Source organism: Coptis chinensis, chromosome 9 (assembly GCF_015680905.1).
Source record: "Coptis chinensis isolate HL-2020 chromosome 9, ASM1568090v1, whole genome shotgun sequence".
Taxonomy (NCBI): Eukaryota; Viridiplantae; Streptophyta; class Magnoliopsida; order Ranunculales; family Ranunculaceae; genus Coptis; species Coptis chinensis.
In genome coordinates this window covers 68009139-68081227 of record NC_141464.1, presented here as the reverse complement: position 1 = coordinate 68081227, position 72089 = coordinate 68009139, and the positions used below count along the sequence as shown (strand labels likewise).

Sequence of the window (72089 nt, the reverse complement as noted above, 5' to 3'; positions counted from 1 at the left end):
AGAATAACTAATGAGAAATTATAAATTAGATACAAATCCTTGAAAAATATTTAACGGGAAATTGGAAACGGTATGCAAATACATCAAACAAACTTCAAATAATAATTAACGGAAAATCAGAAATTGGATGCAAATGCATTGAACTAATCTCAAAAAATAATTAACAAAAAATTAAAAATCGAATGCAACTGCGTTGAACTAACCTCATAGAATAATTGGCGGGAAATCGGAAATCAGATGCATATGCATTGAAATAACCTCAAAGAATAGTTTACAAAAAATTAGAAACTAGATGTAATTGCATCAAACTAACCTCAAAGCATAAATAATCAAAAACTAGATGCAGATATATTGAACTAACCTCAAAGAGTTATTAACAGGAAGCCAGAAACTGTATGCAAATGCAATGAACTAATCTCAAAGACTAATTAACGAAACATCGAAAAATAGATGCAACTGCACTAAACTAATCTCAATGAATAATTAACGGAAAATCATAAATTTGATGCAACTACATTGAACTAACCTCAAAAAATAATTAACAAGAAATCGAAAACTTGATACAAATGCATTGAACTAACCTCAAAGAACAATTAACTAGAAATTGAAAATTGGATGCAACTACGTTAAGCTAACCTCAATTCCTCAAAGAATATTTAACGGAAAATCAGAAACTGGATACAACTACATTAAACTAAAATCAGAGATTAACTAATGGTAAATTAGAAATTGGATGCAATATCTTGAGGAATATTTAACAGGAAATCAGAAACTTGATACAAATGCATTGAAATAACTTCAAATAATAGTTAACAAGAAATCAGAAATCGGATGTAACTGGTCGAACTAACTTCAAAGCATAAATAACCATAAATTTGAAACTAGAAGCAAATGCATTGAACATCGAACTAACCTCTAAAAATAATTAACTGGAAATCAGAAACTGGATGCAGATGTATTGAACTAATCTGAAAGAGTAATTAATGAGAAATTGGAACCTGGATGGAAATGCAATGAACTAATATAAAAAACTAATTAACAAAATATCGAAAACTAGATGCAACCGCACTATATTAATCTTAATAACTAACGAGAATTCATAAACTTGATGCAACTGCACTGAATTAACCTCAAAGAATAATTAACAAAAAATCGAAAACTTGATGCAACTGCATTGAACTAACCTCAAATAATAATTAATGGGAAATCGGAAACTAGATGCAATAACTACATTGAACTAATCTCAATGAATAATTAACAGAAAATCAGAAACTCGATGCAAATGCATTGAACTAACCTCGAAACATAGTTGTATTATTTGTAGGGGGAATATAATGTCTCAACAAGTATAGTTTTGCATTTTAAATTGTGTTTATCATAATTATTTTATTATGATTGAGAGTGTCTTGCTATTCAAGTAGTTTCAATATCATCTTCGCCACATTGAGCATTCTCATCAAACTTCAATTATTAAACCTAATAACTAAAAGAAGTCAATAGTTTTATCAAGGTTTGGTGTTTTCTTTTCATTGAGAGTGGTGCAAGAAATTTGAATGAGTGATTAATATAATTTGCATATATATCTCATGGCTCTGCATAATTGCTAATATTTTTAGAATAATTTAATATAACGGTACCCGTTCGTAGGACGGGTTCAAAAACTAGTCACCATATATAGCCATAACCTGACATCTTTGGTTAGACTGAGTACTCCGGACAGAGGGATTTGATGCCAAAACAAATTTTTCAACATATACCCTGCGCAATCTTTTAGGCTTCACATAGCAGTTGTATTGGTGTTGAAAAGTGGGTTGTGCTGGAAGAGATATTTGAGTCCCAGTTAACGGATTAAAGAGCTGAATATTGAGATCAAGGCCAAAAGTGAGAAGCCAACCATAAGGGGTTCCCCAACATCTCCTCCCTTTTAACTGAGGTAATTGAATTTGGAATGTCCTTTTGCTCGAAACACTATAGAAAGAACGAACACTTTCATCATTATCATTTTCCCTCTTGGCAAGCATCAACCAAGGAGAAAAACGCATGAACGATGTATTACTCTGTTGATTCTTTTTTGCAATTGTGACTAATCTCCATGACTTACAAACAACACCAAAAGTAACAAAATCTTCGACACTTGGCGGCAGAAGGTTGATAAATACATCAATAATGTCTTCTGGTAGTTCAGACCACTTAGCCATTAATTATTAGAGGGATGGCTTGGTGCTTCTCTCCAAGTGTTATCTCCTTAGAACTCCTCCATATACAAAAGTGCATGTATAAAATTTTCACTTGTCTAGATGTATAAATTGCGAACTTGATCATATCTCCTTACCGACTAAAATTTTCTGATGGCTAAATTTGATCATATTAATTATGTTAGCCCGAGATAAAATAAAATTTTGCAGTTTTACATACAATTGATACATTATTCACCCCTTTGTGTTTCTCGGCAAACTTATTCTTCTGTATTTGTGTTAGTTATATTTTGTAGCAATGTCTCTGATAAGCACCCAAAACTGTATTATAAAAACCCATAGAGACATAACATTTCGGTCAATTTTGTGCTTAATAATCATGAAATAATCGCATCTTCGTGCTTTTTGAGGGTTGGAGCAACTAATTTAAAAATTATGATAAAGCCGCATTTAAGCACGGAATAGGGGAGTATACACATGCCTTCGATCAAGCCCATGTGAAGCCCAACAAATCTGGACTAAAGCCCAAAGACTCAAATAGTACGTAATCCAAATTCGAAGCGGGATTACGTGTAAGCGTCAAACTTCCGAAGCTCATATCTCTTGAACCAGGACTCGGAATACGATGAGTGAGCTGCTCCGACGATCAGTGCGATGAACTCTACGCATAGGCGGGAAGTTGTAAAAATGCCAAAAAGACTGGATCGCCATCGATTTGCGACGTGGACCCACTAGGCGGGCCCATAAGATTTGATGAGTCATCATGCAAGTCAAGACAAAGGTACAAATAATTTGTGCAAATTTGACACCTTGCTTGAAGTTAATGAGTTGGTTGGATTTAGGTGATGATTATCTAAAAAAATGAAAGGTGTAAAATGGGGGTTAGTTGTGGATAACTGAAAAATAAATGAGAGGAGAGTGTTTCACGTGGGAGAAGAGAAAAAGGCTCTCTTATGTAAAGGGGGGGCTGATTTTGGGAGTTAGCTAGCTTTTACTTCCTTGACTTTTACTTTTCATTTACTTCCATGTCTTTACTTTTAGTTTTTAGTTTTTAGTTTTAAGAAAAAAAGCTTGTAACTTGTTAATAGAGGACTACACCTTTTAGTTCTTGAATAAAAACTTCTGTTTTCCTTAGGTAATTAGTTGGCTTTGTATTCATTTCTTATTTCTATCTCTTTTTACTTATCTTACTTGTAGTTTTAATCAAATCCTAGGATCATGAGCTAAAACTCTCCCAAGGGGAAGGTTAATGATGCTCATGTGAGGATCAGGCTACAAATTTAGGATTCTAAAATCACTACTTAAAAGACTTAGGTTCTATTTTTCATCCTGTCCCAAAATGACAGAGATTGACAAATATCTGATCAACTGTTGTAAAATAGAACTAGGAGTTGGAATGATATTTCAGAGATGAAATATCATTTCAATTCCACATGCTAGCATGATATGTTTAGAGATAGGTATATTATGTTAGGGATTTGAGATGGTAGTGACCTGTTTCTAAAAGACTTGTAGCTAGGCCTTGCATAAGTAGGATTAATCCTTCCCTATCTTTCTCTCTCTTTCATTTAACTATAAAACAAACTTACAAATTTTAGATAACTTGTGTAAAAAAAAATCTATCTATCAAATCTTTCTCACTTAGTTCTCCAAGGTGTAGATTTCAGTTGCGATCATTTAGATTCTTGTCTTAGAAGTTGGAACGAAATCCTTACTCGAACTAGATTGACATTCTAAAAGAAAAATAGTGAGTAAGGAATTATTGAGTTTTAGCACGTAGGAAGTAAATTTCTAAAAACACTGAAAAGTGCTAAGATCAGTCTCGAACAAAGAATGTAGCAAAAAGTGTTTTCACGGGTGCTAAAAAGTTGTTAGGTGGGGGGAGTAGTAGTTCAGGTCGCGAGGAGCCTGAGAAAAAGAGAGAAAGGGCAACAACCACCTCGGCATCAGTCCGTAGAGGGGATCAGAAAGCGGATGATCCCAGTAATTTGGTAAGTGGTGTAGAGTTAGGAAATCAAAAGAGAAGAAAGCGGACAGTTCTGAGTGATGTAAATGTAGATTTAGATGAAGATGTAGATGTAGATGTAGATAACGTAAATATGGATCGTGGGAAAAGTGTAGTTGTAGGTGATGGTGAAGAAGATGACGAAGAGGGTGTTGATGATGTAGAAGAGGAGGACACAGAGGATGAGAAGGATGATGATGAGGAGGAGGAGGAGGATGACGAGGAAGTCCCTGTACCTGTACCTCCAGTGAATATTGTGAGAAAGTCCAACAATGACTTGGAGTTCCAGAGAAGTGTTTATGGAGGTGGCCCTCGTGTGTCACATCTGTTATATGACTATGCGGTGCACGTGGCTCGCGATGTTTGGGAGGGGTAGGTAATATTATTATCATATATTGTCTATTAGTATTTAAATTTTGTATTACAAAACCTTGTGCATACATTAATACTGAGTTTTTGTTGTTTTAGGCAGAGCGAGGGGTGTTGAAGTGTCATGGGCACCTAAACAAGTTGGTACAATGGGATAGCGTCGGAGAGTGTTCAGACTGTTCTAATTTTCATTTGGAGCTTCAAAGGACCGGCTTATGTGCTCTGGTCTTAGGTGTATATAGGCATCAGGATCCTGTGTTGGTCTCTGCGTTTGTGGAGAGGTGGAATCCAAAGACAAACACGTTTCATATGTGATAAGAGCCCAAAACTGTAGTTTTAACCCTGTAATAGTCATACTTTTAGACCAATTATGTGAGTAATAATTAAGAGTTAATACTGATTACGTGTTTTTATGCATTTCAGGCTTCAAAGTCCATTCTGTGTAGAAATGTGCCACTTTAGCGAGATAAAGGAGCAAAGGTCGGTTGCTAAGGAGTTCTATGATTAAAGGCCAAGATTCAAGAAGACAAAGCCTTTCTAAATCCCGGTCAAAAGCTGAAAAGTCGGCGGCGTAAACAACACTCAAAGTCAGCAGAACTTCTGAAGGCCATATCTTTGGACTCAGACCTCGGAATTGGGCCTACCTTATGTCAAAACGACCGGCTCGGAAAGAGCTTTCCAATGGTCTAAGCATTGACTGAATCTGAGGAGAAAAAGTGGATTAAAAGTCTATTGAAGCCACCTACAGTTGAAGAGGCCTTTTTGGGCTGAAAGAATTGGGTTTTGGGCCTGATTCTCTGGCCCAAAACATGGCTCCAAGCCCATGCACGATTTTTGGATCTGCAAGTATAAAAACAAGAGCTTGACTCTTTGTTAAGGGTAGCTAGTTAGACCTAAAACTATAGATAATTCTAGATCTAGTTTTCATTTAATAAAATTAAGTTTAGTTTAATTTCAATTATTGTTTTAGATTAATCTTTAGAATCATTGTTCTTCATTAGTTGATAAATAAAATAGCTAGTTTGTCAAATTCGATTCTTGTCATTTACAATTGTTTAGATCTAAATTCCCCTATTACGTAGATAGTTAGACCTAGATTAGTTAGCCTCCATTAATTAGTTTTAGAACTTAGTTTTTTATATATATCTTGTTTTAGATCTAGTTTTATGTTAAATTAATTACTTTAGAACAAAGTAGATTATTAATTTAGTATTTGAATAATTGTTTTATTATTCATTAGATTAATAAAATAGTGTTCTTGATAATCTAGTTTCATTTCCATTAATTGTTTAGTTTCAATTCTTAGATTCAATTATTTGTTATTATTAGTTTAATTCAATTATTGCATGAGTAGTTTTGAATTGAGTTTAAACAAGTAAGTTCAAATCTTTATATCATGTCTTGTTTGAATTCCATTGGGAATGATTGCGTAATGATTCTCGGCTAAACCTCCATTAGAGGGGAGGTTGAGACGCCTTGATGAAAGCTTGATTCCGATTATCGTAGAGTCGTCGTAATTTCCTTTCCACTCTAGAAATGATTAGTTCACCATGAGAGTGGGTGTAATCGTTCACATGCTAGTTATGAATTGGTAGAAATGTCATGTGTAATTAGAGATTAGGAGTAACCAGATTGTTCTGCGAAGCAGTTCAATTCGGATTACGGTAATCCGTCGTTAGTAGGATTAAGTCGAGTTAAGGTGGAATCAATCCCCCTCTAACTCCTTATCATAGAATCGACGTAGCATTCCCATAGTTGTTCTAATAGTCGATGATATATGCTTGGAGAACACTACTTAGAGTTTTGAACTCTCTAAATTAATGTAAAAGCAATCAAGATTCCTTACTCACGATCTTCGTTTCGTAGAGTTTGAATAAGGATTCGAACTAACCTAAAGCTTAGAACAACTAAAAATTAGATGTTACAATAAAGGGAAATTAAGGAGTAAGGATATAATATAAATGTTAGATTTTTCCTTCCTATACAAACATTAATAAAAACATTAACAATGAAAACATGCACTTAATACCTAAAATGGAAATTTGAAAGAGAAATTGGAGAGTTAATCCTCCTCATGTGAAACTATCATTAGTTTTGATTTGAAATAGGTTTTGATTCTTCCTAGACTCATAGACAAGTCCCTAACGGAAAAATAGATTTGATCCCTAGCATGCATGGCTCACTAAAGAGCTCATACATGCTAGCAAGTGAAACCAAACAATGACTTATCTCTAAGCTCATTGCTTGATTTCTAACTAAACTCTACACCAACTACCATTTTGGGGTAGGATGTAGAGTTAGTTGTTCTTCCTAAACCTACCAAACCAACAATTGGTTTACCCTCACATGAGTTAGACTAACTCCCCAAAAGGGAAGTTAGCTCATGATCCTTGGGACAAAGACTTATGAACTAATAAAAACACCAAAGAGAAAGAGAGAGAGGGAAAAGAAATATCCACAACCAAACTCACTTCTATATTTTCTAGAAGAACAAGTGTTCCTCCATTAAAACTATTACAAGCTTTTTTAATAAAAACCAAAACTAACTTCTCATTTTCACTAAGGAACTAAAATAATGCCATGTGAGGAAAATAAGTCAAGGGAGTAAATGGAGTGTCCCCCACCCTTGTCTAATTTCTTCTCCATTTTAGAGAAATCTCATTTCCTCCCACGTGAATTATCAAACCACATTGATTCATTTTTATCTACCACATTAAAACAAAGTGACACCTTGCCTTTTTCTCACTATTAACACCTAATCTAATTTATTATATGCAAGGTGTCAACTTTGCACCAATAATTTGTTATCTTTGTCTTGACATGCTCCATGATTGATGACTCATCCAATCTTGTGGCCCCGCAAGATAGTGGGTCCATGTGCATCCAATGGCAACCGGTATTTTGGGCAGCTTTTTACAACTTCCCTTTATCGCAGTAGAGTTCATGCCTCGATTGTCCGAGCAGCTCTCTTGTCGCGATTCGAGTCCCGGGTTCGAGAGGTAGGAGCTTTGGAAGTTTGATGCTTCTACGTGGATTTGGAAGAATTCATATATATGCGCTTCCTCGTTTTTTATTGTAGGTTTAACCAATATTTCCATGTTTATCAGTAAATACCGCAAAAGTATGAAAACATATTTATTTCATGATTATTAAACACATAATGAACCAAATTTATATGTCTCAATGGGGTTTCATAATACACTTTTGGGTGCTTATCACACTACCCCCAAACAACACTTTGCTTGTCCTCAAGCTGTTAAGAGACACTAAAATAGATATGTGGCCAAAAATGTGTAGTCCTAAACTAATTCTCGTTTAAGCAGAGTGCGATTGCATTGACCATATGCAACAGGCCTTAAACCACTAGGAATTCCCTAGTGGACGAAGTTATAGCCTCGTGAGAGTTTTCCGTAAAAAAGATACTCACAAACTTCATTTATACTACGACCACTCAAATGATGTAAACTTGTTTCCTAAATTGATCTCAGATATCCATACATCTCCCTTAGGGAACGAGGATTTATTTCTTTGAAACTCAAGTTAATATGTATTCAATAATTAAAACATCTACATATGATTATTCATGCAGTGAACTTTTCATTGAAATATACTAGCGGGGTTGTTTTCGGATCCTTGGAGAGCATACCTAAATGGGTTCTCACGGTATGTGTTGAAACACATATTCACTCAAAATTTTTCCACTCAGGTTTTGTTAACTCCAAAGGTGCAGCGGTAACACGCGTTTCCTTACATCTCAATGACAACCGAGGAGCCGATGTCGATCAATCACGCCTACTACTTATTATCACACCACCCTACTCCTAATTGAGCTAGAGGTCTTTATTAGGTATGTGGGGCTTAGGTGATAGTGTACAAGAAAATGGAAATGGATAATCAAAATTTACGAAAGTATGAGAGAATAGGGTCTTCATATATTTACACTAGAGAAATCCTTGTTTCCTTTCCTTCTTCTAACCGAAGTTTTTCCAACCTTGTTCTTAAGCCTCCTGGGCTACTAAGGATTTTATATATATATATATATATATATATATATATATATATATATATATATATATATGGCTTAAGAACATGATTCTATTTTCCTTTCTTGAAGCAAGTAACTGACTTATATTTAGGACAAGTCTTTCTCTTTATTCTTCCACATTTCATCCTATTTCTCATACTCATCACTTAGGTAGGTTCTTTTATTTGGTTTAATAGATGGGTAAGGAATTTTTGTGGTGAAAGTGAAAGGTTTGATGAAAGGTTCAGTGGAGTGACTAGCGGTAATATTTGTAACAGGTAAGAATTTTTAGCTATGTCGATCCAAAGAAGGCCTAAATTCTCTTTAGGGTCTGGGTGGTGATCAAGTAAGTAGATGTAATTTCCTCTAATCGGAAAAACTACTCCTCCGCGGTCATCACATACAAATCACTCATATCAAGGCTTTTGGTTAGATTCCACAGGATTTATAGTTTAAGTAACTAACCGTTGGTTCCTTAAACTTATTGCTATGTACAATCAATGATACTCAAGCATACATGAATATTCATGAAAAGATGTATAACCTATTTAACGATATTATCTAAAGTTTCTTAAAACAAATCCTAATTTGGATACTAATGTGAGATTTCTAGACAATTTTCATCATTGAAAAGGAAACAAGACTTTGTCACTAAGTACAATTATTAATATGAAAATAAAACTATATATAGGCTACAAGATGCCTAATTTTTGCTATGGGTTTAAAGCACCCCCAAACAGAATGATGCTTAGTCCTCAAGGATCAATAATTAAAGAGAGAAAGTACTCGAGAACCGCGGAGCAAAATTAGGGCTAGATTCTTTGGAACAGAGGTTGGAGATCATAATATATTATTCGAGAAAGAACAAGAAAATGTTCAATAGCACACTAAACATAGCACACGCATACATAGCACACCTAAATAATAAACCATAGCATACCTAAACATGAAAACAATAGCACACCAAACAGAAGGTTTAGCTAGATATATGTACAATGGCAAACTCAAGTTTACCATCCGGCCAGACGTGAAGGTTCAAAGCGCCCTCTTTAAGGAAATGCATTTCCTTAGCATCGCCAGCCAATAGATAATAGTCCGCCAAATTTCTGCCCATTCTTTGTCTCCGGATTCCCTCAAATTGGTCTTCATCTTTTCGCCCTTTGGGTAACATCGAACACGCCTCGATATCGGCGGGGACGCTTCCATTGACGTAAAACCTTAATGAGCGAATGATTCGCTTTTTCTTTGGGCACATGGAATCCACCTTGACCCAATCATGAAAAGTAGCTGCAAACCGTGGGAAATGTGTCTTCATGATTCGCAAGCGTGATTGGTAAAAGTATATACTTATCCCGAAAAGTGCGAGCTCGTTTTATTTGGAGACAACACAACCTAAAATGTTAAATAAAGCATGACCCCGAAGAAATAGTAATCAATATTGACGCAGCGACCTCATTGGCGAGAGAAATGTCAATCTCCCATAATGTTCAGAGTACAAATAACATTGCAATCCCCATGTTCATGGTCATGCTTGCTAATGGAATGGTGATGTTCGCCATGGTACATGGCCATCTCCTTCTCGTTTGATCTCAAGACCATCACCATAAGAGTCGCGAAATGCTTGCCACCGAAAAGAACGGTAAGAATTATGATAGATGTAATGCCAAGATGCAGTGAGGTTCGTGATATGGAAGGTCCAAAGTTAGAGCAAGTTGTTGTTCAGAAAAGATATGAGGTGTGTGACCAACCTCGGATTGTGAATCCGTCTAAGTAGAAACCATGCGCGATGGTTGAATCTTTGGTGTGTCATCCATATTAGCATAAAAAGTATGCAGCCAAACTAGGAGAATAAGTTTGGTCAGGGTTGAAGAATTAGGGAAGACCACCCAATGTTTGTGATGTAATCATGGAAGAGATGGCCATAGGCATTGGAATCCATCATAGATTGGAAGGATTGCTCGGGAAATGAGTTTGGGAGGTACCATGGATGATGAAGATGCAATGTTTGATGAAGATGCCATGGTGGATGAAGTAAAGAAATGGGTAACGATATCGGGCTACCGAATGGAAAAATGAGTATGTAAGAAAATAGACCTCCCCAGAAAGCACATGTTAAAATTATATTAGTCAGCGGAAATGATGACAATCCTACTAAGCATTTCATACAAAATAAAACAAAAAGATAAGATAAAATACATAAGATGACGGAAAACGTAATAACATATATGATTATATACTTATTGACTTAGTAATATCATGGATTCTCGATATTGATCTAGGAGATGCATATTTTGCACCGCACATTTTAGGTCATCTATTTGTTGGCCGAAGCCCAGATCCGAATGTCCCCTTGGGCAGAGAGTACGCTTTGATTTTCCATTAGGAGAGCATGATTTTTCAAGAATTGAGAATGATTTTCCAAGATCTCTTCTGTTCAACATCATGCGTTGCTTGACGATCTTGGAAATCTCGAAGGGTTGTGATGATGATATTCGACGACGCGTGTAGTTCCTCAAACCCCGATGAAGAAGTTTAATGCCTTCCATGGGATTAATAATATTCAAAGATGGCATTTTCATCAAATAAATGGTCAAATGGAGCTTGAGGTGTTCTCGCTTCATCTATTAGAGCATCGTGGGTCCAAAACCAACGGAGTAGTCCGTTTGAAGTACCTTTATATATGCTCTTTGAAGGGTGTCTCTGGAGATATTATTGATAACCCCAACGATCATAATCTGCGTAACCAAAGTGGGTAGAACCTGGCCGACCGCCTTGTTTTCTTGGTGATTACGTTCGAGAGGTGTTGGATCGGACAAAAGTCATCTCTTTGAGTTTGCAAAATCCAAAGTAGGTGAAGTTGAGGCTTTGTGACTTCAGATTGGTGTGATGTACCTACCACATTATGTCCCAACCAGTGGAGCACAACACATTGATTCTGTTTCAAAGAGCGTTGAAGAACCATGTGATGTGTATGTTCGACGTCGCCATGAGATACGGTAGCTCGCAGTAAAGTTTTTGTGGAATCGAATGATGACTCCTGAACAAGGGACCCTCCTGGGTTTTTAGTGGGATTTGAAGTATGTCGGAGATCATTTCCTTATTCAATTCCAATCGTTGTCCATAGGCATTGAAGTAGAATTTTCCATCTTCATAACCGCTAAATTGGTAGAACATCAAAACCAATTCTAGGAATAACTAGTCTGCTGAATGATATAGAAGAGGTGTCCATCCTCGACGATGATTTCAGTGTCAAAATAAGGAGAAAACCGCCTTCTTCGAAAGTTTTAGGTAGTCTTTCTCTGCGCCGTTATTTTTTCTTGGTTGAGCCATTCGAGGGAAGGATAGTGAAAAATTGTATGAATAAGAATGGCTTAAAAAAGAAGAGATTTATAGGCAATCTATGAGGCTATACCAACTGAGTCCAAGTGTATTTAATGACCCATGTGATTATGAATAGCATCATAGAGGATCCATGAAGTAAGTCTTTGTCATGTCGATATCCAAATACAATTAATGAGATGGTTTAATGTTTAGAAAATACGGAGGAAAGTTTCACGGGGTAGTTAAACTTACGTAATTTTAGAAATGATGATCATAACTCGATAATAGAATATGGATAGAATAATCGAGCCGCATGTGTGACAAGTGTTATGTGTACCTGCAGGCGTCGATTTTTCTCAACACGATGTGTATCCATTAATTATTTCGTGAGTTTTGGATGGCCTTTCTTTGTTACTTATTATTATTATTATTATTATTATTATTATTTTTATTATTATTATTTTTTATTTTATTTTTATTAGAGAGGAAAAGGCGACTAATATACACAACTAATTAATATGGAACTTCTCCATTTAAATGAACCTCGCATAAAATGTGTGAGAATTATTTAACACACCATACTAATATACAAAATGAAAATCAGAAAAAGAGCGGTTACATAGATCTAGATGTTCGGATCATGTTATGCATGAGTGACAAGAGAATAATGATAAACTTTCTTGTTATCAACTAACTAATGTGATAGCCCATTCGCGTTGCTCCTTTTCCCATCGCTCTAGTTTATTCATTATTGGCAAGAAATTGAAAATTTGTGAAAAAGAATTTGTGAAGATTGAGAGAAGGGAATGAGGAAAGAGGAAAGGAGAGTTGTATTTATAACTTGGTTTCGACCGTTGGGCATGTGACCGTTTGGATCAAATCATTGGTTCTCGACCGTTGGCTTTTTGAGTAGGCCCAATGAATCAAGGAGCAAACTCATATTTTTGAAAGTACTATATTCGCATAACATAAATAATTTCTCATTTAAACCGCTCGGAGATACAAAATTATGAGAAATCAACCGATATATAATAATTTAGCACTAAAAATAAAAATGCAATGCATTAGGGAAATAAATGACATAGTCATTTCTAAACCAAAGAAAATAAACAACTCATGGGAATCCTCCGGGTTAGCGTAAGATGAACCCGGTTTCTACGTCTTTGGCCAATTTAATTTTAACTTCAGCCGAGTTGATCAAGGTGAATGTGGCCTATAGATCAGAAAGTAACCGATCTTGAATTTTTCTGCTGATTAGCCATCATCATTCTCCGGAATTGGCCTTGGCGATTTCTCATTTCTTCTTTGGAATTCATTCTGGGAAGTAATCATCTCGCCCTCCGGCGAAGAAACATCCTCCAAGATACTAGAATTCATGTTCCTCAAGGCATCCATAGGAGTATTGATTGGGCGATGGTATCTTCATTAAAAAGCGGTCTGGTGGTGAAGGAGGAGGAGGAGGTGCGTTATCATGCTCAATGTCATCTCTAGCTACTGGGTCCCAATGGTCTAAAACACAAGTCTCAAAAATTCCAAAATTCTCGAAAGACCTTGTTTCAATGAATGGAGTAGCCGACCGAACCCCTAAAGTTAAGCATAAGCCGAGTAACAAGCAAACAAGAGGAGTCACTTTGTTTTGACGCGGTCGAAGAATATGGCCCAGAAATGGACCATACTGAAAGTGTGCTTCCTCTCTGTGGGATCCACAGCAGTGCAAGAAAGTCTTGTTCACGTCGGGACGTCTTTGAAGTTCCAATGGCGTTATTACCAACCATTGAGTGGCGGCTAATTGGTTACGTCCTCGGCGAATCTTGGTATGATTCGAAAGTGTTGTACTCCCCTCGAAGCGTGTCAAACATCAAATCCCTCGTGGTGGATACTCGACAATAACGAGGGTCCGCCATCGAGTTAATCGGAATCTGCGCGGTATTCGAAATCAACTCCAGCGTGAGTTCACGTTCCATCCCATCCGCCGTAATCCAAAATTCGTCACCCCGGAAACCTCCATTATTATAAAATTTCAACACCAAATCTTCAGAATATTGAGCTGGGATTCGATGCAATAGATATTCCCACTCTCTACTTTCAATTTCCTCATCAAAAAATGGGTGAAACATCCCGGAATTATAGAGATTTGTGAAATTTCTCTCGACTGTAATTCGTCTTTGTGCTGCCATAGCCGCGGTATAATTTAAATTTTTATGGTGCAAATAGCAAGAGGAGGTGGAGGAGGTGGTGCTTTGGAGGAAGGGGGTTGAGGTTGGTGGAGTTTGAAAGCGTCTTGGTCTAATTCATCTTTGGTATGCAGCCTTGAGTGGATGGTGAGGGACCAAGATCCGTTTTTGTGGAAGAAGAAGTGAGTGGGGGTGAAGCGTGGGTGCCCCGTGGGCTTTATTACCGGATCTTGGTTTTGGGTCGGGTCAAAATTTTGGCCCAAGTACAAATGAATTCTGTAAATTCCTCTTATGTCCAAAAGTTCGAATTTCAAACGTGGAAATTCGATTCGTTTTAACTCCGAATTTAACGGATGAGATATCGAAACGATCGATTATTAAAAATGCCATCCACTAGAATATGAAAAATCACATTCGAACATCATTTTTTTTTTTTTTTTTTTTAACAATCTTTAGTTTTATTTATTTATCCTTCATATACAAATGTACAAGTCGAGAAGAACGTGTCAACAACACCGAAATCCAAATAAAACAACACATCACAAACAGCTTTTAACTCAAAGCAACTTTCATGTCGGCTCTGGCTTAACCCAATCCAACCGTTACCGTGGCTTATCCTTTATGTTTTGGGGGCCTAGTGGTTTAGGGACGGTACCATCCTTGACCAATGTGCAATAGTCTAATAATAATATTACCCTTAGTGCATATGGTATAGCCTCAAACCGCCCAAAACAGTCACATAAATCGAGCGGTTGGCACAGGGGAATCCATTGCCTGCAACGAACCAGGAAATGTCGATGGTGCATATCACGACTCTCTTTGGGCACCATCTTTGGGTGCTAATAAAACAAAAGCAGTATATACATGTTGAGTCTTTTAACGCCGATCCTCAAGACGAAAGTGAGTCTTTAACGCCGATCCTCAAGGCGAATGTGAGTCTTTTAACGCCGATCCTCAAGACGAATCCCCAACCCGTGGGAGCAACGGGACGACGACGAAGTTTATCCTGTTGAGCCGGGTGTCGACAATAATATACCTTATACCCCGCTCATCTCGGATAAAAGATCAAGACACGACGAAAGGAGTTTGATTTCATACACCACCCCATCCTTTTTCGCCCGCCGCTTTGAGCAAAAGTACTACGACACCATTACCAATTCGAGATGGGTGAGATTTGGACCAAATGATGAGTTGGAGTTCGCGAGGAAGAGAATAGAAAAGGGAGGAGAAAGAAGGAGTTGAAATTTTTGGTACCCATTGTTTTCCTGGAGGCACGTTTGCTCGATTATCAGAAGACATTTATACGATTCCTGGCAGTAGAGTTTTCGTGGACTAAGGTTCCGGCGCTTGCAACCACACACTCTAGGAAATTTTAGAAAAGAAAATAGAAGAGGGCCCGGCTACCCTAATGGCATACTTTTCCTGTTTAAATACATGGAAAGAAGTATACCAGCGAATCTATTAGTGCGGTAGACCGGATCATTGAGAAAAGTCTCTTTCGACATCCGGAGAGCGAACTCATGATAATGTTTAACCGCCATTTACTTGAACTTCGCTACCATCATTTTCGCTTTTTTTCACAGAGATAGCCCCATAAGGGTGGACAGACAAGGAAAGGACCGGACCATCGAAGTTTTAATTTTCCGGAAAGATGTGTAATCTTGAGTTGTACATCAAAACTTTTGACCGACTTTGAACTTTTCTTAATAATATGTGCTTGTCATGCACACTTTTCATGTTGGCTTTATAGATTTCGAGATCATAGGCATCACTCGAATTTCCTCAAGCTCATTTAAGCTCACCAATTTCTTTTTTCACCGCCATGTTAGTGTTATAATTGAGGCTTTTGATGGCCCATGTAGAGCATGGTGCTCAAGTTCAACCCGGCCAGATGACAAGGTTTTCCAAAAAGCCAGGATCACGGAGACATCCCTATGGGTGTCTTAAAAGTCGTTTCGTATGCCCACAAGGCATCGATAATCGTAGAACCGGTCTTTTCTAGATGGATTGATAGTTTTTTCCAAAATGGATTTTATTTTTCGATTAGAGACTTCTACTTGACCACCGGTTTGAGGATGATCCGGAGTTGCCACTTTGTGCGTGACTCCATATTTCTTTACTAATGATTCAAAATTTTATTGCAGAAATGTTTTCCCCGTCACTAATTAAAGCTTTTGGAACACCAAATCGAGAAAATATTTTCTTTTACAAACAAAACGACCGCTTTATGATCGTTGGTACGCATTATGCCAATGCCTCAATCCATTTTGACACATAGTCAACTGCTACAAGTATGTATAGGAAGCCATGAGAATTTGAAATGGACCCATGAAGTCGATGCCCCATACATCAAAGATTTCCACAATTAGAATGGGATTTAAGGGCATCATATCACGTTGAGTAATGCGACCTAGCTGGCGGCAGCGATTGCATGCTTTGCAATGCTCATGCATCTCTAAACAGTGTTGGCCAATAAAAACCACATTGTAGAACCTGGCCGCAGTTTTTTTTACTCACTAAAATGACCACCACAAGATTGTTCATGGCGAAGGATAACACATCGTTGTCGCCCGGTCGGAAATGCAACGGATTAGTCGGTCCGACAATACTTGAAGAGGTAGGGATCATCCTAGAAATAGAATTTCACAAAGGATAAAACTTTTTCCGATCATTACGAGACCAAGATAAAGGAACTTCCTCGGTAACTAAGTAATTTACTATGTCGTACATTACGCGGGGGAAAAAAAATAGAGTACAAGTGTTCATCCGAAAGGAATCACGATAGGTTCAAAGATCGCGATCAACATCAATCGACAAGTCTTGATAAATGGTCTCCGCAAACCACATTTTCGCTTACCTTTTTATCTCTAATTGGAGAGTAAACTCTTGCAAAAGGAGAATCCATCTGGATCAACCTTTGTTTTGCATCTTTTTCGCTAATAGATAAGCGCGATGGTCGCAGTATACAATAGTTGGAGAACCCACTAGGTAAGGGACGAAAAGTTATCTAACGATATACAAAGCACAGAAAACTCTTTCTCGCTGGTGGTATAGTTACGTTGAGCTTCATTAAGGGTTTTACTCGCGATAGTAAATGACAACCGCTTATCTTCCTGGTGTCCCAAGACGCCGAGCTCTATAGCATATTAAATTTCGCCACACATTAATTCAAAAGGTTTAGACCAATCGGTGGTTGAATTATGGGGCCGTGGTGGTTATCTTGGTTTTAATACCTCAAAGGCTTTTTGCAACCGGAACCTGAAATAAAAATCGGCATCTTTAGCGGGGAGATTGGTTAAAGGTCCAAAGAACCTTTGAGAAATCTTGAATAAATCTCCTATAGAAACCCGCGGTGTCCTAAGAATGTCGCGAATGTCTGAACTATTTTGGTAAAGGAAGTGAAGCAATTTTTTTTCTATCTTAGCTTTGTCGACTTCGATTCCGTCCTTTGAAACGATATGTCCTAAAACTATTCCTTTAGTAACCATGAAATGGCATTTTTCCCAATTAAGAACAAGGTTTTTCTCTTCACAACGATGTAAAGACTTTTTTCAAGATTTGATGAAGCGACCATTAAAAGAATCTCCATAAATTGAGAAGTCGTCCATGAATACTTCCATAAACCATTCAACCATATATCAAAAATATGAAGCATGCGCAGCCTGAAAAGTACCAAAAGCATTGCAAAGGCCAAAAGACATTCGATCTATATGCAAATGTACCAAAATGGACGGTGAACGTTGTCTTTTTCTTGATCGCCAGTGGGTCTATGACTATCCGAAAATAACCGAATAACCATCAAGAAAAGCAAGAATAAGGCATGACCGGCTAAACGCTCGAAAGCATCCGACGATGAATGGAAGTGGAAAGTGATCCCACGAGCGACGCATTAAGTTTGCGATAGTCAATGCATATTCGCCATTTTCTCATCGATACGAGCGAAATGCATTCATCTTTATCATTTCGCAGACAACCGTAATGCGGATTTTGGAACCTGCGGTAATACCCGGGGACTCACCCAAACACTATCGAGATAGGGTAAATAATACCCGCGATCTAGTAATTTTAACACCTCCTCTCGACCACATCTTTCATGGTGGTTTAGGGCGTGACGTGGTTCACGCAGCACATCCTAGCATTTTTCTTCCGTGTATGATGGGGTGAACACATTAGGTTCAATGCCTTTAATGTCATCGAGGGGACCATCCAATAGTAGAACGATGTTGTTGAATGACATTAATTAAACGAAGCTTCGATCGCCATTCAATTGTGAAGAAATAATAACCGGTGATCGACCATCAGCGATCAAGTCAGAATGCGATTTTAATTCGGCGAAGAGGTTTTAATTCAAGGTGAAGTGGGTATAAAGATTCTCGAGGAAGGTCATCATCCATGTAGTAAACAGATTGATGATCATCCAAGTTACTAGACATCACTGTTGAGGGTCAAATAATGGTAATCGACTCTAATAACTCATTTACTTTTGTGTATAATCATCGCCCTCAAACTCGAGTCGTGAAAGGAAAGAAATTGGTACACTTCATCTTCGTGAAAAAGAGTTTGTAAAATACTTTTGCGGAATGTTTGTCAACCCCGTTGACCTCACCATCAATGTCGCTCGAAGTTGTTTCATCAACTTGAACACATTCACCTCGACCGAAAGATTTCCAAGGACATGGTCATGGAACCATCTCGACAGTTAATAAGAAAGCATTAAAGTTGGCGAGGAACGGACGCCCTAAGATGATTGGAATGGAATCACATGCAACTTGTGATCCAAAATAACAAAAGCTCCACGCGGATAGAAGAAATCTTGGACTTTTACAAGGATGTTTTCCACAATTCCTTTGGATACTTTATGGAACGATCTCGGCTAATCAGAGTCATGGTGGTAGGTTTAAGTTCATGAAGACCTAGTTGTTTAAATAAATAATATGGAAGTAAGTTCACACCAGCTCCTGTGTCTAGCAGAAAGAAGAGTCGCGGTATTTGTCACCTAAGGTGCATAGAATCATTGGTCTACCGTGGTCCTTGTATTTTACTATACCATTGTCGGTTCTGAATGGAGGAAACCGCTCAAATGAGGAACGCTTTGTCGAGAACGTTAGTTCTTCTTTTGTGGTGCACATATCTTCGTAAATTTTGCATGTTTTGGTAATAATTTTAAGGCATCGAAAAGGTAAGTTTATTATTAAATTTTGAAAAGTCTCTAATTTCAGCAAAATTGTCATCAGTTTATTCTTTACCAAGAAACGCGCCTTGTCTTTTGTATTTTGAATTTGGCAAAAGGGTCTACTTGCTTGTTTCCTACATTCGAGGTGAAGTCGATTGAATAACTGGGAATCTTCCAGAGGTTCATTCTTAGAAATAGATTCCTTTGGAACCCCCTGCTCTTTTGGTTGATCATCCGGGCATAATGACCGATTGTCTACGCTTTTCCGTGATCGTAGAGTCGCGGATTGCGATGGACCTCACCTTCAGGGGGTGCTTTGTACTGTGGGCATTGGTCAGCTCAAAGGTCGGTTTAATCGTTTAGTATTTGAACCGTTTGCGGCAAAAACACGCCTTCGACTCTTTTCGAAAACAATTGCTGAAGTGATTGTTGGATAGACGCTAAAATTTGAGATCTTGTTCATGTAAGCCGTGAAAGTCTCATTTGTCCCTATCCAGAACGGTTGGCCAGTGTCAGCAAATCGTGTAGTAGTTCCTCGATTATTGCTAGAAGTTGTTGATTATAGTTGGGATTTGATTCCGGAACAAGGCCGCGTTGGTCCGATAATTAGCATTAGAATTATTTTGAAATTGACCTTTGTTGGTATTGTTGATTATTTCCTTGGCGGTATGGAATAAAAAATTATTGGTAGGTCAATGTCGATTAGTCAAAACCGTGAGAGCCCCCATTTGTCGTTATTTTGGCTTTGCCAAAATTGGATATTGTCTCCACGGCATTGGGAATGTTGGAATGCACATGCCTCCTCCGGTTGTTGAGTAGGGGAAGCATATAACAAGGGGCAATATGCATCGATGATCAGGATCTAAGATAAAGGACACAAGGAGCGAGCGCGTCAACGCTCATGACCGGTTTCGTAGTCGATCGCTTACTTGAACCGCAAGGGCATCTACTTTTTAGTTAGGGATTCTATCAAATTTTTTATTTCGCGGATCGGATTTTACCCTCAAAAATAGATGTGGCTTTTGTAAAAAGATCCTTGATGATCTAGACGGCCAAGCGTTACCCCAAGCAGTATAATTTTTTCGCTTTGTTTTTCGCAAGAAAAGCATCCTTTCAAAGAGTTCCTTTGTCCAGCGAAGCAACCCTCCGCTCATTATATCAAAGTTTCTTGACGCCGATTGCCATCTAATAAAAGAAATGAACTAAACAAGGACAACTTTTCTAGTCGGTGGGCGAGGACATTCTAACAAGATCAAGAAATGACTCCATGCTCCTCGGTGAAAGCGATTCTCAGCGAGGATTTTGACTAAGAATCAATTTTCCAAATGACCGGAATATCCCTTACATTATTCTCTCTCAATGTTTAAGAACACTTTAAAGGTAATGTGCTCTCGATTTATATCACCAACTTACCATTTGTTAAAGAGATTGCTAATTTGACACAACATCCCAAAGGCAAGATGTTCAAATTCAACACTACATACAAAATATGTCTATTGGTGTATAGTATGTATGCAACTGAGAAAATGTGTCTTTTTAGAATTTAAGCAACACACAAAATTATTGTTTGCTTAGTAGTTAATAGCGATTCTAGAGTGCGCTGGATTCAAGGCTTCTATGGGGCAATATAGCCTCACCTTTTGCTGGTGGAGGGTCCAGACGGGAGAGTATACAGATTATTGCATATAGTTAATACTCCTTAACTTGAAGGGTTACTTTAAAATATGAAAAATGAGCTCACCAAATAGTCTCGGAGGGAAAGGTAATTTTCCCGCCTTAGCTTTTTTACCAACAATTTGACCAAAAGTTCAAAATCTCGTAAGTGACTTGAATATCCGACTAAATGAAGTCGCCAAGTCGGCGCACTCTGCAGCAATGCAGTTCCATTATTACTTGTTTATTGACCATCCAACGTTAAAAAAACGTTTCACCTCTTACCAGCTGCCTTTTCAGCGGGTCGGGTTACTATAGCTAAAACGGTTCATAGTTCAATCCAACACATTTATATTTTGGGTTAGACTCAAACAATAGATTTATGAGCCCCAACGACCAATATTGGGTCCATTCAGTTATGAACATTTCCTACCTCTTGGCTTCATCATGGATTGTATTGATTGTTAACTAATTTGTTTTGTTATTTTTAAGCACCATAAATATACTACTGCAAATAGTAACATTGGCCTTACAGTATTCTTCAATTGAAACATAATAAAAACGGGTAGTTTGTAATCCAAATTCGTTGAGAAAACCGAAAACCAAACCCATATGAAAAGTGAAAAAAAGCATTGACGCTCTTGAAACAAAAAGAAAAGACGATGTGAAGGTTTTGTTGTTTTATTACGACACAACAAAAAGTTAATTATAAGAAGAAAAGGAAACAGAAGAGAGAGAGAGAGAGAGAAAAGAAGTGCTTAATCAAATAGAAAGAAGGAAAACGAAGTAAGAGAAAACCGAGATAGAAAGAAAAGAAAAAAGATAGATAGAGACGTAAACGACAGAATTATTTTATTATTAATTTTTATATTACCTGATCTTCAATATCAATATCGCTTCTTTCTTTTTGATTTTTTTTTTTGAATTCTGTTCATGTTGTAAATTTTTGTATATTTGAAAAATAAAATTTTGTATAACATTTATTTAAGAATTCACTAGTTTTGATTGTTGAATTCTAGAAGGAAAAAAAAATTATTGGAGTAAAAAACAGTGAGGAGAAATGGAGATGGGGAAATAAGGAGGTGGGGCTGTTTCTTTTTACAAGGCTTAGATAGAAACAGCCTGGGTGTTATGATAAGAAGGAAACAGATTGAAGAAGAAGAAAAAGAAGACTTCTTTTGTATTTAAGTTTAGTTTGGGGATTTGGGGATGAGGAATGATGTGCAAAAAACGATTGGAGGAGTACCAAGATCAGGGAAGAGTAATGGTTTTTACCGAATTCGTTTCTGGTCGCTTTCTTGGTTACTTGAGGACTGTATCTTCAGGTGCTTCTACTGTTGCTTCATCCGTGAGGTCTGTTGGAGTTCGGTTGCATCTTCCATTGTAGATAAAATCGAAGATGCTAGTGGTGATCAGGTATTTTTGTATGAAATGTTGTTATTTAGCTTGAATTATTGTATTAGATAATGGATAGATTCATTTTGTTGTGGATAGAGGTAGTAAGAATATAGGTAGTTGGAATATTTGGATTCGCATGTTTGATGCATGACCATTTTATGAGGAACTAATTTAGTTTCTATAAATAAAGAAGTTTGTAGTCATTACACCAATCTATATGCTTGTGGATAAGGATAGTGTGTTGAATAGGCAGGATTATTAGCTGATTAGTTCTTGATATTGTATATCTTGCGGTGTTTGTCATGCATGTCAATGCCGGTATGAGTGTAGGTAGATGTCACACATGACACATCCAGCTCAGTTAGTTGGACTTGGGATTACACTGTTATCACGTTAGAGAACTCACTTGGTTAATTTTTGGCAACCAGGCGATTTCAACTGAAATTGTAGTGGTTTGTCATGCATACTCAAGTTACGAAGGTAATGAATTATTGGATTTGAGTACAAGGTTTGATTCGTTAGTTTGTTCTTCTTGTGTTTGAATGTTCGGTTCGTTAAATTTCTCTTGTTGATTGATTTACTCTATCAGATGTGCCAAATAGGCATTAACAACAGGGCATCTTGCCGAAAGCATGCCTCATGCAGAGCATCGGTGTAGCTGTCATGTTGAGATTATTCAGTTAGATACATTTGGTAACGCCAGTGTCTTTTAAGACATTTTGCTGGAAAGACCACGTTGAGTGAACATTTATACATCTCTTAACGTCTGTGTCTTTTAAGACGTTTTGTTGCAGAACACAGGCATTGAGTGAACATTTGTACTAAATATGTTGTTCATGGCTCATGCTAATATGGTATGGGGATTTCCGTTTGGAAAAACCAGTGTGGTGGTATGTAGACTTGTTTTCTATTCTTACCATAGGGATCCAGTTGTTATGCTTATGTTGCTCTGGGTCACCAAATTTGAGAATTGGGTAATACTCGCTTTCAGGATACAATTGATCACGTAACCAGAATAACTTTCCAGAAGATTTATTGTTATTGGATTAGGGGCCCAAATACTGTCCGGACTCCTGAGACATGTTTTTATGAAGCCAAACACATTTGATAAATTGTAATGTGAAGACTGTTCTTGTTTTTCTTTTCTAGCCATACAAGTTTAGAACTGCTTATCATATGCAATATGAATTAGCTTCATTTAGTTTTAGATCATAGCCTATGATAACTTTACAAACCAGGTAGGTTTTGAGTTTTCCTCACAAACTAGCGGGAAGCTTGAAGAATGTAACTAATTATTGCAGTCAATTGAGTCTGACATGTGGCATAAGGTTTAAAAGTGAAGTTAGGCCAAGTTTATAATTGAGCTCAAATTGCAGAAGAAAAATATTGCACCCACCCCTCTTTTTCTTCATCATCTTTACAGGGTTTTACGGTCAGTGTCAATTATATAATCTGAGTATTGTACTTTTGTCGGGTTGAGCAGTGGAATTGAAGTTCTATTACAATCTAGATTTTTCTCTGCTTTTGTAAGTTTACAAAAATGAAAAATATATAGTTGACAACCATTGATATAGATTAATATTGAAAGAAGAATTATGGTTTTATAAGTTCATATGGTGATATATTTTGTTTTATGTTTGCAGACAAGGTTGTTTTCGAGCCTTATTCATTAGGCCATCTTTCTGTAATAGTCATCTGGAATGAGATGTCTGATTGAAATAGGATGAGATTATGTTATTTATATGTCATTTAGCTTGGCTCCAAATCTTATCCATATAAGAGTCTTAAATAAACTTTTTTCTAGTCTTTTATTTCTGGCGAGGAATTATGATGTTGTCTGTTGCATAACTAATTTCTTTGGTTTGCATGTGTAACATGATGCTTTTATGCAATTGAATGTTCATATAACATGACTGTTTTTTTTCTTTTTACTCACATGTACAAAAGGTGCAATGGGCTGGGTTTGACAAGTTAGAATGTGATGGGAATAGCATTCGAAAGTGCTTTTGCTGGGTTTTCGGTCTGGTTTCCAGGTTTGGGATGTTGAGGAAGCAAACAATGTAAGGGAGCTGGTTTCCAGATATGATGGCCCTGTTTCTTTTCTGCAAATGCTACCAAAGCCAATAACATCAAAGAGATCACAGGACAAATTTGCAAATGCACGCCATTGCTTGTAGTTGTTGGTAATGGATCCTTTTTCTGGGGGCGTAATGTTCAAGATGGGTCAGCACCCTCATACAATGGAATTGTTTCCAATGGCTTTGAGCAAGGAAGTGGAAACTTTGGTCCTTCAGTTGTTCGGTTTTATTCCTTTAAGTCCCAGTCTTATGTACATATACTGAAGTTTAGGTCAGCTGTTTACCTCGGTAAGGTGCAGTCCTCGAAGTTGTAGCTATTTCTCAAGCAGCTCAGGTATGTATTCATGTGAAAGTTGCTCTCACAGTTTTCTGTTTTGGTGAGAGCTTAACACCTTCTAACTGCTATATTTTTCTTTGCAGATACATTGTTTTGATGCTGCAACCCTTGAGATGGAATATACTCTTCTGACTTATCCTTTAGTTTCAAGTGTTCCTGGATCTGGAGGTATTGGTTGTGGACCGCTTGCAGTGGGTCCAAGGTGGTTGGCATATAGTGGAAGTCCAGTTGCTGTTTCAAATGCTGGCCGTGTCAGTCCAACACCTGCTGCAAGTCTCTCTGGTTTGCCTTCAAACGGGAGCCTGGTTGCACACTATGCCAAAGAATCAAGCAAGCAACTTGCTGCTGGTATAGTGACCCTGGGAGACATAGGATATAAGAAGCTTTCCAGGTACTACTCTGAGCTACTACCTGACGGAAATGGTTCTCTGAAATCAGGGAGTCCTGGCTGGAAACCCATTAATAATGGCCTTCTTCCAGATGCTGATAATGCTGGAATGGTATGCATCGTTTTTGTCTACTTTGCTATGTATAATGATTTTTTGTTGTTATTAAATTTATTTGTTTGTTTATTGAGTATGTTTTGTTTACTTTTTGCTAAGAAGGTTTCAATTTAGTCTCCCATGCTATCTTTTCCTGGAAGCATTAAGTTTTCGATTTCTTAGTTAAATTTGCTGCGATGTGAAAATCCTATCCCGTTTCGCAAATTCTTATGTCTGTTCCATGATGACGACTGAGAATTTGGCTAATGCAGGTCATTGTCAGAGATATTGTATGCAAATCTGTTGTTACCCAGTTTAGAGCACACAGGAATCCTATTTCTGCACTAAGCTTTGATCCTAGTGGAACCCTATTGGTGACGGCTTCTATACAGGGTCAGACACTTAATGTTTTCCGGATAATGCCTTCAGGATCTAATTCTGATGATTCCTACATGCATCTTTACAAACTGCAGCGCGGCTTAACTAATGCGGTAAAGACACTGTATTTGTATCTCTTACTTTCTTGTTCACGAGAGTACAATTTCTTAGCAGCCTTTTTATATCTAGTTTACTTTGAACAAATATATTTCAGGTTATACAAGACATCAGTTTCAGTGAAGACAGCCACTGGATTATGATCAGTTCATCCAGGGGACGAGTCATTTATTTGCAATTAATCCTGCAGGAGGAACTGTATTACCGTCTATTGATAGCAGTTTTACTAACGGGAACAATGGGTTGGGGGTGACACCTAAGTCAGCAGTTCGTTGGCCACCTAGTTCAGGTCCAACAAACTTCAATCAACAAAACCTTTTTGCTTCTGGACCTCCTGTTACTTTATCTGTTGTTAGCAGAATAAGGAACGGGAATAGTGGATGGAAAGGCACAGTAAGTGGTGCTGCTGCAGCTGCTACGGGAAGGATTAGTGCTCTTTCCGGTGCTACTGCTTCTGTCTTCCACAATTGCAAAGGCAATGGTATATATGCTGGTACCAGCTCATTGAGGACAAAATATCACCTTCTGGTTTTCTCACCTTCTGGTAGTGTGATTCAATATGTTTTGGCGAAAGCATCTCCTGGGATAGATTCTGAGATGATAGTGTCTCGTTCAACTCCTTTTCATGATGCAACACCAGATAGTGATGCAAGATTTATTGTAGAAGCACTCCAAAAGTGGGATATCTGCCAGAGACGCTCTCAAGAGAGCGAGAAGATAACAGTGATGTTTATGGAGAATATGGGATTGGAGACAGCAATAAAATATACCCTGAGGAGATGAGAAATGGAAGTAGTGATTATCCTACAACTAAGAGTAAAACCAATACCGGTTCTGAGGAAAGACATCATTTGTATATATCTGAAGCTGAGTTGCAGATGCATCAAGCACAAATCCCGTTGTGGGCAAAACCTGAGGTATTTGGATGACATGCCTAAAAGCAAATATATTTTTATATTAGAAACCGAGTAGGTGTTTAGGTGTTGTAGTGGTTTGAAAAGTTTATTATTCTTAAATTTCACTGCAGATATACTTTCAGACTGTGGTAATGGATGGGCTTGAGACAGAAGGTGAAAGTTCTGGAGGGGAAACTGAAATTGAAAGATTTCCCATTCGTGTGATTGAGGCAAGGTCCAAGGATCTGGTACCAGTCTGTGACTACCTTCAAACACATAACCTCCAGCAGTCAAGGTTCGCTTTCTATTGTGTTTATGGTTCTAGAGTTCTAGTATCTTAACGTGCTCTTTATGGTGTCACTATGAATATTTAATAAAGCGTAAATTAGTTTAGCTTGCAATCCTTGCTTGTAACTTCCACTGTTTGGTTTCTTAGTTACTTTTTAGATTATTTCCATAGCTGTGAAGGGTGAAATTGTGATACGCAGGTATTGGCACTTGACTGCTGTCAATTTTCTGTGCAGTTGTCAATTTAGGGAGGCTAGTTCAATTTATGGATTGATGTTTAGGCTAGTTGAAAGAGTCTATGTCGGTCACAATGTTCATAACTTCTTAAGCACTCCTATCTGATTTCTATTATCCTTACAGTAGATAGAGTCATACAACACCTAACTTAGTTGGAATCACACTATGACATGCTTACAAGTACGTCAGTACAAAATTATAAATCAATCTTCCTGTGCTTCATCAGGAACAATCCTTTTTGCTCATTGCTATGTGCCTGTTATCCTTGTGTGTTAGGTTATTTTCTTCTCAGTTGGCTTTGTTTGTTCTTGATGTCCTTTTTTCTTTCTTTTTTTTTATTGTTTTTTTTGTGGGATTAAGTTCTCAATCTAACCATGTTATCTCCAAGCAGGGGGTCAACTTTTGAAAGCAGTAGGAGTGCGCAACTGCTGCAGCAGAAGTCTGGGCTGTCCGAAGGTGGAAGGCTTTCATGCAGAAACAGCTGTACCTCACTCAGCTCTAGTTCAGAAGGTGCTGCTTTGGCTGAATTTTGCAATGGAATTGATGAGAAAGGTTGGGGTGGTCTCCACACAGAATTGGCTGAGGGCTTTGTACATAGCAATGACAGCCCTAAAATGAAGACTCGACTCGAGTATGTAAATAACAGTGACAGGCCGAAGGTGGAGAGCGGCCTTAAGTTTGTAAATAATAACAAAGAGAGCCTGAAGATGGATAGTCACCTCAACAGTGATCATGAGTTGGATTAGAGGTAATCCCCTTCTTTAGAAGTGTAATTCTAACTCAAAATGTGACTTGGTGATGTCATCTGACTTTCCTAGGCAATGGTTGAGTTCATTCGTTTTAATGGAATTTGTGTATGCATATGTGCTTTGTATGGTACTGTAACCCACATGCAAATCAATCAACTGAGATAGTAGATAAAGTTAAATGTGGAGTAGATTAGATTGCTGCAGGTTTATTGAAACTTTGATGTCCTAGTTAGTTTTTAGTTGTAACCATCAGGTCTTGTTCTGGTGCTTGAGTGGGGGTTTCTTTCAATACTTACTGTACAATCATAATCACTCTTTTTAGGGTTAACACATCATTTAATAGCCTTTAAAATGTTTTGCTCTGTTACAGGTCCTGAAGGTCAATCTTCAACTCAAGTGTTTCATCCTCCTCAGGCTTGCAACTATTCTTTTATTCTTCAGGGGATCGTTTACGTTCTTAACTGTGTTCATATTTACGGGTGAAAGTGTTGAGAAGGGTTGACAAAAGCGGAAGTGTGGATATTAAGTTGTTGAAGTTTCCATTCCATGGTATTGTAAATAATAAAGTCATGGATCTATATCCAATAATCAGTTGTAACATGTAAGTGATAATAATAGTAGCACGTTTAACTCTTTTAGCTATATCTTTGTACAGGGAGCCCGTTCACCGGTTTGATGTAATTTGAAGTGAAATGTGCAAGTGAGGGAACTCAGGTTCACACGTGTTGTTTCTTTTTGTATTCTGAGTTTCCAACTATTTGTGCATGTCTTTTTGGCTTTCCTCATGTGAGGAATATGCACGTTGTTGTGTATGGTATGGTTCATGATGAAGGTGGGGGTATACATGCTTGACTAGTAATCTGTTCTAGGTAAATTGAGTCGATACTAGACATCCAAGGGTTTGATTTTAACACCCTTTGACACGATTAGTCTGCTTTACAAAAATGTGTTGAGATTTATATAAAGTCACTACTGAAGAGTGGTATGTGAATCCATACTTTTAGGAAGAATTTGATGGGAAATTTTGCACTAGTACGAGTGTAGAAAGTAGAAACATTTGATAGTGACAATGTCTACTGTAGAGTATCCCTTGTTCTTTCTTGATTGAGGTACTGACGTGACCTAAGGATGGTGTACAAACTAGAAATATATGCGTAGCTTCTGCAGCTGGGTGGAACATGGTTTGCTTTACAAGAAGTCAAGAACAAGTGCTGTGCAAGATAATATGTTCGTTACTGCTGCCAAGTTATGACCAGTTTCGTTAAGTAGGTAGATACCCTTATATCAAAACTTACTCATTTATCAATTCCTATACCTTGCTTTTGTTCACAAATTCACACCCACCAAATCCAACGGTAACCACACAAAATCTGCCAGAAAGATACCTCAAGTTGCAGCCTTTCATTGGTCTTATTCTTAGTTTCTCTTGTGCCACTCGGTTTCAAAAATCCATAATGAAGATGAGAATGACACGTGTCCATCAATTATTCCTTCCAAAAAGATAACATGTGCATGTATGCACGTGTATTCTGAACAAAGGCAAGTCAGAGAAAAAAAAAATGCTGGTGGCTTAGATGATAGAAGAAGGAGAGGAGGAGAGCCAACGGCGGGCCGAGCCGACAGAAATTGAGTTGGCACCGCCGAGGGTATTAACCCTATTGTCTTTCGTGTTAGAAAGATTAGTTGCTCGTAATGATGGGATCGCAGTAAGCGTGAAGCAACAAGAACAACGACAACATGAAGCAAAGGAAGAAGGGAAGAAGAGTTTGAAGGTGTTCGATGGAGTAAGAGCACCAAGTATAACTATAGGGAAGTACTTAGAGAGGATATACAAATACACAAACTGCAGTCCATCATGTTTTGTGGTTGGATATGTTTACATAGATAGATTGCTGCATAGATATCCTGACTCACTAGTGATCTCTCTTAACATTCATAGGTTGCTCGTTACAAGTGTCATGGTAGCTGCCAAAATGCTTGACGATGTGTAAGCTCTGTTTTCTTTGTCTACACTTTGTTTTTGCACTTTAAGAGTTTTTATTTAATTTGGCGAGATTGATTGTTTTGAGTCTTAGTGTTAGTGGAATTAATGCATCGAATGCGTTGGCAATTAATGCATCAAGTGTTCACAATTTGTTTTTGGTCGATTTTCATTGGGGTCCTGATGTACTAAATTGTTCGCCAGAAGTCTGACACTTAGGCGATGACAAGGCCGGTTTTATTGACATTTTCACTGAGCTGAACTGCCATTTTTTACTTCCAATTGAGTCCAAAACAAGTACTAGATTGTTGAGCTACCTTGATGACTTACTTTGGGCTGAATTGCCATGCTAGAAATAGCTGTTTCTAAAGAGTGTTTCTGTGTGTTGTCAACTTGATATTGTGCGAGGATGAGGTGAATACTGCTAAACTTTTATGAATGTCACCTCCATCTTTCTTGCAACTGTCATATTAGGAAAAGTGACAGTTGTACTGTAAAACTTTTGTGTAACATCACTCATTCCATGTTGCTCTTCAAGCATTCGCTTTTGTATCAAGGACATGATTACGAGGAATAAACCCCGCCATTCGGTGGACTTCTGTAGACCATCAGCCTTATTTTCTCTGCTGTCAGTAGAATGTGATCAATATTGTACTTTTAGGGAAATAATTCAAGGATGTAGGACCATTAAATGGAGTGCAACTTTTCATAATTGAATTAGCTAGGTTCTATATATTTCAAAAGTGATGGAAAGTGAAAGTCCTTGGGACTCCATGTCTCCTTTGCAGTATTATGGCATGCACGATTCTGTTTTAGGTAGGGTTCTGCAACGGGAGTTTCAACTTTATTTTGTATATGTTTCACTTAGGTGTAAGGAATAGGCAAAAGCTTTTTTGACTTTTATCCTGCAGGCACTACAACAACGCATTTTACGCTCGGGTTGGGGTGTGAGCAACAAAAGAATTGAATCGACTTGAGTTAGAGTTGCTGTTCTTGTTGGACTTCAGTGTCGTGGTCAGCTCACGAACTTTTTGAAAGCTATTGCCTGCACTTGGAAAAGGAGATGATGTTATGGGGTGGAGTTGACCAGAGGATTGATAAGCTAATGGCTTCTAGTTCTTTGGATGACGAGACTGAGATATCCGTTGAGTATACTCAACAAAGTTCTTCGCCGCCTTCTCAAACCATTGATTGATATGATCACGTCTTTTTTTTCAAATGGTTTAGATAGATCTTGTAATCCAAGTTTGCCTTCTGGCCTTGGTCCCACCCATATCTGACTAGGGATGATCAGGGTAAACAACTTGCTTCTCCAAAAATTAACACAAAGGGAAAATTGATTACCTGGAATGAAATTCATTTGGTTTTCCATATTGATAGTGTTTTAGCTTGAAAATTAAGTAAATGTTTTTTAGTATCGACCTATGTTGCATGGATGTGGACATTGACGAGGACACAGACACTGACGCGGTTACTCGAAAAAATAGGACGTGGACTCAGCAAAGGACGCGGAAATTAATTAATATTTATAATTTTATTTTATATAAATTAAATATTAAAAACTAAATTAAATGTATTAATATTTATAAATTCAAAACTATTAAAAATAAATAGCCACAAAATTAAGTTTAATATTTCATAATCAAACTTTAAAAATATGTCATAAGTCTTATCAAAAATAAAAAATGAAAAAATTGAGTTTTTTAATATTATTTTTTTTTGTCAAAATCCACGTCTTGACCATATTGACCATGTCCTGACTACATTTTGACCCGCGTGCAGTTTAGTTGACTGTCTGTCCATTGGTAGGGGTGCGTCCGTGCTTTAGAGGTTTCCACATGTTCTGTAATAAGAGCAGGAGCTGGACAAAAGTTATGGCCTAGACAATACTACGCAATATCTACGTTATAGCCTTCATAAGGTTGCTGGGCCGGGCTTACGTATATACTTTGGATCTTAAACCAAGTCCAGCCCAATTCACACACAACAAACTTTTGAGAAAAGTGAATATGATGAAAAATTAGGTGCAACACATAGACTCACACGAACCAATAAGATTCTGACACATCAGCTTTCTGACTTGACCTTCTCTTTCCTCTCTCTTAAAAAAACGAGTCACCCCCTAAAAGCACACCATGATCATCAACTCCATTCAACAATTCTAAAAAAAAAAAAAAAAAAACAAAAACGAGCCACGTCATAAAAAAAAATGGCACCAAATCAATCAAACGAAGATGCAATTCAACTCATCAAACGTTTCGGTGCATACATAACACTGAAAATCACAAATCTATTCTCCATTACAAGCTTGGTAAGTAAAAAAAACATATTTAATTTACCGATTTGTTTGATTTATCAGCTGAAATTTATTAAAGTATTGATTTTTATGTATGTTAGAATTCGAGGTCAGTTGGAACTGTAGCTGGTTTAGCTTTAGCTATGGTGTTGACGTGGAGATTATTGAGAAGTCCAAGTAGTGGTGGTGGGAATAATAGTAATAGTAATCAAAGGAGAAGACGACAAGAAGTACCGAAACGACAAGTTGGTGGAAGTAGTAGTGGTAGTAATGTAGGTAGTGGTTCTAGTGGGGGTGTTGTTGTTGCTACTGGAAATGATGATTTGAGAGCTCAGAATGTTATTGACGAGTTTTTTCAGCCTGTTAAGGTAGTTTTGAATAGTTTGAATGGTGTATTTTTAAGGTTTATGTTTATAACTTGATTGATTTGATGATTGGTTTTGTTTGTTGTTTTATTTTGTAGCCGACGTTGGGGCAAGTAGTGAGGCAGAAGTTGTGTGAAGGAAGAAAGGTAATTTGGTTTATGGTTTGAGTTAGTTTTTTTTTGCATAGTTGGATATAGTTATGTAGCGAGATTAGTCCCTTGAGATAGTTAAGTATGGATTGAATTTGTTTTTAGGAAAGAATAGAGAAATGGTTAAGTTTAGAAAGTCTATACTGTTTTTTTTCACTTTGTAACTCAAATGGATTATGTAGATTAATCATATAAGTGTATGGTAGTGTTTGATATAGGTCGGAAACATGGGTTACAACGGTGTGTTCTCATCATGAGAAAAAACTAGATAAGGAAACTTCCACTGTGAGATATGAGTTGTTTATAGGTTCACTTGTCTTAGGTCCTTAGCTACTCCTTGCCATCTTTGGTACGCCCTTTATGTAATTCTCATCCATTACTATTTTGCAGCCAAGCATATATTTGGTATCTTTCATGACAATAAACCATGCTGGCCCTGTTGAATTAAAAGTCCCCAAGGATTTAAAATGACTAAGAAGTGCAGGAAGAATGGCGCCAACAAGGAAAGATAACCTATGATAACTCCGAGATCATCACCCAATATTTCGCATAATACTTTTTGGACACTTGTTTTACGTCCTATGATACTTGCATTGATTTCCTTAGCTTTCAATTGTTTTTTATATTTCTTTTGTGGATAGCGATACTTAAATACGACATTAAAACAAAGATCACTGAAATGGAATTGGTGATGCTGAATATTATTATAGATTGAATGTATTGGTTTGCTACAAAGATAATACCTATGAAGAGAAAGCTAAATGATAATGCATATCTTTGTAATTACAAGGTAATATATTAGATGGGATTCTTGTATCTATACCGCGTCCTAGATTTTAGGACATAAAGAGTCATATTCCCGTTTCCCTTACCAGTGCCTGTACGCAATTTGTATGTAAGTAGATAACTATATCCTTGGTCCTAACGCTGTTAGTTGACTATGAATAACTCTGACACATTCCTAAATGCTTTGAAAGGAATGGATCTTTCCTTCAAAGAGCCTCTGTTCCCTCTAAGGAGAAGGACATAAGGTTAATATGCTGGGAATATATAAGTGGGACCCTTTGCTTGTTCTCAATTTTGTAGCAAAAGCTTTGCCTGTAATTTTTGTATGAAGGGTATATATAATAAAACTTCAGAGATAATACTTGGTAGATTCATGACATTTAAGATAATATATCCACACACGGGGAAAAATAAATCAACGAGAGTAACAGCATCTGCATTCCAGATAACGTATTAACAGTCAGAGCCTTTAATATTGTGCATGTTCGTTGGATTGAGTTCAATTCAGATATACCATGTTAAAGTTCATCTTGCTCTGCATACTTTATTGTTTATTAAATCCTTCTTACCTAGATGATTGCTAAGAAAAATAAGATTCCATGAATACATCACTGTGATCCTTGGATGTAAAACAGACATTAACAACAATATATAATAAGAAAAACCTAATATTATAGTAAATATCCTAAACGAGTTAGATAACTTAACATGTAGAATTTTCCGTGGCTGGTGTAGCCACTTGGCGTTGCTGATCCACGCAATAAGACATAACCAGCTGGCTTGTAGCTGGACAAAATAGTGGGTGAACAAGCAACGAGTGTCTGGGGTCTCAGAAAATTCCAGACTAGTTCTGCTCCTAGCAACCATGAGAAAAAGAAAAGAAAAGATAGCATATAGTGAATATCTTAAATGAGTAAGAAATGTTAACATGTAGAATTTGTCATGGCTGGTGTGGACACTTGGTATTTCTGCATCCAAGCAATAAGACAAAGTGCTGGCTCTTAGATGGGCAAAAATAGTGGGTGAAGAAGCAATGGGTGTCTGGAGTTGCAGAAAATTCCAGACATATTCTGCTCCTAGCAATGCCAGGCGCTATTTAGGATAGACACCATTGTGATAGAGTCTAAGTCAAAATTCTTTTCGCAATTTTAAGTTTAACTTTCTATCATGCAACCTCTCCAAATTAATGTTAGGAGACATTTTCTGGTGTTGAGTTCACTTTTGTAAGGTACATAACGAGCATATCTAGTATATGAATTACAAATTTTAATAGTTTAACTAAGTAACTTCTGTGTGGTTGATAAGTAATTGAAGTTGTTGATGAATGGCTTTGAGGAGGACCCTGAGTCGAAAATCATCAACACTAAAACATTCAGATTATCTTTATGCATACTTACCGAGTGAGGAGTTCCATATAATCCGGGCAGCTTACAACTTTGTGAGGTACGTTGGGGACTTGGGGTCATTAGCTTGGAGTTGACATTAAAGATCAGGATGTATTGGGTGTCTGAACTAGCTTTTTGCGTGAGTGGTGGGTGTTAGAGATTACCATTTCCAGTGTGCTGATTGATTTTGGATAAGTCCTTAGTCCTTTGTTTGTTAAGTTGGTAGCATGAAGCATCTTTGGAAATGAAGCTTCGATAAGTACCTAAGTAGTAAGCATTGTTTTGACACATCCTTCATGATTTGTTGATCTAAAAAGGTTCTCGACGCCACATAAATATACAATTAAAATGGGAGCGTGAATTCGGGAATTTTCATGATGTAATTATAGACTCAATCCAATGTGTTCTTAATGTTGTGCTTGCTCTCAATTGTCATTTGTTGTTATTAGTTTGTACAACTATATTAAAACTTGTACGCATAAATTTTAATACAACCATTGTCATAGGACGCTCGCATTCTTGGTTTTACCTAATCATAGTAAGAATGTGCAAAATGGTATCAAATCTTCTGGAAAGAGTCTTGGTCAATCTATAGTCTTGTTCTCTTTTATATTAATGTTTCTCCATGTGACAACTGACAATGACACTTCGTTGCATCTGTTTGATATCTCTAGCTATTTTTCTTTTGTTGCAAGAACCTCTTTTTAGTAACTCATGTTTAATATTAGAGTTCTCTATTATGTTTCTATATCTGGTTCAAAAGCCGCTGCTGCATTTTATTTTTTGTGTGTCTCATACTTGCTGTTTCCCAGCGTTTTATGTTGTAAAGTTGTACTGGTGATGTGATGTATTGTTACCACTTTTCCATCCAAAAGAAAAGTTTCTAGATGTTAAATATGTTTCTATGGTCAAATGCATACAAGAGTCCTAGGAAACGTTTCTTTGTCCATCAATTATTGATCTACTAGATTATGCCTCGTGCCTTAAAGGCAATCATCAGGGCGGAGGCACACTTTGGGTTAGTGATTTATCAACGATATATGATATAGTCTAAGAAACTATAAGATAAACCCATGTAGCAGAATGGAAATGGATTAGTAATATCTTCAATGTACTTGTGAATTTTCCTGGGTTCGAGACCAAATGTTGGAGCATATATATTTTTTTTATAAATTACTGTCTAACTTATTAATGAGAACAAAAAGGAAAAACAGTAAAAATGCTTCTAGCAAGAGTCGAACCCGTGTCTACCACCAATGGAACGCCTCATCCACCCGGTACACAAACACTACTTAAGTGATATTAAACCGACGTATTAAAAAAAAAACGCTAAAAACGTGTATCACTAGGTTGATCAGGCACTCAACAACCGTTTGATGGAGCTAGAATCGATCTGGGCTGTCCTTTGTGTGTTATTTTGTCCTGCAGTGCGAAAAAAATCCCTAGCTTATTATATAGATAAAATCATCTTTCTTTGTACAAGAAATTTGATCTTTCATTTATCAGCTCCTTGTTCGTTTGTATGTAGGTTACTTGTCGGCTGCTAGGTGTCATCCTTGAGGAAAGCAGTCCGGAGGAGCTGCAGGTGGATGAGAGATTCATTTTTACGCATTCTTTAAACGTATAACTGTATCTGAAATGTGCATTGTTTATTTATTTTTCTTAACAGAAACAAGCAACTGTCAGGACCTCTGTGCTGGAGGTATTACTGGAGGTGACTAAGTTCTGTGATCTGTATCTTATGGACAGAATTCTGGATGACGAGAGTGGGGTGCGTATAACATATGTTATTACATCCACTGCATCTTACCTTTCTATTTATTAGCATTCTATAGTATTTTCCTTGTATTCTTATTATCATATAGACACTGGTTCAACGGGTGCATATTGATGAGCTCATGATTGCCTTCCTTCAATTTGTAGAACCTATTATATTTGAATGTAAGCGATGATGGTCTATGTAAATTCATGCGATGGTAGATTATAGAGTATGGACACAAGTAGTCAATTGTTCCTTTGGTTGTGCATACACACCAGTACTTGAGCACACAATGATAGAAAGTTGATTGGAGAAGTTTGATGCTTTAAATTACCAAATATGCTGGTAATTGATTATCCAATTGCATTTAGGTAATGTTTGGCATTCTTATTTTTTGGTTGTGGTAGACTGTAGAGGGAAGTAGGTCTAAAGTTGCTTTGGTTGTGTATATATTTGTGTGCTTGGGTGTGCAGTACCATAGAAAGTTGTGCTTGATAGATGTTTCACTTTGTCTGATGATGTGACACCACCCCCAACACACACCCACCCACCCACCCACCCACCTCACCTCTTCTCTCTGGGGTCAATGTTTGCTGATGCATCAATGCTGTGTATATGAGTTGATGCACATTTGTTCCCCTGTGCTCAAGCTATTGCAGCACTTAAGCCTTCCATCAGTGTTGTAGTAATGAATCATTTGACATGTGCATTTCTATAACTGAAGAATGCAATTTATACATCTTTCTTCAAGCCATTTCAAAATTGAACTTCGATCATATTTTAGTTCTTTGGGATGAACACTTTTCTGCACACTGATCTGTGCACAAAATAGCACCTTTTATTAACATATCTATGCCCATCTTTTCCAGAACTTATTTCTATAATTCGGATGAGAGATTCTAGTTCTTTCAAAATTCTAGTTAAGTAATTCATATCATCGAACATTATGATCTAATTCTGATGTTGCATGTACAATGGATTTGCAATAGTATACCTTGTCATTAACTAGTGTGATTGTTGATACAGGAAAAAGTTCTTTTTGGCTCTAGAAGAGGCAGGGTTTTTACATCTGGTGGCCTTGTTAAAGATAAGGTAGAACCCAATTGGTTTCAAACTTTCCTCACTTTTACAATATGCTTGTGGTTTGTATTTGTGTTATTAACAATTTCCTGTGATGGTACCATCTGTAGGTTCTTTTTCTAGCACCGAAAATGGGCTTAATTTCGTTTGTTAGGACAGCTTGAACCAGATTGGCATATTGATACAAGTCCTGACATTGTCTTTCAGTTGGCGGTAAAATCCTATTCCTGCATATATAAAACGACTGTTGTTAACTAATTTATATGCAGTTTGCTGTATTTCATTGATTCCTTTTGTAAAACTCATCACTGACTTTTTTTTTTTTTTTTTTTTTTTAATTATTTTGAGCAGAGGTTCATTAAATATCAGCTTCACATTTCTTCTAGTAGACCTGACCGTACTGCTTCAAATGTCTTCCATTCCCCAAGCTTGGAACATTTCTTTGGATTACTTGATAGAAATTGAATAGTGAGTATCGTTCATAGCTGAAAATTATCCAAATTTGCGATCAACTTCTTTCTTTTAGTGTCTAATTTGTACTTATTTTTCAGCTTCAGTTCGGGCGTCACTTTTGATAAGTATATTCAGCTTTCAGATCTGAACAAGCGTCACTCAACATTTTATGTCACAAAGACCCCGTCTGATCAGTTTGGTTCTAGTGCAGAAGAAGGGACCCTTACTGTTGTTTGGACTAAAGACTCGTGGGCTAACCCCCACCTGGAACAAGCTTTTATGTCGAGAATTTGTGCACCAAATTGGATTGTCTTTTAATTGCAAGAATTTTCTATAAAGGTTTAGTTGTAACTTGTAAGCAAGTATCCTCAGATCAGTCATTTTGTAGTTGTGGATGTATATGCAGCAACTTTGTGTTATAGGGCACCCAATCTTATTTCATAGATATGCCAATCTTATAAAATGTGTGATTTCTGAAGTTCCATCCTTATTGTTGAAATCTTAACTGGTAAGAGCATTCCCAATGGCAGGTGACTTTGAGGGAAATAACTGCTTCACCCTTAAGTCCCCAAAACAATGGTCCAATGCACAATGGTTCTTTTTAAAACAAAGTATGTTTTCTGGAGATTATGACATGGTTTACTAGAAAGGATTTGTAACCGATTATCTTCCCAGTTCCAAAATGTCTTGAAAACTTAGTAGCAGGCAAACATTGATGCAGAACGGGCATACTTCTAATTAACCAGATACGGTACAAACCAAAAACATTATGCATTGGAAGTGGCGTTTTCATATGGATTCAACATTATAATAACACAACTAGTTAAGACCATAGTTTGGGATTTTGGAATTCTCGGAATTCCGACAAATCCAAAAATCGAAATTCATCAAATTTTGATCCCTTTATATTTGGAATTTCAACTAATTTCGAAATAATTAAAATTTCAATTCTATATTTGGAATTCCAATTTTTGAAAAATTGAAATATTAGGCGGAATTCCAAAATTTCGTTCGGAATCACAAACACTGGTTAAGACAGTGGGAACTTGTACCATCTGATGTAGGTTATGCAATTGACTAAGAAAGTAGTTTTCAAGAAATAAATCTACCACCAATGTTACCAATCGACCACAAAATAAATCTACCACCAATGTTACCATTGATGCCAATTCCTGATATATTATTATGTCTACAAAATTTTATAATTTTTTGTCTATGCCGTCGAAATATCAACCGGTCAAAATATCAACAGTCGGACCAACTGGTGTTAGCCGTAAAACTGGTGGAACCAATCTATGGTTCTGCACTGTGCACAAAATTTCACGTGTGTGTCAAATTAAGATTTAATCAATGTGTGGTTAAAGTCAAATAATGTTCCCACCTAGCATGACAAAAAGCAGAGTACTCAAAAAAGTAACTGTGACCGTCAGTGGGTGGGTGCGAATATAGTGATCCGTGTGTTTAGGTAAGTAAAACAGTTGGTCACAATAATATCATACTTTAATACTTACCATATTTCCTATCGTAAAAATATTTCAATGCCCGTAGTAATAGCCTTCTTCTTCGTCCTCTTTCTCTTCTTCTCCAGGAAAACTGAAAAACTAGGATCCTTATCTTTCACGTCTCTTCTTCTAAAACACTTTTATTGATCTAAGTAGGCATGGATGTATATAGTATAAACCTTGGTACGAAGGGATTCCTAGAAACTAAAGGGTCATGTCCGTACCGTTCTGTCCCTGTTTTTTTAAACACAGTCTTTGTTTTGGATCTGGATTCATTTTTCCTTGGGAATCAAGTCAGCTTGGTTTGGGATTGGGATGTGTTACGTTATATAAAAATTGGTAGGTGGTTACAGGGGAAACTGTTGTTCTGTTTTTTTTTTCATGTCTAGTTTTGTTTTTTGTTATTGATTTGGTCTGTGTGAATTGATCATAACTTTGGATTTTTTGGATCACCAGGTTTTGGAATTTTCTATCACAAACTATATTCATAGTGGTATGATGGGATTTTCTAATGGAAGAATGGACGGAGTTTGCTACAAATTTTGTTACTTTGGACGAAAGGGTGGCGTTCGTTACAAATTTTACTGATTTGAAAGAAAGCGAGGCGTTGCATTATAGTTGTAAGGTTGGTTGAATGTTAGTTCATTTATTGTTTTGGAATTGGAATATGGTAAGTTATATAGAATTGGTAGGTGGTTTAAAATTTACAATAAAATTGCTGTGTGTATTGATTGTGAGTTTTAATTTTTTCGGATCAACATGTTTTGGATTTTCAACGAGAAAGTACATTCATATTGGTTTGATGGGATTTTCTAGTGAAAGAATGGGCAGCGTTTGCTACAACTTATGTTATTCTGAAGGAAAGCGTGCCATTCGTTACAAACTTTATTGGTTTGAAAGAAAGCGTGGTGTAGGACGATAGTTTTAAGATTGGTAGGATTTTTAGTTCATGTTCTTATCTAGTTGTTTTGGTTCTATCTTGTTTACTTTGCAGTTCTGCAAATTTGTACACTTATTGATAAATTTTTTGGAACAGAACTCTGCCCTTATTGGAGTTAAGTATAGATGAAAGTTCTCAAGTATTCAATGATTTGTATTATTTTTAGTTGGTTTTTGTGGTAGAAATATTTACCATTTTTTTGGATACGTCCTCTGTTTTTGTTTTAATTCAGCAGTAGAAATAGATTATTGGTTAAACAAGCATAGTCTAATTTAATTTTTGTTTGTGATTTGTCCTAACGAGTATGTGGTCTAAGAATTTTAATTAAATTTGTGTTCTATTCACTATTTAGGTTTTAGTTTTATATTGCACATAATTTATTCTGTGTATTGATCATTAGTTTCAATTTGTTGGATTGGCAGGTTTTTTATTTTCATTGAGAAACATTGTATGATGGAGTTTCGGATTGGAAAACACATATTTTTCTCCAAGCTCTGCTACTTTGGAAGAAGGCTTTATTGGATGCATAAAGGTTGGTGGTCTTTAAAGTTTTCATTCTTCTTTACTTGCGTAGTCTGTGGTTGTCATTTAACCTATAAATTTGTATAACTGTTTTTGATGTTCCAAGACTTGATTCTTGATTCCACCACCAAAACTTTTTCGTTTTCAATGTGCTTGTATTCTTTTTACTAGGAAATTTGGCGGTGGAAACATTTCCAAATCATTGATTCTTTTCCAGCTCTAAATCAAATTTTGCAGGGTAAACACGCACTGCAGTAGTTTGTTGTTTCTTTGTTTTTCTTTTTAGGCAACACAAGAACCATTCTATGAGTTTCCACAAACTTCTCCCCAGTAGCTCCAAGTCCTTCGTTGCTCGATGTATAGTCAATTGGCCTGCCAAATTGTTGTTAGATTAACAGTCTCTATGTTACACCCCGAATTTCTAAACAATTACAAAGTGAATATTTGAAATATAAATATCTCAAACATCACTATATTCAATTGTCTAAAAACCCAGGCTATGGCGGGGTGGATACAACACATTCCAAAACCGAAAACCCACATTATAAAGAATCAACTTAACAACAATAATCTCCAAAATTTCTCAACTATCACTTTTTAAAAAGACTATTTTCCGTCCAAAAACCATCAAAACAAACTCTAAGTATAAAATGTCTTCAACATTGTATTCTCATGTCATAATGAATATGAAATTACGTTATTACATACTTCCAAAAAGATCAGAGCTAATAAAAATAAACTCCCAGACTGCTCCAGAAACAAATCCAAATCAAACGCCATGGTTCCACTGCCTTTCACCTATGTTCCCAAGAACACACCCACGTTCCCAAAACAAAGCAAATATGGGTCAGCAAAAATGGAATTTGCTGGTATGAGTAGACTAACCACATAAAACAATGTCATACTTTAATTATCCAAACAATCACTTTATATTTTTCCATAACTTAATCATTCTCAGCTTGGAAGACAGGTAGTTCCGTCATTTCAACCGGCATAGTTTCTTCCCAAGCAAGACTTCCATTCTATTAACTCATTATAATAACCCATCTTAATTACTTAATAATTGAATTAAATCTCACCGATATCCACTTCGGTATAAGAGTAGGACAGCGTCCCTGCACAAAAGATTATTAAGTCCTACCCTCCTGCAAACGAAAGTTAGAAATTTTATATAACATATGTAGATATCCTATAGGTATTCAAATATAAACCCAAGCACACTCGCACAATCAAATTAATTAATTAATTACTTTTCTTATACACCCACCTTTTAGTAACTATGTACCTCAGGTCGTTCCCGTCACATTCAATGAATACCCGGGTCATTTATGGCACATTCAATGAATACCCAGTTATAACGTTAACGGGCCATTTATGGCACATTCAATAAACGCCCACCTATCACATGACATCTTCAGTCATAAAAATCTCATTACCAAATCCTGAAGCGTGGAAAGTTCTAAAGATGCGGGCGACACATTAAAACATTATTATCACTTATAATTATAATAGCATTACTCATGTCAAAACATACCACACATGCCTAGTCATTTTTGCGCGTCAAGGCAAATCAAGCACTTAAATATCATTGAATATAAACAGACTTATAATCAAACAAATACAATTTACATAACCATACTAATATACACAATATCGTAAACAAATAGTTCATTAGCCCAAATTCAAGTCCACACACACTAATGTTCAAAACAGATTCACATATACTAAAGTCTATATTCATATACAACTTCTATCTCACACATATATATTTGTGTAGTCTCAAAACAATAGTACTTTCTAACACAATCACATAGTTATCACACAAACTAATATATATATTATAGATATAGTGGCTGCACTTTTGTTCAAAGCTGCCTACGTATCCAAATCTTTCAGGATTAGAATTAAGCCTTCGTAGTTCGTAACCAATTTTCTAAATATTTTAATAATCATGATAAAAGAAAACATATAGATATCTTTTCATTCCACACCAATATTTCCACAATAGTAAGAATATATCGAAAGTATAATAACCACTGACCATCTAATGCCATCATGTAACCACCCAACTATATCCATTTTAAACTTTAGCTAATTCTAACAACCTTGTTAATCCGTGCCTTGACAGACAACCCACCATTGGATCTGCCTAAAATTTGTATATGTCATTTAACTAGATATCAAGAATCTACGGATTTAAATTTGAGGTCAATCCGATAATAGGTTGACCTCTATCTAAGCAGAAACAAAGGACTACGCCCATCAGTTTTCTGGTGTAGTTTCTACTACGACCAGTCCCACTAATGGAAGTCTCGATAGATATCAAGCCGTTGGATAAATCTAAAAATCTAATATGGAAGACTACAATGTGTCAGGAAACTATGGATTAAATTTCATGCAAATCCGAGTACGAAAAGGTCACCATCTAAGCAGAAACAAAAGACTGCACACTGCAGTTTTTCTGGTGTAGAAACACTACGACTTGTCATGCTTATGCGCGCCTCGAAAAAAATCCAACCGTTGGATCTATCTAAAGTTTTAATATGTTAGACTACAATGTCTTGTAAAACTACATATTAAATATGAAGTCAATCCAATAATAATTTGACCTCCATCTAGTAAGAAACTTCTGACTGCGCAGTGTAGTTTTTCAGGCCACCCTTTTTCAGTTCATCTTCTTCTCAAATATTCCTAGTTAATATAAGTAACCAAACCTTAACAAAATTTAAGAGGAGAAATCCAGCACGCACAAGATAAGTGTATTAATACATACAAAATTATCCAACAGGAAATCAACGTGGAAATTACCCATTATATTTTAATTGTTAACCTTGACACCATATCAAACAACACTTGCATCATCCATTCTAACCGATCTTTTGTCAAACCACAAGACATTAATAATTACGATAATAGATCGTAGAAGCGAATATATATCAAAGAGAAATAAAAAGAAAAATCCACTCACTGTTTGTAAACCGAACAGCTAGATTTCCGAAAGCGGAAAAACCCCGAAAGACCGAAGTCGGCTGTCGAGCGAAGAAGACGATCTTCCTCGTTCAAAACCTTTTCTTTTTACTCTTACACAGCAATCCCTCACTGATGTTATCTCCTTTTTATGGGTAAAAACTTTGTGTTAACTCTTTTTTATTTTCAAACTCCCCTAAAAACAAGGAATGAAAGTTTATCTCTTAACCCTACTGGGTTTCCTATCTTTACTATTATATATTCTATCTTTTGTTTTATCTATTATTATTATTATTATTATTATTATTAGGAAAAATAAAAGTTAAAACATGGGGTGTTATACTCTACGAACGACACCATTAGGTATAAAAAAGCCTCTTGAAGCGACGAATTCATTCATTTAGATTTAACATTATAGTATCACAAGTAATTAAGGCTCCAGGAACTTAGACATCCAATATTATTTATTTGTCATTCAAGAGGTGTAGACCAACCAACATGTTTCGTCATGAGCTAAAGTGAGGTCAATTGTATACTCCAGAATATAGACTAAGCAAAACTAGTTTTCAAGAAACTAATTTACCGTCGTTGTTAAACCCATTACTGATTGTTGCCTTGTAGGTTATTGTTAGGGTTTTCCAGTCTTTGTCTTCGCTATTATATAATAGCGTGGCATGAAACAGTTGTTACTTCTTAAGTTGCCTTTTGGGTTTCTAACTTTCTATGCCCCAAGGATTTTTTTTTTTATGACGGGGATCCTTCTTGTTTGTTTGATTTGTATTTGAAGACATCCTCAATTTTAACTAGAGTGATTTGTTCGTAAGGTGCAAAAAAGTACAAAGTTTTTGGTTTTAATGGGATTTATTTATATAGGTGTAAGAGACATCCCATCAGTCACGTGATGTGCACACACAACGACTCTCTCAACATAACGTGACCTCGCAACATACGAACGATCATCACATTTGTTATATCGAAGCACATCTCTCTAGTGGATGGTGCGGTTGCATCATTTCCCGAGACCACCCATTCCTAAACACAACCCCCATAGGGGTTGAGCAAAACATCACCTACCACTACCACGAGTTCGCTACACATTAGCAACTTTCCCTCCACAACCACCACCTGCATCAAGCCAAACAATTCTCTCCACCATCCCTCCCACCAACAAACCACTATCTCTCGGAAACCTAAAAAACTCCCCACCACCTGACACAAACTACCACCGGCATAACCACAACGCCAATTATTTTTCTTCCTCATCTCTCAACAGCACTATAAATGATCTAAACCAATAACCACTTCATCAATACCTCAACACTTACTGCACTTCAAGTCCAAGAACTTCAAACTCAGGCCAGACAAAGTGAAAAACAATAGGAACACAGCATAAACGGCAGCAATTTTTGGCAAAAATTCTTCAAGTACGCAAATGACAATGACTTCAGAGACCACTTTATATAAGCAAGCTCACTGCCTCTCAGCCCTTTGATCTACATCAACTTTAACGGTTACGATCTTAACAAAATCTGTGCAGAATCCCTAGGTCAATTCCAACTCTCTTGATCTCCATATCTCAATATGTCATCTATGGCCCTCCCTCTTCCAAGGAAGGACAGCTTACTGTCTATCGCGTGACACCTTGCACACTTGGCTTGATAAGTGAAGTCTAACGTAACTTCCGCATTTAACAACTACAACCAAAACATCAATTTCCAAGGAGGACTAGATACACACTCCACCCACAAATATCAGATGAAACCGAGACTGATGCCAGCACCTCCAGCTGCTGCACGTAGAACATATTCTACACCAACACCATAAGCCAAGACACAGTCAGGTACAATGACACATACAAATGACTTGTGCAAACAGATGAAGAATGAATACTTACTCGGTACACACTCACCGCACTTTACTCTCGCAGTTCCACAATCGACATCGTTTCCACCAGATGACGATCAGCCTGCAACATGATCGAGTCCACCAAGCCTCTCGCCATTGGCACTCGATCATAGACCGCATCCGTGCGCCTCACGCGACTCATCCTACAACCCTCTGCAAACGTAGCCCTCCCCACATAGTCATCCTCCTTATCTTTAAGCAACCTAGGTACTGGCCTACTAGGCCCACTCGCACTCTCGCTAGTCGGAACACGACCAACATCAGCCGCCTTCTTTGCCGGCACAGGCACTGCCACATCCACATTGCCACTCGGCACCAACACCCCATGTTCACTCACCCTAATCGGCACACACACTTCACCAGCACTCACAACAGGGCCCCCAGTGTCTCAACGACTTCACCAACACCCTCCCCTTCAGTCAAGTCAACAACCTTACTTCCTCTCAGTTTGGAAAAGTCGATCTTCATTGACCCCGGCTTCGCCTTCTTGCGACTTCCTCTATACGACTCCGCACCAGCTACACCCTTCCTCTTGTCCCTGACACCCCGCTCCATATCTTCGGACGAATCCTTTATCAAACTCACTGACCTCCTACTATGACTCCTCGCACGATCTTTCTTCTCGTGAGCAATGATCGACCACCGCTCGTCGAAGTACTCAGTAACCGTTGTCAGCAGATTCTTCTTCTCTTCCCTCCCTAAGGCTGGGTGCAATGGCACCCCATTCCTTCAAAACTGGAGGGAGTGGCGGTGGTTTTTGCCCCTCATATTTATTCAACTCTCCATATATAGAGAGTAAAATGGAGGAATAGAGAGTGCATTCCACGCCACTTGAAGTGGAGTGGTTTGTAAAAACCCAAACGGCGCCACTTGAAGTGGCATGGAATGTAAAATGCAATTTCAAACTGCGCCATTTGAAGTGGAGTGGTTTGCAAAGTGTCCCCACCGAATTACATGGTAATTATGAGAATAGCGAATTACTACACTACCCCTACTATTTCTATTTTATTACGGATGTATTCTATTACTCAATTTAAGGGCACAGGGGCAGTTTCGTCTTTTTAAAATTTTGGGTTTTCATTCTCATGCGCTTGTCGAAGTGGCGTGAAAAAAAGTCGCTTTCAAACCGCGCCAGTTTAAGTGGTGTAGGATGGTTAAAACCATTGCTTCAGCCAAACCCACTCTCTATCCGTATAACACTGTGGTATTGAGGGATAGAGATAGAGAGTGGCTGACCATTGGCTTCAGCCAAACCCACTCTCTATCCGTATAACATAGTGCTGGATACGTAGGCATCTTCTTACTCATGAAGAGCAGCCATTAACACTACATAAAACTATCCCCTCTTGATTATCTCAACCTAAGAGCTAATAATTAACTCCTAATCCTTGGTGTAAATTTAGACATTTACAATAGGTGCTCCCTGTTTATCCCATTTACTTTTCTTTTCCAACCCTTGTATGATAGTAAAGATTCATTTTTATCCTTCGTGAAAGGTTGCAAGGTTTAACTTTTTTGCTCTTGTAAATCTTGCGTAGTTCCTTTAATTTCCCATTTTTATAAAGGGAGTGTTCGGCTTTTCAAGAGCACACAATTTACCTTTACCATGGTGTAGGGGAACCCTACCCCTTCTTTGTGTCCCCATTTTGAAGTTTATTTCTTTATAGTTTTCTCGCTTAGAAGAAGCATAAGAAAACCTAGAATGAAATATATATATCACACATACTCAAATCCTTCCAAAATAGCGCTTGCAGATTCCAATCTCTGTTCAGCAACACTGCTGTGCGGTATACTACTTATCACACATACTCAAATCCTTCCAAAATAGCGCTTGCAGATTCTAATCTTTGTTCAGCAACACAGCTGTGCGGTATACTAGTAACCCTCTAGTCCCTCCCGGGTAATTTAACCATATAGATATTAGTTTCAAGACTACCTTAGTAACCATTATCTAGTGAAAACGATTGATTTTATGGTGATGATAAAAGACGTGTATGATTTCAAGACTACCTTAGTAACCGTAACTCTTTTTTTTTTCTTTGAAAGAAAAACCTTTAAACACGAAAGTATTTTTCAAGTCACATTGACACAGATAAACGTGTTGGTGTCTGACACGAATACAACAGTGTGTTTGACAAGTCTACCTATATAAATTATAGACATGAACACATGGACATAGCTAATTAAAAAGAATACTATTTACTATTTTTTAGTTACACAACTAATTTTTGGGCTCAAAAAACCTTATGAATCGCCTGTTTAGAAGTTAACGCCTTTGGAGTAGCAAGTCAATGAGTTCTAACCCGAGTTCTAACTATGTTAGTAAGTTATTTTTTTTTCTACGGTAAATTGACACAGATACAAAGTGTCCGACACGGGGATATATAAAAAATTGAAGTATAATAAATACAATATACAATGTGACTGTGTGTCTGACGACAACGACACGTGGATACGAATCCAACACAGATTATTTTCAAAATATATAGTTTTTTTTTAGTCGATGCAACATAAAAATTCTAGTTTGAAATCATATGCAAGTGTCTACGTGTCCTACTCCTACATGTCTTTGCATTTTTTATCCGTTCTTTTTTTTATGACGTTGTCTACCCCGAGAATATCCTCATAGGGATGAGGGTTTCGATACCGTTGGATTGTGTGATCCAACGGTCCGAAAATAAAAACAAAAAGGAAGAGAGAGAATGTGAGTTTGTTTTTGATTTTCAGACCGTTAGATCACACATCCAACGGTCTCGGATCTCGTCCCTATGAGGATATCCTCGGGTAGCCTAGGCCTTTTTTTTAGTAAGAGAAATGATTAAAATATGATATTTTACTCAACCCAAAAGAAATAAGAATAAGAAAAAAGAAAAAGTTCACGTGGCATTGTGTGGTATCAACTTAACAAAAAAGGGAGGAGTGGGACGACAAATTCCACCTCATAAGGTGATATTTGGTCGTGCCACCCCCTTACTATAGCCACTAGATTGTTTTCCTGGGGTGAGTTAACAAGTTTTTTGGGGTGAGCTTAAACAAATTTCTCACCTCACCCACCCCACTCAAAAAAAGTGTGGACTGTTTTTGGGTAAAATTTTTATGGGTCGTTGGGCTCTGGAAACATGAGTAGAGGGGGGCGTGGATGCGCCTTAGGCGCGCGTATCTGTGCCGTACCGGGGGAGGCGGATGTGCGTCGGCGCGCGTCTCTGTGTCGTACTCTGGAAACATGAGTAGGGGGCGGATGTGCGCGTCGGGGCCGGCCGGGCACGATATATGCCGTGCACTTGGGGTGGATGCGCGGCCGGGGTAAAGGCAAAAGCGTCATCGCGGTCATCTTGGGGGGGATGTCGTGGGCTTGAAGACGCTACAGATCTATGCCGTACCGGGGATACGGAAGGTGTGCGAATCTGTGCCGTACGGCCCGGGCAAATACCAGTAAAACTATAAATACATCATTCTTCTCTCATTTTTTTCTCTTTCCTTGTTTGTTTCGACGACAAAAATTTCGACATCATTCTTCTCTCATTCTTTTCTCTTTCCTTGTTTGTTTCGACGACAAAAAATTTCGACATATCAATCGGTAATGTTTCGAACTTGTTATTATGTTTTGTAGATGGATATGCAACTGAAGTTTTTAATCAAATTGGTAGTGTGTTTTATCTGTGAAATTTTCTTTTAAAACAAAGTATGTTCTTCAGTTCTCCTACAGATTTCTGTTTGACATTGTTACTGAGAAGGGTCTTAATTGCAACCAATTATTTTCCCAGTTTTAAAGAATTTTGAAAACTCAGTAGAAGGTAAACCGATGGTTTTCATCACTTTTTAAGTAATCTTTTTTTGATCATGATATTTTGATCATTATTTTATTAATCTTTTCTTTAATTTTGTTTCTTTACTGTGTTTTGATATATGGGGTCTGTTTCTTTCCTGTGTTTTGATAAACGTTAGAAAAGGAGAAGATGGTTATCAAGTATTTGGTCGTCGATCGTTTCTCACGTTAATGTGCTTGTGTTTTTTCATTTATGTAGAAGATGATATGGGCAAAACTAACAGAAAAAACAAGAATAAAAAAAGTCAAGAAAAGAAGCAAAATGGAAAGGAGAAGACTCAAAATGGCAAGAACCAAGCTGATCGTATTAGATGTACAGCCGGCAATTGCAAATTTGCATTCACCCTTTTCAAAGGGTTTTTTCAGCACGTGTTGGCAACTCACCACGGTGCCCTTATATGCTCAAAGAGAGGGTGTCTTAAAGTGCTTCTCTCGAAAGCTGAGGTGTCACAACACATGGGCTCAACCAACCACAAGAAGCCCCAACACCCCAATTACTTCATTGGGGGATCTTCAAATTATTGTATGTTGTTTTATATGATTTGAGTTTCTAAAGTTTTTTTATATAGGTTTTATATGTTATAGGTGGTTTTCATATGATACTTGTGTTTCCTTAATTGAGTTTGTCTTTGGTTTCCTCATTTTAGGACCAAGGTCTTCTTCTGGATCAGCGATTGTTGATCCAACATTTTGGGCAGCTTGAGGACTGTCGCGACAGGGACAAGGCCGGAATCTCATCAGAAGAACGGGGGGTGATTATCACTGGGAAGCTGTTGGAAGATCGACGTGCTCTAGCTACTGTGTATTTGGTCCTTAGTTTTCATGGTGGTATGCTGATCTTTGTGAACAGCCTAGCTGGTAAGACCATCACTTGGGAAGTGGAAAGCTCATACACAACCTACAATGAGAAGACTAAGATCCAGGGCAAGGAGGGAATCTCAGATCAGGAAATGGGAGTCTACATTTGTAAACATCTCAAGGATTGGAGGACCTTCGCATGTTACAACATCCAGACCGGTATCCAACCAGACCAGAACAGGATAACGTTTGCTAGAAAACAGTTTAACGATGGTAGAAAGTTGGTTTGTCGTCTCTGCGCAGGTATGCGATTTTTTATCAAGACCCTCACTGGGATTTTTGAAGTTGAGAGTTCAGCCACCGTGGACAATGGCGTGGTCAAGCTTCAGGACAAGAATATCCCGCTGGACCGGCATAGGTTGATTTGTGTTGGTTGGACTGTTTCTGACTGCAATATCAACAAAGCGTCTACTCTGTATTTGGTTCTCTTTCATCTTGGTGGTATGGAGATCTATGTTAAGACCGTTACTGGAAGGACTGCGACCTTGGCAATCGGGAGTTTCGAAATCATCGACAATGTCAAGGCCAAAACTCAGGAAAAGGAAGGTATCCCTCCAGGCCAGTCGGCTGGAAAGCAGTTCGAAGATGGGAGGACCCCACCAACTAGTTACAGCATCCAGGAGTCAATTTTGCTTTTTGTTTCTTGCCTTTGTGGCGGCATGCGAGTTTTCTTGAAGACCCTTGCAGTAAAGCAGTTGGAAGACGGTCACACCCTTGCTGATTATAACATTCAGAAGGAGTCTACCTTTCATTTGGTGTTGCGTCTTCGTGGTGGTATGCAGATCTTTGTTAAGACCCTGACTTTGGAGGTTGAAAGCTCGGATACACTTGATAATGTGAAGGAAGGTATTCCTCCAGACCAGCAGAGACTTATCTCTGCAGGAAAGCAGTTGGCAGACGGTCACACCCTTTCTAACTTCAACATCCTGAAGGAGTCAACACTTCATTTGGTGTAGGATGGTCGTACCCTTGCTGCTTACAACATCCAAAAGGAGTCGACTCTCCATCTTGTCCTTTGTCTTCGTGGTGGGTTCTGAAGCTGTTTGGTTGGTGGTGATGTGTTCACTTGGTAGTTTTTCTGTTAAATGGTCTGTTGGTGTCTGTGCAGTGGCACTCTTTATGTTTCTGTTATGTTTACTTGTCTTTGGTTTGCAAAAACTTTATTGGCTCTTTAAGGCTCAAGTACTCACACTTTGTTGGCTCTTTAAGGCTCAAGTACTCACGTTATGATACACTTGATTTCCTAGGTCTGTGAGTAAAAAATGGTTTCTACCATATCATCTGTGCAATCTCGTATGCTCATTATCAAACTCTCAATGCTGGAATTCAATTAGTCCGACCTTGATCATCTTGATAACATGTGTTAAGGGGAATTGCCTTAATACAATTTGTAAATTGGCGCCGGGGACCAAATTATGCAGAATGTGTAGATCATAATTTACAAGAATTAGAACATGTGATCTTTGTGGCATCAGCACACTTTTTGAACGCAAAACATCCAGAAGCTTGAACAAAAGCCATTCATCCCTTGGCACGTGTCATCGTAAATATTTGTCTACGAGTACTTAGCTGCAATTGAAAATCCTTTTTTTTTTTTTTTGTTTTTTCGATAATATTTCTATTTTGGTACTCTTGATGGATGCAATGGCCTCGTATATGGCTACAATTTTGCTCCTATTGTATGTTGTTATATAACTTATATATATATACTTGCTGCGGAGGGTTTGGGTTTCAACGCTTTACATGTTACATGTTTTACTTAGTGGTGAGTAATGAGATAGTGGTTGTCTGTCAGCTATTATAGCCAAGTTGGGCTTGTGCCCAGCATTGTAATCTGTTTTAACTTATATATTATATATAGCCTCTTGCTGTGGATTTACTATTTAGATCCACGACTGAATAACAAGCAATGGCTTACACGTGCGAATTTGATTTGGCACTACGCCATCAGTTTTTTTTTTTTTTTTTTTTTTCGATAATATCTTATATATATATCATAGAAATCTAGATCATAACCGGCACATCATTGTTTGTCAGTAGGCATTGTGGTAGTTGACTCACAAGCTGCTGATAGTAGATCCATTTTGCAAGCTCATGTGCCTCACTATTACCCACCCTACTGATCCAACTATACTTACAAAACAAAAAGGAGGAACTTAAATTTATCACATAATCCCTTAAACATGCATAAGCCCAAGAGCATGTTGGACTGTTCAGAGCTTTGATGACCTCAGCACAGTCTCCTTCTATCAGCACTTCCTTCCACCCTTTGGCTTTTTGCTAGCAAAATAGCCACCTCAAAGTACCTCCATTTCGCCTTTCTTCTCACGACCTAGCTTTATATCTTCTTACTGCTGCGCCTACAACCTTGCCTTCATTATCCCACGCAATGGTGCCAGCTGCAGCCCATCCAGTTGTGGCCTTGTAGGAGGCATCAAACCTGATGATAATGCAGTCATTAAGGATGATAGGAAATAAAGCATCTAAAGAAAAAGTCTTAGCTTGCTCTAAAGAGAAACTAGGGAGACTTGGGATCTTTGTCTCCAAACATTCTGCAACCAATTATGCATAGCATTTATCTGCCTCCATATCACTCTTTCTTATAGTTCTTTCTCTGTTAGGCCTCTTATGTTCAAACTTAGCTTCATTCCTTGTTATCCATATGTTGTACAGTAGATAACAAGCTTTGATGCCAGCCTGCACTACCACTTGGTCCTTGCTATGGCACCAACTGATGAATTTAGTGACCCAAGCTTTGCTGTTATTGTTTCCTTGGCTCTCCATTCTCAGCCTTAGAGCTGAGGTGAACCACATGGCCCTAGACCATTCACATTCAAAAAACAAGTGTATATCATTCTCTGTTGTCTTAAGACACAGAGGGCAAGAAAAGTCCCCCTTCATTCTCCTCATTTTCAGCATATTCCCCATAGGTAGGACATACATGTATGCCTTCCACAGGAACAATTGAACATTTGCTGGTAGTTTGGTTTTCTAGAGGAGCTTAGAGGTCTGGGAATTGAAACTAGAACTCTGCCCTACCTCTTTGTCCTTTGTAATAAACTTGTAGGCAGATTTCACAGTAAACTTCCCAGCCTTGTCCTCACTCCACACCATTTTATCCTTGCCAAGACCCAAAGGTCTCACAATAACTTCTTTAATTCTCATAACCAGATGGGGTGGGAGACAGGCTGTGAGCTTAGCCTCATCCCACCCAGACCCATCCACTTTAAACAAATCAGCCACATGGAGATTATTTAGGTTGGAATTTTCCACTCCTAACTCCCTTAGAGTCCTAGGTTTGCCATTCATACAAACCCAAGGATCATCTAGGATAGAGGTGGAGGTTCTACTATGTATCCCCCAGATCAAGCCCCCACTTATCATATTAAAAGTTTTATGTATGCCTTTCCAGAAGTAGGAGGCATATCCAGGAGGTTTCCAAATGTCCCCAATCCAGTTTTTCCCATATATGCTAGCTAGAGTTTTTGTCCAAATGGAGTGTATGTCAGTAGCTGCTTTCCAAGGAAGCTTGGCTAGCATAGCTAGGTTCATATCTCTCATCTTCCTGAACCCTAAGCCTCCTTGAGACTTGGGTTTACATAAGTTGTCCCACCCAATGGTATGGACACTTTTTGATTCCTCAGTGCCATGCCAAAAGAAATTCCTACATGCTCTGTCTATCTTATGACAAGTAGACTCAGGGAGCATGTAGGTGGCCATAGCATACAAGGGGGTGGCTTGCACCACAGATTGGATCATGGTAGCTCTACCAGCTTGTGAAAGGACCTTAGCCTTCCACCCTTTGATCTTACTGTGTATTTTATCCACAAGGTAATCAAAGTCCTCAGCCTTTTTCTGTGAAAGCATGATAGGAATCCCCAGGTACTTGTCTTTTGGGTCAAAAGCCCTCATCCTCCAGAATTTCTTCAGCTTGATTTTATTTCTAAAATTAATATTTCTACTAAAGAACATGCTAGACTTGTCTAAATTGATGCTCTGACCAGAAGCGTCACAGTACTCTTGGAGGATATTCTTGAGGTAGCCTCCATCTTCAAGGTTGCCTTTAGTAAAAAGAATCAGATCATCCGCATATAGCAGATGAGTAATAGAAGGAGATGATCTTCTAATCTTGATCCCATGGATCTTCTCTTCCATCTCAGCCTTGGCAATCATCCTGGACAAGGCCTCAGACATGATAATAAAAAGGTAAGGGGACAGGGGGTCCCCTTGTCTGAGGCCTCTGGTAGGACTGATTTTGTTGAGAGGGCTACCATTAAGGAGAACTTGAAAGGTCACAGTAGACAGGCATTGCTGAATCATGCTTCTCCATTTAACATTAAAGCCCAGCCTCTCAAATATATTGTCAATAAGAGACCACTCAGCCCTATCATAGGCTTTTGCCATGTCCATTTTCAAGGCTACCCAGCCTTTATTCCTAGCCTTCATGTGTTTCATTTGATGAAACAATTCACAGGCCAAACCAGTGTTATCCCCAATGTTTCTCCCTTTTATGAAAGCCCCCTGGAAAGGGGAGACAATCTTATTCAGGTGACATTTAAGCCTATTGGCAAGGATTTTAGAGATCACCTTATAGCAGAAGTTGCAGAGGCTAATAGGTCTAAAATTAGCCACAGCCTCAGGGTTGCTCATCTTGGGAATGAGAGCAATAAAGGTTTCATTGAAGGTAGGATTCAAAATCCCTTTAATGAAGAAATCCTTCACAAAGGCAGAGATACTAGGCCTTACTATCTCCCAAGCCTGTTGATAGAAACACCCTTGGAACCCATCAGGCCCAGGAGCCTTCCAAAGACCCATCTTCCTGACCATTCTCCAGATGTCTTCATTGGTTGGCCCACCAGTCAGAATGTTATTCTCCTTCTCAGAGATGCAGGGATGGAACAGATTGAGAATTCTGTCATTCTTTGTGGGATGGTCAGAGCTAAAGAGCTCTCTGAAGTAAGTGTTAATGTTTTCCCCCACTTCAGTACTACCCATACTCCAGCTACCATCATGTTTGAGTAATTTCTCAATCCTGTTCTTCCTTCTCCTATATATCGTTGACAGATGGAAGAATCTAGTGTTTCTTCCTCCTTCTTTCAACCAATGGGTGGTGGATTTTTGTTTCCAAAAGCTCTCTTCTTTAGTCAGCCAATCAAAGAGATCAGATTTTAATCTCTTTGCTCTCTCATAGTTGGCAGGAGAAAAAGGTTTTTTCAGCACCTCCTCCAACTCTTTATTCACTTTTTTTTTACATTGGTGAAGATGTTACCAAACACTTTTTTATTCCAAATGCCAAGGTGTTGTTGAGTCACCTTATGCTTAAAAATAACATTCATATCCGGCATGTCGTGAGTTATAGAATTCCAGGCAGTATCAATGACAGACATGCAGAACTTATCAGAGAACCACATATTAAAAAATCTAAAGGGTTTGTCATGCTCAGACTTTATAACATCTTTAGTATTAAGATTAATATTAATAGAAAGATGGTCAGAGGTCGCATTCACAACATTATTGACTTGCATATGAGGAAACAACAGAAGCCAAGCATCATTAGCCATGGCTCTGTCTAACCTTTCAAAAATATGGTCATGTGGGGCTCTATTATTACTCCAAGTAAACTTAGGCCCCTGAAACCCCATATCAATAAGCCCCAGGTCGTCAATCAGATCGTTGAACTCGACCATACTTTTATTAAACATGCTTCTACCCCCTATCTTTTCATCCAAAGAGGTTATAGCATTAAAATCCCCAAACAAGCACCAAGGCCCAGGGATCAGAGAAGCTACATCCCTAAGCTTAGTCCATACTCTATGTCTATTGCAAGCTACAGGTTCTCCATACACAAAGGAGAAAAACCAAGACTCATTACTAAGATAATTATTTAGTTTACCTGTCACCTGGTTCCGAGAAGCTCCCATGATAACCAAGTCCACATCCTCCTTCCAGAGAACAGCCAGTCCACCACTGAGCCCCACCACTGGGACACTGAAGTAGCCCTTGTACTTGACCATTCTACTGATCCTACTAATCCTTTCACTGCCTACTTTAGTTTCTGAGAGACAAACAATATCAGGGTCATATCTACCTATCAAGTCCTTTAGTTGTTGAATCGCCGTGGAGGAACTAATTCCCTGGCAATTTCAGGCGTGAATCATTTCTGACTAGGCTGCTGTTTGGGGACAGCTGCTGCGAACCCTGGAGAAGGACCACACAGACCTCCACTGCTTGTAGACTCACCACTAACACTACTAGCACTAACATCCCCGTAGTACCCACTAGCTGCTACTTTTGGACCTTTTTCCTCTTCACTCAGGCGTATCTGCTTGTCTTTTGCCTGTTTTCTGTTCACCACCAGATAGTCATCCATTGCCAAAGGTGTTGGTTGTAAAATCAGAGGCAAAGAGATACTATCCTCAGACTCGTAACCCCCCCTTCAAAACTTCCTTGAATCAGATCCAAAGGAGCATTCCCTATAGACACCTCTTCCTGACCCATCCCAATACTGTCCCCCAAGTTCAGATTACTACCATCAGAGAAATAGTCTTCCCCCCACTCCGTGAAAGCATCAGAAGGTATCGATCCTCACGGTATACGGTCCATATTCTTCGATGGTTCACTTGGATCAGGAGTGCGGGTGCGAGCGAGTTGGCTCATCAGAAAAAACATTATCACTTGATATCTCAACAACAGGAGCTTCTTCAGGAATAAGTAAATGCCCCAGTCCTCTAGCCCTCAAGTCATCAACCTCTCTTTTAACTCTCTTAGACTGTATAGCTGCCAGCCTTAAACTCTGTCTCACCCCACCTCTATCCGCCATATTAAGCAACTGTTGTTCCACCGTTGTATTCAGCTTTCTTTTTGTTCCCACAACAGAGCTTTTTCCTGATCTAGCTCTAAAGCCTCTCCTGACCCCTCATTTACTTGATCCTCTAAATACCGAGGTTCTGAACCCCTCTCCACGTGTTGGAATCCCAGAGAAACTAAAGTTTTCTTTACCAAAACCAGACTCTTCAGTATCATCATTATTCACCACTACCTTGGAATACTCGCGATACAGGCTGATTTCCTTGGAAAGGGGGGAAAGATTTTTCGGCAATGCGTGCTCTTCCTCTGGAGTGATTCGTGTGCCCAAGAAATCACTTTCCAGACCTAGCTTCCCTATTCCATCGTCAGCATCTTCTAGAACCCCCAAAACAAACTTATTACATGGGTTGGACCCTTCCTCCTTCTGGGCCATGTCCTGATCCAGGTCCGTTTCTAAGAGGCTTGGGCCCCAAACCACAATAGCCGCCCCACAACCCTCTGAGCCATAGTCCATCACCATCTGATCTCCTTGGGCCTGCAACTCTGTAGCCCACTCCAAAGCTTTTTTCTGCTGGTCTGGCCCTTCACCATTTGGGCCTCCCAAAGCTGACATTTCCACGTTCTGATCTGGCGTCCCAACGTTACTATGCACAATGCCCACATGCTCTTAGTTAGCCGTTCTGACCTCTGCCAGCCTAGTTCCTCTTTTCTCTGTGCTTCTGGTCCTTTCCTCATCTCCAGAGGCCCCACTTGACTTCCTTGGTGGTGTAGCCAGCAACCCTTCCCCTTGCCAAAATTTCCGTACCGGCGACCCTCTAAACCTAGCTGGGATCTGGTCCAACCTGGGTTTTTGAGGGATACCTGAGATGGTCACAGCGTTGGGGCAAGATGTGGCAGCCCCATTGTAGAACACATTGGCTCTCATCATGAATGAGAAATTGTTTTTTATATCCCTTGACGATCCACCAATCTTTCTAACCTCCATACTGAATTTCTCCCTGAGGTTATAGTAGTGCAAATCATGGCCAATGCACCCACAGAAGTAGCAAAATATATCCAGTTTTTCATATTTAAAGGTTCTTTGGGATCACTTCCCGCCGCCGATTGCATAGCTCTATGCTTTTTAGCAGTCTTTCTTTTATGTCCAGCCGGACTCTCACCTGTGCTACAGGCTTGTTGAATTCCGATGAACAACAGAGATCCACCTTCTTTACTTTACCAAGGTTCAGACCTACTGTGGTGACGTTTTCCTCATTTATCCTCTCTTTTGGAATCCCATAGATCTGAATCCAAAAATCCACCAGGTCGAACAAATGTTCCTCCTCCAGAACATCATCATGTTTTACCGTTTTCATGGACATAATGAAACCTTGTATCACCCAAGGGCCATTCTTCCTGACATGTCTGTATTCCTCCTCGTTTTCAAAACTCATCTTGTACACCCCTTTAGAGACTACTTCTATCTCTGTTTTACCCCTTGTCTGCCAACATCTATGCAGCTCTTCTGCAAGCTCCTGAAGAGAAATATTTTTTCCGCCATACAGCTTCCCCAATAGAGTCATATTCGCTGTATTTACCTCTATCTTGTTCTTGTTGCCAATCACCACTCTCCGTTTCTCTTTTGAGCTAAACAGGTTTTTCATGTCCACCTGCAGCTGTTCCATCTTTGCTTTATTATAATCTTCTGGTTCCTCTGGGCTGGCCTTTTCCCCAGTAACCTCCTCCATCAAAATCAGGAATACAATGTCAAAAATAACAGAAGGTAGCCCTCCTTTAGAGTAGAAAGACTATATGGATATGTTAGGCTAAGTCCAATGGTGCGGCAAAACACCAAATTTAACGTAAAATGTGATCCAATGGTACGTTAAAACGTTATACCGCAAACGCTATCTTTATAAATTTCTCTATTTTTGCCGTCAATTTTAACGTTATAGCGTATACTCTGTACGCCATTCCCAATGGCGGGCAATCAAAAAAATCCAAATTATTCTTGCACGCCGTAGACAATGGCGGGTAGGAATGTGAATTAATTCAAATAATAACTTACACGCCACTCACAATGGCGTACAGAATTCACATATGATTTTCCACCCGCCACTCCCAATGGCGGTTAGAATTGATTCTTTTTTTTTGTTTTTTTAATAACTTAATTTATGCAATTACCATTCTATCCTACCCTTTTAAATTTTTTGATTTAGTTGTATTTCTTTGTTATAATTTCAATTTTAAGATTAAATTTATTCCGATTTGCAACAACTTAATTAATTATTTAAATAAAATATTTATTGAAAATAAAAAAAACAACAAATTAAAAGGAAATACATTAAAAATACATCAAATACGTACGAAACAATATCTACTTATATCCAACTGTATCCCCTTTCCGTCAATTTTCCAAAGACGTTGTAAGGTGTCAAAACTACACCACCTCGTATCTGTATGTGGATTAATGGTTCCGTATCAACCTAGTAGATTCTAATCAAGAAAACATAAATAAATAATCTCTCGGGTGTATTACTTAATATCTTTTAGAGTTAAGGGTATAAAGAAAATAAAGGTTTATAGTTTTGAGTTTCGCAGTAAGTTAACAATTTAGTTTCAGCAAGTAAGACCGAATACAAACCTGAACTCCGGGCAGAGTGAAAATGCGAACAAATCGCCAAGTGAAGGCACAAACAAAAGTTTGTTTGTACATCTGAGAGACATTAGTTAACTTGTTAGTTTGGATAATCCAATCTCACGACCACCCATTCGTCATCATGAATTTACCGCGGCAACCACGGTGATATCCTTTCAAACTTCAAGTCCGTTTTGCGAAGATAAACCGGAATCCTGTTGCCGCGATAACTTGAGATCGTCTTACGCTTTTTGTGACATAGAGATCGGGCTCGAAAGCGATGGTAGGAGATGATGAACCATCCTTTGGTGAAGCTACCAATTGAAGTGGGACTTGCGGATGATCATAGGTAATGTCAAGGGAGAAAGATGCATTGTTGTTTGGTTGAGAGACTTTTTCACGGTTTTAGCGGATGGTGATGAATGATCGGCACCATCTTTCACTTTCGGTTGGTGAGTTCGGATGAAGCGACTTCACGCCTCGCATCTGCCAAAAATGAATGTCATGAATACGTTTTGGAAGTTTAACTCGTCTAAAAATAAATTTATGCCTAGCATGGGGTTTTTTTTCTTTTTTGTGTTATGGGGTTTTTTTTTTGGGAGATAAATAACTACACGCCACTGGTGATGGCGTACAAAGCTTGGGTTTTTTTTTTTTTTTTTTTTATTTCTTTTTTGTGTTCTTGGGTTTTTTTTTAAAGGGTAATATTGGGAGATAAATAACTACACCCTTTGGTGATGGCGCACAAAAAAGTTTGGTTTTTTTAATTTCTTGCCCGCCATGGTGATGGCATTACAAAAAGCTTGTTTTTTAGCCGATATTTAATATTTTGTGTTGGACGCCATTGGCATTGGCGGCTGGAAAAATAAACCATTGGATTTGATTTCGCTATCCCACTAACTGTATCTACTGTGCTATTGTGGTTTGGTGCACCAAACCATTGGAGTTAGCCTTAGTTAATGGGGGGTTGTAGAAAAAAGAAGGTTGTCTAGATGTAAACTCACAGAAACCAAACCAAATAAGCCAGAATCACTCAAACTCAACAGTATATTGGGACAGCCTATGAGTTTTTTTTTTGCTCACAGCTCTGACGTCCACAGTGCTCACAGAGTCAACATGTGTCTAACAAAAATTAAAAAAATAAACAAAACAAAAAAAACTCTCTCCTCATCTCTTTCTCTCTCTTCCCCACGTTTCCCCCCTCCCCTTCTCTCTTCCCTCTTTACCTACCCACCAGTACACCACAAGTCTTTCACAATTTTTCTTCCCCCTCCCCCTCCCCCCCACCCCAACTTCTCTTTCACTAATACTACTCACTGTTTCTCCTGAAAAGTTGGGATTAATACCAGTTTTTTTAGCCCAAGATAAAGATATTAGATATTAATTCCAATCACAGACCGGCCACTTGGTTTCCTTCATCACTAAAATTCAACAATCTTGACAGCCCAAAATAACTTGATTCTGAAATCTTTCTCAACAAAGATATTAGTTGAGGTAATATCTCTATGAATAATTGCAGGCTTTACCTCAAAATGAAGCTATTCAATAGCCAATGCTGTTTGTAAAGCAATATCAACTCTAGTAGTTAACCATTTCAAAGAACACCTTTTTCCGTATAAACTCTTTGAACCATGTAAATGATCAACTAATGTACCATTAGGTACATAATCATAAACAAGTAACAAACATCTTGAATTACTACAATACCCATGAAGCTTAACAAGATTCTGCTGCTCAATTGAAGAAAGAATCAATATCTCATTACAAATTGCCTTCTCCAAATTCGTTCTCGCCATTGTTTGAGGTGGTTTACGTAGCTTTTTCACTGCAACTATTCTGTTATCAATAAGTTGGTCTAGATACACTGAAACCATTCGTCGATAAATCCAGTCCTCATAACTGAAAACTTGTGGTAATAAACTTGCTGAAAGATGTCGTTGTAGAAATAGCATTGGTGGGTCCTCCTCATTTCTTGTAGATTTCACTCTTCTATATCGAAAAATCAAAGTTACAACACCAATAAGAAGCGATACGCATACACAAATGACAAAGAGAACACTCTAAAACAATGCGATTCGGACTATCAAGACGAATCCAAGGTGGGGTTAAATGAGATTGGGATTGGGATAGTGAACTATAGCAAAGAAAATGGTTACTTGGGTCAGATAAATTTTACCCACAAACACCATTTTGAAGTTGACAAGATTTACACTCTGAAAAGTAAGAATCTTGTTTGTCATCCCATTCGATTTCAAGACCCATTTTTGAATTTTAAGAAACTGTTTAAGTAGTCCAAAACAGAAGATTTACAACCTTGTTCAGATTGTAATTTGTATTTGAAGTTTTGAACCAGTGCAACCATGTAAGAGAAGTGTGGGATTTTTTTTTTTCTAACTTAATTTCCCAACTACAATTTGAAGATGGAGCTGAAGTAGTAGTAGTACAAGGTCTAACAACTGAGAGTCTAGAACAAGAATGGTCTGAAAAATGAAAGGGTGTGTTAGAAAGATTTAGTTGACTTAATCTAGAACAATAAGAAGATTGAGTTGGCTCTTGGCTCAGTGAGTAGTGGAGTTAAAAGGAGTGGAGTTGAAATGTGAATTTTGTTTTGCACTGTAGATGGCCGGAGAGAGAAGAGGGTGGAAACGTTGGTATAAAAGAGGAGAGAGAGTCTTTTGGATCATAAAATTTTTATTGACTTTTTTTGTTATAAGTGTCGCCCCTGTGAGCACTGTGGGAGTCAGAGCTGTGAGCAAAAAAAACTCCAAGTTTTGTACTTGAACTCAGCTATACCTCAATTTTATCCTCCTAGACACATGGTACGGTGACAGAAGTTTGTGACAGAAGTTTGTCCCAGAAGCATAATCAAGGAGACGCAATTCATACTCCACACGTTAATCGAATCAGTTGAATATCTAGAATCCTTTGGTAGCAAACTAGAATCTACAAAATACTACGTATAGTCATTTACTCTGACTGAGCCATATTGGAAGTACTTTAATTAGAAAGGATTGCACATATTCCAAAATATGTTTACCTGATGCGCATAACTACAAAAGACTGTTTTTCTTTATCATATCATTATCTATGCCATTTACCAATTTTGCTGGTTGGTTAAGCAATTTACTGAAGCATGAGCAATATAAAAACCGTAATATTTGCTCAAGGACAATGTAGATTAGCTCTAGGAAGTTACAAAGTACCATACCATAACCACCACTAACAAATAAAATAAACGCCTGCAATTTAAATTTCCATGGATTGAAACTTTTGAGATGCCAGAATATTCTTTCTAGATAGAAAGCTTTCGCTGTGCTTGCTTGATCCAACACGGGATGTCTATCCAACAAATCAAGCTCAACACAAAAAACACCTAGCCTGAATGATGTGTTCATGTAAAGGCACTGAATTATATTATTAGCATAGCATGTCGAATCTAAATTGGTCAAACCTGCAGGTGACCAAGAGCAAGAATAATATCTGACATCTTCTGCCATAAGTCTGATTTTTTTAGTTCTATTTGGAGGAGGAATCAACCCGCAGAAGCAGTTTGGATTATCTTTTGAGTTTGGCTTCCGCATCATATAAAGCTGACAAAGATTTCTACTTCACGATTTTTTCAGCGTGGAGTTTTTGGTTTAGTAGGTTTTAGGAATTTTGTTTTGCCTGGAAGGTATTTTTTAGAGATTTGTTTGTACGTGTATTTTGATATTTGAGGAAGCCCAAATAAATAGAGAATAAAGAGAGGAGAATGTAACAAATCTAGGGAGGTCTAACTAATATATAGAGTTGCCTTTTTTTTAGGAGTTTATGAGAATGCACGGTTTGGAAAATAAAGACATAAGATGAAGAGAGAGGTAAGGTGCGAGCTTTTATATATATATATATATATATATATAGATTAGACAGTTAAAATTAAATACAGGGGCAGTTTAGTAATAATAGGAAGAAAAAAAAAGTTAAATACGAATTGGATTCGAAGGTGAAGACTTTAGGGACTAAAACTGGATGCCAACTTCGGATTAGATAAGAATTTAGATTAGATAAGAATCCAACCAGCAATCTAAAACTAGATCTAAGAAATTGTATATAAGTGTTGGCTAAGCTCCATATGCAAAACAGTAGACGGAAAAAAAAAAACTAAGTAGAGAAAGATATACAAGGGTGAGTGATATGGCGTGGCAAGGCAGCATGCCATGAGGAATTGGAAATCAAGTTTCGAATCAGTGGAGACGTTTATGCACAGACAACGAAAAGAAAAAGGTTAGTAGAACAATCTGATCGATTGATATTGCGCCAATTGGAGTCTTTTCTATCTGTTAACACTTTTTGATTTAGTTCTAGTATAATGTTTAAGCATCTGTGCATGCTAGTGAACTCAAAGAAAGTCTTAAGAACAACGATTTCTCATACTTTGTAATCTGTAAGCTTGTGAATTTTTACTTGTACACAATAAACCGTGTTATTCAGAGACATGAGAATTATTTATGTTGTATCCAGAGCTATGTATAGTTAGGGTAGAATCTGCATAAAAGAGACCCGCATATGTAAAAGCGATAAGAGTAAATAGAAGATTTTTAATAATTACGTAAAACTATTTATTGTTTGGTTTCTTGGTTACTTTATCTCACCCTGTTTAATTAGTCGTGCGGTTCTTATGTGTGTATCAATATTATGTGACTTGTACAGTTATGGGTGACTTATGTTGGGTTATTTAGATTTTGGTCCTACTATTAAGAGTGAAATTAGGTTTTGGTCCTATTTTTCAAATTTATTAGGCTTCGGTCCTATTTCTGTTTGTTGACTGTGAGTCAACAATATTGACCGGTAGAAAACATAAACAGACTTAAACAGTTTGACCGGGTTGACTCACAGTCAACAAACAGAAGTAGGACCAAAGGCTAATAAATTTGAAAAGTATGACCAAAGCCTAATTTCACTATTAATAGTAGGACCAAAGTCTAAATAACCCACTTATGTTTGTTTTGTTGTGTGTATAAGTTTTTGAGTACGTATTAACACAAACAGATACAAGGTGTTTTCTTTTCTCGCTCCTCCTATGTGGATTTTGTTCCGGCTTATTCCATAGGTTCTAATATATCCTGGTAAGTGCAATCAAACAATCTTTGAGCGTGTGTCAAGTGGGGGTAACAAACTTGGGAAACAGTATCTCTACAAACACCGAAAAGTTAAATGGCGGGGCTTGGAATTGAATTGCAGTGGGGCATGCTACTGTTGAATACAAATTGTAAGGTTTCTGAACCAAGGAGATAAAGACGAGTATCAAGAATAAAGACTTGAGTTCGAAACAGGAGCTAGGGAAGCTATGAATTTTAGACCAATCAGCTCAAGAATATGTATTTTGTTGGATTGGAGGATGATTTTGAACTTGACTGAATTATTTGGCGAAGTAGTGGAAGTTGTTTAAAACACGTTAAAAGTAAGTAATAAACGTTAATGTGTAAGCTGTCGAGCATATTAACAAGAACAATGAAAGAAATTTGTGGATGAACGCAAATTTTTTTTTTTGTAAGTGTGACGCCTAAAGTATGAAAAATCGCGGAGATTATGACAAAGTGGTGTCAATAACTTCTGATAGCCATATAAGGAGTATGTAAAAAAAAAATTATCAGTTATCTTAAAATTTTGGTTAAGTCTGAAAGATTCTGACGAAAAGTTTTATTGTTTTTTTTTTTTTTGCTGCAGATAGAAATGACTGTATTATACGGGCGAAAGATATCGACGAAAAAGTCTACGAAGAAAAGATTCGAGCGGAAAGATCTCAATGCCTTATAAAAAAGAAAGAAGCTAGAGAAAATTTTCGCTCAGAAAAGTCGTCGAAAAGTGTCACTCAGAAATATCGGCCAATGCCTTAGAACAAATAATTAAGCGGTCAAAAAATTTCGCTCGGAAAATTTCTCGTAGAAAAATCGGCACAATGCCTTTGAAAACATAATGAAGCTGGTAGATAGTGTCGCTTAAAACAGAAAGAGTTGTACGAGTTGTATAAGCAAAAAACTGATAAGGAACCATTGGATTTTCCCAAACAAATTATTATGTGATTGTGTGAACGTAATACCATAGAGCTAAAAATTCTTGTGATGAAAATAAAAATAACGTATGGGTTTGCTATTGAATATTGTTGTTTTGTCTGCGGAAAACTGACAAGTTGTTGATTGACGTAGTTGAAATTGAATAGAATGAGACGCCCCCAATGCTAATGTAACTTGGCAAAATTAGAGTAAGCGAGCATAAAAGCGTTCAAACTTAGACTGACGAAGCTAAACGTGGTAACTTCGTCAGATTTTTTCGTAGCGATAGGATCATACTAAGCAAGCGTAAAAACGTTCAAACATAGACTGACGAAGCTAACATGGTAACTTCATCAGATTTTTTCGTAGCGATAGTAACGTACTAAGCGAGCGTAAAAGTGTTCAAATTTAGATTGACGAAGCTAACATGGCAACTTTGTCAGATTTTTGTCAGATTTTTTCGTAGTGATAGTAACGTACTAAGCGAGCGTAAAAGCGTTCAAACTTAGACTAACGAAGCTAAACGTGATAACTTCGTCTGATTTTTTCATAGCGATAGTAATGTACTAAGCGAGCGTAAAAGCGTTCAAACTTAGGACCGACGGGCTAAACGTGGTAACCGCCGATTTTTTGTAGCGATAAGTAACGAACTAAGCGGCGTAAAAGCGTTCAAACTTAGGACCGATGAACCTAAAATGGTGGTAACCGTCGATTTTGTAGTAGCGATAGAAACAAACTAAGTTTTGGCGTAAAAGCGTTCAAACTTAGACCGACAAAGCTAAAGCGTGGTAACCGTCCGATTTTTTTGTAATTAGCGATAGTAACGAACTAAGTGAGTGTAAAAGCGTTCAAACTTAGACTGACAAAGCTAAATATGGTAACCGGCCGGATTTTGTCGTAGCGATAGTAACGAACTAAGTGAGCGTAAAAGCGTTCAAACTTAGACTGACAAAGCTAAACGTGGTAACCGCCGGATTTTGTCGTAGCGATAGTAGTAACGAACTAGTTTAACGTAAAAGCGTTCAAACTTAGACCCATGAACCTAAACGTGGTAACCTTCGGCCGATTTTTTCGTAGCGATAATAGTAACGCTAAAAGCGAGCATAAAAGCGTTCAAACTTAGACCGACGGGCTAAACGTGGTAACCGTCCCGATTTTTCGTAGCGATAGTAACGTACTAGCGCGGCGTAAAAGCGTTCAAACTTAGGTAATGACGGCTAAACGTGGTAACCGTCCCGTCGATTTTGTCGAGCGATAGTAAGCTAACTAAGCAAGCGTAAAAGCGTTCAAACTTAGGTATTGAAGCAAAAGCGTGATAACCGTCCGGATTTTTCGTAGTGATAGGGCGCACTAAAGGCGTAAAAGTGTTCAAACTTAGAGAACGACAAAGCTAACATGGTAACCGTCGAGGATTTTTAAGTAACGATAGTAACGCATTAGCGGCGTAAAAGCGTTCAAACTTACCGAAGCTAACATGGTAACTTCGTCAAATTTTTTCGTAGCGATAGTAACGTACTAAGCGAGCGTAAAAGCGTTCAAACTTTGACTGATGAAGTTAAACGTGGTAACGTCGTCAGATTTTTTCGTAGTGATAATAACGTACTAAGCGAGCGTAAAAGCGTTCAAACTTAGACTGACGAAGTTAAACGTGGTAACTTCGTTAGATTTGTCGTAGCGATAGTAACGTACTAAGCGAGCGTAAAAGCGATCAAACTTAGACTGACGAAGCTAAATATGGTAACTTCGTCAGATTTTGTCATAGTGATAGTGAAAAGTTGATCACCAAATCTTGAAAAGTGCAAAAATAATAACGGAAAATAAACTATTAAACTGGAAACAGACTAATAAGTTTTTGTCCGGCTTTTCGTTCAACTTGTCTATTTTGTCCGCTCACTTAGTAAAATAATTTGTTACGACGAGCAAGAAACGAACACTGCTAGGGCTGTCGGAAATAAACCAACAATGTCAAGGCCCCATTTTGCAAATGACCAAGGTTTATGGATTGAATGACGCTTCATCGCAGGAAGTTTGACCCATATCACATATCATGTTTTTGACAAGGCATACACTTCTCGGACAAACGTTTAACATCCTTTGGCATGTATGGCCACCAATACCATTGGGTCATTACTATGTGAGCGAGACTTCGCCCCTGGGAGATGTTCACATAGTCCTGAATGAATTTCTTTGAGGCCTAGTAAATCGTTCATTCTGCCCAAACAACGAAGAATAGGATTGAGACTTGTGCCGCTGCGATAGAGTTTTGGTCATTAGGAATTCCAGAGCATCAGTAGCTGCATAATCGTCGTCGGTAGATACCGAGACATTATCAGTGCCAAGCTCGTTGGAATCATCTGACAGCATAAGTGGTTAATCCAGTGTTGTCGTGACAGTGACGACTTGATTTTCTATGGATAAGAATGCGATAGAATCAGGATGCCTTACTGTAGGAACCATTATTTCAGAATGACAATTTCTACAAACCGCGAACACCACGCGCAGTGGAATTAATGGGTGTCCATGATTTGTGATTGGAAATTCATACCTGTAGATCCGACTTAGATAACTCTGAGAATCCAATAGCTATGAATCCGAATCAACAATCAACCCCTTGATCTTCTGTTGTATTCCTTTCAATATATTGGACGTTGTGTGGGCAACGATCTACCAACCCCCTTCTCTCTCACAAAGTTATATCCAATTTTGGATCTATCTTTCCTTGCCTCTCTTTTCAATCCAGATGAATTGTGAATGAATAGTTAATTTCGACCAGGAGAGAAGGGATTCTATTTATAGGCTACAACAGGGACCATGAGGAGAAATTAGGGTTGGGCCTCCTGACGGGCTTGGGCTTCCCATGTTCGCCCAGAACACACGGCCCAAGTCCGTCAACAAATGGCTTATTCCACTAAAGGCCATTGTTGCACTACTGCCCTAATCTCAAATTACGTGTCAGCGTTTATGGGCTCCATATTATATGCTCGTTGATCTCCCCGTGTTTAAGATATCAAATGCCCGTTGATTAAGTCAAGTTATTGACAACTACATTAATCAACTTCTTATGTCCTTGAGTAGTACCACTCAACCTCATTCTCATGTCAGAATAAATCCACCTGCAGGGTCTACATGACAATCTTTTTGAGCTCTTCAAGGGGACATCATCAACCCGACTTCCTGCGGGTCACGGAATCCTTCTATAATCAACAGCACACCTTACATACAATGTCATTACCCAATCCATCGAGTTTGTTGATTCACAAATGAATCTCACTCATTGATGATTTAAAGCAATGTACAATGCACGTAAGTGCCCGTTATTATATCCGGATTAAGAAGACAAACATCCATAATAACAGAGGTCTTTGTTCTCTTATATAGTCAGTATAAAGAGAAACAACCTCACTTGGTCCTGTTCAATACACACAAAGTGTACTAGTGTAATCTTATAGTCAAGATAGACTAATACCAGATTATACTGCAACCGTACCAATAGTTTGTCCAGATCCATTTAGGTTGTGAATATTTACTTATATTTTATAAGGTACTGATGATATGATCTTCTATGTGTTCACACCATATCATCTACAACATGAAGTATTAGACACATGCATATAACTAATAACATATATAATATGTATAACATTTGCTCATATGATTCTCATTCAAAATATAAAGAATTAGAGTTAATACAAAACTAACCCTATCACTTACATCATAACGCGGATACTGTACAATACTGATAGATGTAAAATTTCATGCAATTCGTTGAACTAAGTCCAAATAAACGTCCATTCTATCATCGCGAGCCGCATATTATCATTCAAAGTGGCTAGCGAGTAACTTAGAATAATTAATCGTAACTTAGTCGCCCCCAGCTGAAGAGTTGTGCATATACCGCAAATGACAGTTTCATACTCGGCCATATAATGTGAAGTGTCAAAACCCAAACGTAGAGACCTCCCAATTATGTCTTCATTCAGCTTCAAGATGACAAAACCAAGACCGGAGCCAGACTTATTATGCAAATTATCGGTGTAAATCTAATAATCAGTTGATATATCCGATAAGTATTTCAAGTCATCGCCCCCGGGAGGTAATGACAATTAGGGATCGACGTGTTCCTCATCGAGTAATGCGTTCGACATAGGAATATCATCGACAAGAAAATCAGCCATTAGCGAAACCAAAGTTTGTCTCTTTTTAACTGTATAAGTGTCAGAGACAATGTTGTAAGCCCTAAGGTAACTTTTCTATTCTGCGACTCGATCCGTAGACATTGCGAAAAAACTTGCACAACGGATATTCGATAAGTATAAACTTTGACTATTCCTTCTTTGAAATAAGCTTAAGACGTCTGACAACATGAAACAAGGCCAATGCAATTTTCTCAAAGCAAGAATGTCTCCATTCAGCTAATATGAGAGCCGTACTAACAAATAATATGAGACGACTATCGTAACTATCAAACGACAATGGACAAATATGAATTAGATACGCTTTGCTGAGATTCGTAAAAAGTAACCATTACGAAGTTCGTATTTATTATCTTGAACTCGTGGGTAACCATTGCGAACAACGAGAATCTAATCATCATCACTTAAACGATCCCACACGCAACTATGTTGTTGCCGTGTGTTACGTTGTGGTGCGACAGATGTCACATCATCTTTGAGAGGAATGGTTCATTTCAGACGACACTTGTAGTAACTGTTTTATTTCCGATTCATACACGCTTGAACTTTTGAAGAAGTGTTTCTCGAGACATTTGACTTATATTATCAGTATCAGATTGCGAAGACCATATCTTCGTGGAAAAGTAGTAATGTCACGTATTTGAAGAGGAGTAAGGCGGGTTTTTGGGTCCGTTGTCACCAGGTTGACCTTGAACATCATGGTTGGGTTGATCGACAGTAATTGTATTGGGAACTTGAGCTCTTCTAGTATTCGTCATAATTTTTGCAGAACGTGATCGAGGGTGTTGAATAAGAACCGCAGACGGCGCCAATTATGTTTCGATAAAATATGATCAAAACACTAAGCGATGACGAAAAAGATGAAGAACGTAGAAAAGTAGTGGAAAAGCGATGGTGATCGAGAAAATGATGAGACTATACCTTTCGGTTGTCTACGTACCCAAATTATCGATAGGATCAAGTCTCAAGAACGTAGTTCTTTATGAAAGATAATTTGGTATTTATATGTGTAGAATAAAGACTTATTGTAGATCAAGTAATTGTAATTGAATATAACTCTTAATTGATAATTATCTCTTTGATAAGAAATGAATCTTGACATAAATTAATGTACATAAATGGCAAGCCATGTGGCTAGGGTTCAGCCCTAGACACATGAGTTAATGGGTCTGTACATCAATCCATGGTATTGCAAATTGGGCTTTAGCCTTGTCGATTAAACGGATAAAGTAGAGACCCTTACCAATGGACGTTTGCCACGTAGGTGGGTGTGTGGTGTAAACATTTCTACTACTGGGGTGTAAATCGTCTCCAAAATATATATTCATAAATGTATAATGTTATACATAGGTATAAACAAATTCACTTATTAATTATTAAATGAATTATGTTAATGTGTTTTGTGCTAAAGCACTTCCAAGTTGCCCAAACCAATATTTTTTGCGATAACTAATAGAAGATAGCAACGAATACCTTTAAATGTTAATATCCAAAGGTGTGTTAGAAGAGGATTAGCATATGTATTGAAGGACTGCAAACTTAATAGTTTAGTTTAAATGTTACCTAATCAGCATTCACTCCACAACCCACAATAAAATGCCAATAAAAGCCTAGAAATTTATATTGAAATGCATTTATGTTGAAAATTGTAGTTATGATTGATAGTACCATGCTAAGGCCCAGAAATACAACATATAAAAATATTCTACTTGTGATGTTGACTCACCTCTGTACTTGTTAAAATAAGTGTGGTGAACACTGTTGGCATGGTCTGTTATTAAGAATTCCATAG

At 37.9% G+C, this 72089-nt stretch overlaps 4 protein-coding genes and 3 pseudogenes across 7 annotated transcripts; 4 read left to right on the top strand and 3 right to left on the bottom strand.

The window, feature by feature from the left end:
* Positions 1-1661: 1661 nt before the first annotated feature.
* Positions 1662-2198, bottom strand: LOC147477575 (F-box protein At2g05970-like). Its single transcript, XM_086586040.1, has one exon. It carries the CDS (start codon positions 2196-2198, stop codon positions 1662-1664), a length of 537 nt encoding a protein of 178 aa, XP_086442166.1.
* Positions 2199-22123: 19925 nt separating this feature from the next.
* LOC147477574 (autophagy-related protein 18f-like) lies at positions 22124-28610 on the top strand (annotated as a pseudogene). Its single transcript, XR_015209812.1, has 8 exons — positions 22124-22330; positions 24260-24724; positions 24811-25227; positions 25482-25700; positions 25802-26621; positions 26732-26895; positions 27517-27873; positions 28245-28610. The product of XR_015209812.1 is annotated as an autophagy-related protein 18f-like (transcript).
* Positions 28611-29318: 708 nt separating this feature from the next.
* Positions 29319-31226, top strand: LOC147477573 (cyclin-U1-1-like; annotated as a pseudogene). Its single transcript, XR_015207500.1, has 2 exons — positions 29319-29861; positions 30767-31226. The product of XR_015207500.1 is annotated as a cyclin-U1-1-like (transcript).
* A 778-nt stretch (positions 31227-32004) lies between these two features.
* On the top strand, positions 32005-36676 carry LOC147477572 (ubiquitin-conjugating enzyme E2 enzyme activator PEX22-like). The gene is made up of 5 exons (XM_086583524.1): positions 32005-32166; positions 32253-32519; positions 32615-32662; positions 36365-36421; positions 36506-36676. Exons 1-5 carry the CDS (start codon positions 32065-32067, stop codon positions 36659-36661), a joined length of 630 nt encoding a protein of 209 aa, XP_086439650.1. The 5' UTR covers positions 32005-32064; the 3' UTR covers positions 36662-36676.
* Positions 36677-39623: 2947 nt separating this feature from the next.
* Positions 39624-51923, top strand: LOC147477571 (polyubiquitin-like). Of its 2 annotated transcripts, XM_086582660.1 has the most exons (5): positions 39624-39969; positions 40087-40255; positions 40993-41102; positions 49990-50313; positions 50438-51923. In XM_086582660.1, the coding sequence occupies exons 4-5, from the start codon at positions 49993-49995 to the stop codon at positions 51602-51604; spliced, it is 1488 nt and encodes a 495-aa protein (XP_086438786.1). In that variant the 5' UTR covers positions 39624-39969; positions 40087-40255; positions 40993-41102; positions 49990-49992; the 3' UTR covers positions 51605-51923. The 2 variants fall into 2 exon arrangements, with proteins under 2 accessions (XP_086438786.1, XP_086438787.1); XM_086582661.1 differs by lacking the exons at positions 39624-39969; positions 49990-50313 and having other exon boundaries at positions 40120-40255.
* Positions 51924-58525: 6602 nt separating this feature from the next.
* Positions 58526-59182, bottom strand: LOC147477570 (uncharacterized). The gene has a single exon (XM_086586039.1). It carries the CDS (start codon positions 59180-59182, stop codon positions 58526-58528), a length of 657 nt encoding a protein of 218 aa, XP_086442165.1.
* A 2428-nt stretch (positions 59183-61610) lies between these two features.
* LOC147477569 (LEAF RUST 10 DISEASE-RESISTANCE LOCUS RECEPTOR-LIKE PROTEIN KINASE-like 1.5 pseudogene) lies at positions 61611-61946 on the bottom strand (annotated as a pseudogene).
* Positions 61947-72089: the final 10143 nt, after the last annotated feature.

Bases quoted from the DNA above. Each gene is read 5' to 3' on its own strand.
- LOC147477575 (XM_086586040.1), bottom strand. From the start codon at position 2,198: ATGGCTAAGTGGTCTGAACTACCAGAAGACATTATTGATGTATTTATC.
- LOC147477571 (XM_086582660.1), top strand. From the start codon at position 49,993: ATGATATGGGCAAAACTAACAGAAAAAACAAGAATAAAAAAAGTCAAG. The intron at 50,314-50,437 runs GTATGTTGTTTT...TCCTCATTTTAG, and splicing joins TGGGGGATCTTCAAATTATT to GACCAAGGTCTTCTTCTGGA.
- LOC147477572 (XM_086583524.1), top strand. From the start codon at position 32,065: ATGGCACCAAATCAATCAAACGAAGATGCAATTCAACTCATCAAACGT. The intron at 32,520-32,614 runs GTAGTTTTGAAT...TTTATTTTGTAG, and splicing joins AGTTTTTTCAGCCTGTTAAG to CCGACGTTGGGGCAAGTAGT. The intron at 32,663-36,364 runs GTAATTTGGTTT...GTTTGTATGTAG, and splicing joins AGTTGTGTGAAGGAAGAAAG to GTTACTTGTCGGCTGCTAGG.
- LOC147477570 (XM_086586039.1), bottom strand. From the start codon at position 59,182: ATGGAGGAGGTTACTGGGGAAAAGGCCAGCCCAGAGGAACCAGAAGAT.